Raw genomic sequence first — 72,089 nt, forward strand, 5'->3', positions numbered from 1 at the left:
TGTTTCTTTCCCTTTTCTTTTGCTTGCCTGCAGTTGAAGGAAGTTGTTCTATGCCAGTTAAACTGTTCTAAGGGAACACTTCAGGTTCTGTTAACAGCAGGGGATTTTTATTTATTTATTTATCAGCACTGGTTAGGCCACACCTTGAGTCCTGTGTCCAGTTCTGGGCCACTCAATTTAAGAAGGACATTGAGACTCTTGAACATGTCCAGAGAAGGGCAACAAAGCTGGGGAGGGGTTTGGAGCACAGCCCTATGAGGAGAGGCTGAGGGAGCTGGGGTTGTTTATCCTGGAGAAGAGGAGGCTCAGGGGAGACCTTATTACTCTCTACAACTATCTGAAGGGAGGCTGTAGCCAGGAGAGGGTTGGTCTCTTCTCCCAGGCAACCAGCACCAGAACAAGAGGACACAGTCTCAAGCTGCACCAGGGGATGTTTAGGCTGGATGTTAGGAAGAAGTTCTTCACAGAAAGAGTGATTGGCCATTGGAATGTGCTGCCCAGGGAGGTGGTGGAGTCACCATCACTGGAGGTGTTTAAGAAGGGATTAGATGGGAAGCTTTGTGCCATGGTTCAGTTGGTTAGATGGTGTTGGGTGATAGGTTAGACTCAATTAACCAACCTGGTTAATTCTATTCTATTCTAATCCACAAGTTCCTGAATCTAGTTCCTGTATACCCCTGAGACCAGTGTGGGACTGCTGCCACAGTATCAGTAGTGACAGTGAGTAACTGCCATCAGGGCTTGGGTTTGATACTGTTTTGTATCTGTCTGTTTCCTTATATTGTTCCTATTTCCATCTCAGCTGGTTTAGTTTCTTTCCCAACCCATCAGCCTCTCTCTGCCTGATTCCCTTCCTCTTCCCTTTGGGAAGCAGAAGGGTTTCTAGAGAACCTCTGGCATTTCTTTAGTGGCCAGCCCAGCCCTGACCCTTGACAACAGTAGAAAAAATACTGGATGTTTTATGGTACCTCACTGACACCACTATCTTTCAGATTTTTCCTCCCAAGCCTTTTTAATGGTAACTGCATCCTTTCCCAGGACAACTCTTCTGAAGCACAGAGGAAGTTACACTCTTCCGCCTAATTAGCATTCTTATTACAACACATGCAATTAGACTGAGTTATGTGGCCTGGCATCCTGCCTCCTGATAGCATCAAATGAACTCAAGGAGAGAAAAATGGAGTCATACTGGAAGAAATTAACATAATTCTCCATCTGACAATTTTTTAATCGATTGAAATATATCCTTGAGTGATTACTTGATGCCCCTGGAAAAATACTGACTGCATCTTGAACCCAAGAATGGGCCCAGAAGTTAGGCTTGCGGTGTCTGTTTGCCACCTGCTTTCTCCCACTTTGAAACCAAAGACTTATTTCAGCTCTCTGTCATATGAACAAAGCAAACAATACATAAACTGTGACAATACTGGACGCAGGAAGCTGTGACTCATTGCTTTCTGAAAGCAGCTCTTTAGGTTCTCTGGTTGTCTTTCAGGTCTGTTGAAATACCTAACTCTTGAGGATTTTAACCCTCCCCAGGTTTCCTGTCATAGAATCATAGAATCAATAAGGTTGAAAAAGACCTCAAAGATCATCCAGTCCAACCTATCACCCAATACCTCATGACTACTAAACCGTGGCACCAAGTGCCACGTCCAATCCCTTTTTGAACACCTCCAGGGATGGTGACTCCACCACCTCCCTGGGCAGCACATTCCAACAGCTAACAACTCTCTCTGTGAAGAACTTTCTCCTCACCTCCAGCGAGTCCAGAGAAGAGCAACAAAGTTGGTGAGGGGTTTGGAACATAAGCCCTACGAGGAGAGGCTGAGGGAGCTGGGGTTGCTTAGCCTGGAGAAGAGGAGACTCAGGGGTGGCCTTATTGCTGTCTACAACTACCTGAAGGGAGGTTGTAGACAGACGGATGTTGGTCTCTTCTCCCAGGCAAGCAGTACCAGAACAAGAGGACACAGTCTCAGGCTGCGCCAGGGGAGGTTCAGGCTGGATGTTAGAAAAAAGTTCTATACAGAAAGAGTGATTGCCCATTGGAATGGGCTGCCTGGGGAGGTGGTGGAGTCGCCATCACTGGAGGTTTTTAGGAGAAGACTTGACAGGGTGCTTGGTGCTGTGGGTTAGTTGCTTGGGTGGTGTTGGATTGGTTGATGGGTTGGATGCGATGATCTTGAAGGTCTCTTCCAACCTGGTTTATTCTATGTATTCTATGTATTCTAAACTTCCCCCGGCACAGTTTGAGACTGTGTCCTCTTGTTCTGGTGCTGGTTGCCTGGGAGAAGACCCCCTTCTGTCTACAACCTCCCTTCAGGTAGGTATAGAGAGTAATAAGGTCTCCTCTGAGTCTTCTCTTCTCCAGGCTAAGCAACCCCAGCTCCCTCAGCCTCTCCTTGTAGGGCTTGTGCTTGAGACCTCTCCCCAGCCTCATTGCCCTTCTCTGGACACATTCAAGTGTCTCAATATCCTTCTTAAATTGAGGGGCTCAGAACTGGACACAGTACTCAATGTGTGGCCTAACCAGTGCTGAGTCCAAGGGCAGAATGACCTCCCTTCTCCTGCTGGCCACACTATTTCTGATGCAGGCCAGGATGCCATGGCCTTCTTGGCCACCTGGGCACACTGCTGGCTCATGTTCAGCTGGCTGTCAATCATTACCCCAGGTCCCTTTCTGCCTGGCTGCTCTCCAGCCACTCCAACTCCAGCCTGTAGCACTGCTTGGGGTTGTTGTGGCCAAAGTGCAGCACCTGGCACTTGGACTTGTTAAATGCCATCATGATGGACTCTGCCCATCTGTCCAGCCTGCCAAGGTCCCTCTGGAGAGCCCTTCTACCTTCTAACAGATCAACATCTGCTCCCAGCTTGGTGTCATCTGCAAATTAACTGGTGGTGGACTCAATCCCCTCATCCAGATCATCAGTAAAGATACTGAACAGGATGGGGCCCAGTACTGATCCCTGGGGGACACCACAAGTGACTAGCTGCCAGCTGGATGTGACACCATTCACCACCACTCTCTGGACACAGCCCTCCAGCCAGTTCCTAACCCAGCACAGAGTGCTGCTGTCCAGTGCTGAACGGCCACTCTAAGGTCTTTCCAGAGTCTTCTCTTATCCAGCCTGAGCAGCCCCATCTACCTCAGCCAGTCCCCATAGGTATGATGCTCCAGACCTCTGACCATCTTCATGGTCTCCTCTGGACCTTCTCCAACAGTTCCATGTGTTTGGGGCTCCAGAACTGGATGCAGTGCTCCAGTGGTCTCAATGAGAGCAGAGCACAGGAGAATCACCTCTCTCATCCTGCTGGTCACGCTTCTTTTGACATATTTCCTGATTTCTGCTCATGACCTTATTTTCCTTCCTTTCAAGTCAGCAAAGCTACTCTAGGTAAATCTTCCCCCACGCATACTTCTTCCACACTCTTCACTTTTCTTTCATTTCTAAAGTGCTTAAATTAACAATCCATGACAAAGCAATCCTTTTGCACGGTTAGCTCTGCAGGCATTCCAGACTTGCCAGAACAAACAATGCAACACCCCTGTTGTTTTCCTGTGGTGATGGTGTTAATTCCTCAGCGTTTAGCAGCTCTGGACAACAATGGATACAAAAAGTGGTAGCTCTTTATTCTCTGCAGCCTTTTTGCAACCCAAAACCCAGTTTCCTCATTGTGCCCAAGGGGGTTTTCACAGAGTTTAGGCTGTTCAGTCTGGAGAAGGTTCCAATGTGATCTTATTGTGGCCTTCCAGTATCTGAAGGGGGTCTACAAGAAGGCTGGGGAGGGACTTCTCAGGATCTCAGGTAGTGATAGGACTAGGGGGAATGGAATGAAGCTGGAGGTGGGGAGATTCAGGCTGGACGTGAGGAGGAAGTTCTGCACCATGAGAGTGGTGAAGCCCTGGAATGGGTTGTCCAGGGAGGTGGTTGAGGCCCCATCCATGTAGGTGTTTAAGCCCAGGCTAGATGAGGCTCTGGCCAGCCTGATCTAGTGTGGTGTCCCTGCCCATGGCAGGGCTGTTGGAACTAGATGATCCTTGTGGTCCCTTCCAACCCTGACTGATTCTATGATTATTCTACATTAACTCATAACTCCAAGATTTTTAAAGCCACTCCTTTGCCCCTCTGCCCCCAAACATCACAGAAGCTGGAAAATTGAAACACTGCCCTGATTTTTAGCTGGAAGAGGGTAGATTTAGGCTGGATATTAAAAAGAATTTCTTTGGAGTGAGGGTGGTGAGACACTGAACAGGTTGCCCCAGGAGCAGAGAACGTACAACACTGAGCAGAATCAGCACTGGTCTAACTCATACCAGGAAAGGCAATGAAAACAAGAAGAATGGAATGGAATGGAATGGAATGGAATGAAATGGAATGGAATGGAATGGAATGGAATGGACCAGGTTGGAAGAGACTTTCAAGATCATCGTGTCCAACCCATCATCCAACACTATCTAATCAACTAAACCATGCATCCAAGCACCCCATCAAGTCTATTCCTGAACACCTCCAGTGATGGTGACTCCACCACCTCTCTGGGCAGCACATTCCAATGGCAAATCACTCTTTCTGTGAAGAATTTCTTCCTAACATCCAGCCTAAACCTCCCCTGGTGCAGCTTGAGACTGTGTCCTCTTGTTCTGGTGCTGGTTGCCTGGGAGAAGAGACCAACCCCCACCTGGCTACAACCTCCCTTCAGGTAGTTGTAGAGAGCAATAAGGTCTGTCCTGAGCCTCCTCTTCTCCAGGCTAAGCAAGCCCAGCTCCCTCAGCCTCTCCTCATAGGGCTTGTGCTCCAAACCCCTCCCCATCTTTGTTGCCCTTCTCTGGACACCTTCCAGCAAGTCAACATCTTTCCTAAACTGAGGGGCCCAGAACTGGACACAGGACTCAAGGTGTGGCATAACCAGTGCAGTGTACAGGGAGAGATGGGGAGGGGACCACATTCCTTTTGTGGCTTTAAATTTAAATGTTTAAAAAAAAAACAGTAATCCAAATGGTGTGTTTTATGTCACAATACTGATAAGTAATTGGCAAAGAAAAGATATCTGAAGAAAGCATGTTTTATGTTTCTCACAGTGTGTCCTTTTGCTGTGGAAGAGGGGTGAGTCTTTGGGCATTTCACAGTATTGACATTGCTGCCATGCTCTGTGAACCAGTATGTGTCAAGTAAAGTTCTTTACTGTCACACTGTCATTGTATTTGGTGAGATATCTCAATAGCAGAAAGGACATACTATTTCTTTCCCTTCAGACCTGTCAGGCTTATTAAATCATAGAAACTACAGCAGACAAAGTGATTTCAGATGTTCTCCCAACGCATTTGTTTCTGTGCATTGCATAAGGAGGGAGCTTATTTCTTATTTTAGGAACGGAAAACAGTTTATCACCCAAAACACACCAATTAGGAGAAAAAAATCATGGACATGTATTATATATATTCATTCATTCTGGTGTCTGATACCTCACAGATATTTCATGGTCTCTGCTCTCTCCACTATATGGAAAATATGGGATTTAATTATACCTTTAAGTGAAACATGATTATATAACTTCAATTTTCCACCAGGTACTGAATAGAAACCTTGCATAAGAGACAATCCCAGCCACACTGTGCTCCAAGGTGGAGGGGGATGGGCTTGAGAAACACGGCAGTGATGATTTCCTTGCGTATTTATATAAGGGTTTGTGTTCTACCAAGGAATGACAGCAGTTTAAGGAAATAGGATGGCAGTCATTTTTAGCTCTCAGAATATTAATAGCCTTATTTTCAGTTCATTGTCACTGTCACATTATGTAATTGTGGAGGCAGATTCTACCCCTCACAACCAACAGGCATATGCTGCATTCCCTGGGAAAGTAAATCCCCAGCACATGTGCTGACAGAGCTGGGAATAGCCTGGATTTAAGGAGGGCTTTTAGCTTCCAGCAGGTCAAGAGTAGTGATTCTTCCCTTTTACTCTGCTCTTGTGAGACCCCACCTTGAATACTGCCACCAGTTCTGGCGTCCCCATTGTAAGAATGACACAGAATTGCTGGAGAAGGTCCTGAGAAGGGCCACAAGGATGACCGAAGAGCTGGAGCACCTCTAATATGAGGACAGGCTGAGGGAGCTGGGGTTGCTCAGCCTGGAGAAGAGAAGGCTTTGGCACCTTATATATAGCTGCCTTCCAATACCTGAAAGGAGCCTACAGAAAAGCTGGAGAAGGACTTTTCATAAGGGTGTCTAGCAATGGAACTAGGGGGAAGTGGTTTAAGCTGAGGGAGAATAGGTTTACACTGGATCTTAGGAAGAAGTTCTTCAGTGTGAGGGTGGTGAGACTCTGGAATAGGCTGCCAAAGTGTTTGTGGATGCCCCCTCCCTGCAAGCCAGATTGGATGAGGCTTTGCGTAACCAAAATTAGCTGAGAAGTGTCATTGCCCATGGCAGAGGGTTGGAGTAGATATCTCTGAGCTGCTTTTCAACCTAAACCATTTTGTGATTCTATGTGAACTTCCACTTCACTGAAGAACCTTCTAGGAGTTTTTTCTGTGCTCTGGCACGTGTTTAAACTCTGATCCAAACTGCAGTTAAGCAACAGCATCTGGGGAGCTGGGGGTGTTCAGTCTGAGAAAAGAATGCTAAGGGGAGACCTCATTGTTCTGTACAACTCTCTGAAAGGAGTTTGGATTCAGATGGGGATGGTCTCTTCTCCCTAGTATCAGATGATGGAATGAGAAACCAGGCAACCAGCACCAGAACAAGGGGACACAGTCTCAAGCTGTGCCAGGGGAGGTTTAGACTTGAAGTGAGGAAAAAGTTCTTCACTGAGCAAGTCATTCATCATTGGAATGGGCTGCCCAGGGAGGTGGTGGAGTCACCGTCCCTGGAGGTGTTCAAGGGGAGATTGGACATGGCACTTGGTGCCATGGTCTAGTCGTGAGGTCTGTTGGGACAGGTTGGACTTGATGATCCTTGGGGTCTCTTCCAACCTTAGTTATACTGTGATACTGTAATACTGTGAGATGAAATGGCCTGAAATTGTGCCCAGAAAGGTTTACTTTGGGTATTAGGAAAAATTTCTTTCCTGTAAGAGTGGTCAGGAATTTGAAGAGGCTGCCCAGGGAGGTGGCAGAGTCACTGTCCCTGGAAGTGTTCAAGAAATGTGTGGGCATGGCACTTGGGAACATCGTGACCATGGCACTTTGGAACATGGTAGCCATGGTCTTAGTTTGACAGATGGACTCAATGACCTTAGAGGTCTTTTCCAACAAAACCAATTCTGTGATTCTATGATAGCAGCATTAAGTTGCCCCAGCCAGAGAAGAAATGCTACCAGTGCACCATTATCCATTATCCTTTCAATAATAGCACTTGACATCAAACCAAACCAGGGAACAGCCACTTTGCTAAGCCTGCTCTGCAGTCAACTTTCTAAAGCAGTGCCAAAATAATGCTGCAGAAGACATTAAGTCAAATAAAAATATTACAGTCATCTTTCACAGGCTCTGCTCTGCAGCATTTGCAACTTATTAATCCGAGACTGCAGGAAAATAGTTGAAGACACTTATTCATAAACCAAAGAATAAGAAAACATAACTAATCTGGTTGGTTGGTTGGTTTGTTTTATTGTGGTTTAACTGATTCCTGAAAAGAAACCCCTGATGGGTGGATTTTCTTTTTCTACAGTTTCAGGATAACTCATTGTCCAAGATTTCATAGCCTGCTACAGTTGTGCATTTAATGGGGAAAGAAAGATCTTCACAGACCCCAAAATGAATACAACTTGCAATGTGTGTGACCAAAAAATGTTGTTTATGACTTGAAATAAAGATTATAAGCACAAATCTAGGCTGAGCAGAGAATGGATAGGGAGTAGTGCTGAGGAGAAGGACCTGGCGGTGATGGGCAATGAGAAGCTCAACATGAGCTGTCAATATGCACTCAGAACCAAGAAGCCAACCATGTCCTGGGCTGCATCCCCAGCAGCATGAGCAGCAGGTGGAGGAAACAGATTCTGCCCCTCTGCTCTACTCAGTGATGGGCCCAGCTCTGGATTCTTCAGCACAAGAAGGACATGGAACTATTAGAGCAGGTCCAGATGAGGATCATGAAGATGAACACCTCCCCTATTGAAGCAGGCTGGGAGAGTGGGGGCTGTTCAGCTTGGAGAAGAGAAGGTTCAAGGGAGACCTTAGAGAAGCATTTCAACATCTGAAGTGGACCTACAGGATGGTTTGTGAGGTACTCTGTGGAAAGGCTTGTAGTAATAGGATGAAAGGCAATGGTCTGAAACTAGAGCAGGGTAGATATAGGTTGAACATTAGGAGGAAGTTCTTCACAATGAAGGTGTTAAAATACTGGAACAAGTTGCCCAACTTCTTCCTAACATCCAGCCTAAACCTCCCCTGGTGCAGCTTGAGACTGTGTCCTCTTGTTCTGGTGCTGGTTGCCTGGGAGAAGAGACCAACCCCCACCTGGCTACAACCTCCCTTCAGGTAGTTGTAGAGAGCAATAAGGTCTCCCCTGAGCCTCCTCTTCTCCAGGCTAAACAATCCCAGCTCCCTCAGCCTCTCCTCACAGGGCTTGTGCTCCAAACCCCTCCCCAGCTTTGTTGCTCTTCTCTGGACACCTTCCAGCAAGTCAACATCTTTCCTAAACTGAGGGGCCCAGAACTGGACACAGGACTCAAGGTGTGGCCTAACCAGTGCTGAGTCCAAGAGCAGAATGACTTCCGTGCTCCTGCTGGCCACAAGATGACCTTCAAGGATCCTCTCTAACCTGATGCATTCTATGATTTTATGACCTCCTGTGCAACTACAGAGATTGGCCGATGAAGACACAGTTTACAACTGGGGACTCCAGTTTGTATCAGCTTATCTTTTGTGTTCGCCACAGAAAATCTGAAAGCAACTAATCTCAGTCAAAGAGATTTACATACCCCAAGATTCATCTTCAAAGAAAATAAGCAGTTAATTATTTTTCTGGAAAGCACATCTCTTTGGAGTTCTCCAGTTCTCTTCTACCAAAGGAATTACGCTGAAAAGTATTTGCATACTATCTGCATACCGCACAAAGTTCCTCAACTAGTAGCCTCAGCACTACTAATAAGCACAATCTCAGCAGCTGCCTATACCATATGAATGATTTAAAGGAAAATTACAGGGATAGGTATTTGCCATCTACGCAAATTTACTTAGATTTTCCCTTCATATGAAACAGGCTGATTATAACTTCTGTAAGATTCCTGCTTATTTGCTTGTAGAACCACTTTGGTAACTATTATCTTAGAGGTGGTGGAGTCACCATCACTGGAGATGTTTAAGAAGAGACTGGGTGAGGCACTTGGTGCCATGGTTTACTTCATAGGTAGTGTTGGGTGATGGGTTGGACTTGATGATCTCAAAAGTCTTTTCCAACCTGGTCTATTCTATTCTATTCTACTCTACTCTATTCTATTCTATCCTGAAAGTGCATTCCACTGTAAAGGATCAGAGCTGGATCACCAGTGAATGAGTGGCAGAGGCCCTCTATGAATCCCTCAGCTGCCCGAAGAGAAAGGGAAGAAGGGAGAGACACTGATGGGGTGGGAAAGAAACTAAACCACTTGAGATGGAAATAAGATTAAATGAAATAGACATAACAAAATACAATCCAGTATGGAACTCCACTCCTGGTGTCAATGGTGTCATTGTCACAGCTGATGCTGACTGCAGGCACAGGGGAAGGCCAACACTGGAGTCAGCAACAGACAGGAACCAGATTTAGGAGCTGGATTCTGGAACTGGATTCAGGAATTTGTGAATCAGGATCAAATGCAGAATAGACAGAGTCCTCCTGGCACACCAGCCATTGGAAAAGAGATTTATCCTGAAGATGCTGTCCATGGGATGGAATCCTTTGTTAGCCAGTTCAGGGTCACCTGTCCTACCCCCTCCACTGCACAGCTAAAGCCTCTTACTTCCTGCCCCCCGAGGTGGCACACAAGATGGAGCAGTGCCCTTTGCACTCCAACCTTTGGTGCTGTCTCTATCAGCATTGTCACTGCCATCAGCAGCCACTGTCTGTGCACTGAAAAGCATCACATCAGAGATTAGTGAAGGGCAGCCTTACTTCTAGTCTTTTTCACTGAAATTTGAAAGATGGCCCAAGAAATACATGGAAAATTTCACAGCTTTTATTAAAAAACTTGTTCAGACTTATCTTTCTGATAATTATTCCTACAATACTGTTTCCCAGGGCTCTGTGGCACACAGGGCTCAACAAACCATGTTTCCTTAAGAAACAAAAAAGCTTCCATTCATTGCAGTGAATAGAGGCTGAGAACACAGAGCCGCTAACAAAAGATGTATTGGTACAATGCACTACATGGCACAGCCATATTAATTAGGACTGAAGTGTATTTAGACCATTCAATCAATTACTTTGTAATTAGAATGACTCATTTAACCAGAAGTAAGAATTAAATGCCTGAATTGCTCAATTATGAAACAAAAGGGGAAAGATTAATACATTTATTGCTTACTAAAATTCCAAGGCAAATTTAAACTGTAGGGCTTTTAAGATGTACTTGTGTACATGTAACTGATGCAGTTCAACTACCTAGATTAATTATTTATGTCTACACTTGCAGCCATTCCTCAACCCAATTCCATGCTCAGGCTGCACTTCTGCCCAGGGAATGCAGCAGCTTCATCTGTTGTCTCTTCTTTCTCATGTAATCACCCAGCATTTGTAGATGAGTGCTTCAGAGTCATAGACATCTATATAGACTTTCATTTAATTACAGGAACAGAAAGCATTTACCCACCAACCCCACAATCTTTCAGACCTCATGGGCCTTTGAGATAAGAGAAAGTGAACCCAGCACTCAAGGTGTAGCCTCACCAGTGTTGAATCCAAGGGGACAGTCGATTCCCTGGTCCTGCCACCTCTAATACTATTGCTGATCCAGGCCAGGATGCTGTTTGCCTTCTTGTTCCCCTGGGCACATGCTGGCTCATCTTCAGCCAGCTGTCAACACCCCCAAGTCTTTCTCCACTGGGAAGCTTTCCAGCTGCTCTGCCCCAAGCCTGGAATATTGCATGGGGTTGTTGCGACCCAAGTGCAGGACCCAGTACCTGGCCTTGTCAGATTCATTAAAGCGTCCCCTTAATGTATCTGGCTCCTGCTTCCCTATTCTCTGAAGACAATAAAAACAATTACCTCCTGCAGTGGACCAGAACATTGAAGTGTACCCAAAGGACACCTGGCTCTGACTTCCCTCTTTATCATCTTGGAGCTCTTATGACCTGGTACACTTAGATTCTGGCTCAGAAAGGGGAACAGAAGGACCACAAGATCTAGTAAGTTGTGGACATGCACAACTTACAGAAAAATAGCAGCACCCTCAAGTTCAGGATATGAAAATCAGAATATCTCAACTCCTGAGCTTGCTTAAATTGGAAAAGTACCTGACAAAAGTCAGTTATCTCAGACCCTGTAATTAGTTATGCAAAATGAGACCTTTAGAGGTTTCCTGAACCACAGCAGGCTGTGTCCAACATCTCCTCAGAACTCGGACAGCTCCCAGGACCACCTGCTGGTGAAGTCAACACCAGGCCTGCACAAGACTACCTGAGAAGTGCCTTGTGAGTATTTATTTACTCAAAACTCAGAGAAATTTTGGTTATAGGCCAGGAATTTTACCCACCTCTCTACCTGTTGAGGTGCTTGGGTTTATGCAGTTGCATTTCTGAGCATGGGCATTCATGGCAGGAAATACATTGAGGTGCTGGAGCAGGTCCAGAGGACAATAAACATGGTGAAGGGTCTGAAGAATAGGTTTGGTGAGCAACAACTGATGTAAAGATGTTTTTCCTCAAGTTGAGGTGGAACTGTCTGAGTTCAAGTTTCTGCCCACTGTCCCATGTTTCTGTAAAGAGACTGGCACCTTCTTCCTGACACCCACCCTTCAGATATCTGAAGCATTAATAAGATCCCCTCCCAGTCTTCTCCAGACTAGACAGACTCAGGTTTCTCAACCTTTCCTCATCAGAGAGATGTTCCAAGTCCTTCATCATCCTCATAACCTCCCTTGGACACTCTCTATAATATCCCCATCCTCTTGACTTGTGGATCCCAGAACTAGACACAGTACTCCAGATGGGATCTCACCAGGGCAGAATAGAGGGGAAAGAGAACCTCACTGACCTGTTAGACACACTTCTTGATGCACCCTGGAATATCATTGGCCTTCTTAGCCACAAGAGCATGCTGCTGTCCCATGGATAACTTAATGTTCACCAGGGCTCCAAGATCCTTCTCCATGGAGCCACTCCCAGTAGATTAACTCCTAATCTATACTGGTATATGGTGGTTTTCTTCCCCAGATGCAAGAATCTTCACTTATTTTTGTTGAACCTCTTTAGATACCTTTTTGCTCAGTCTTTCCCTAAAGCAGAAATGTCACCAGATGTCATGCTATGGAATGTGTCAGATGACACTAAAAAGTAAAGCTCCAAAATTTATCAGATGTAATTTCTATTTTAGAATGTTCAAAAGATAGGTGTCATGGCAACTATATCCACAACATTCCTTTAGGAAATTTCCTTCAATGTTACCACCAAGCAATTACCAGTTTTCAAGATGAATGAATAAGCTGAGTCTGAAATCCTGAAAGGATTGTAGCTGGGTAAAAGGAATGCTTTAACTAATAGAATAGAATAGAATAGAATAGAATAGAATAGAATAGAATAGAATAGAATAGAATAGAATAGAATAGAATAGAATAGAATAGAATTAACCAGGTTGGAAAAGACCTTTCAGATCATCGAGTCCAATCTACAATCCAACACTATCTAATCAACTAAACCATGGCACCAAGCACCCCATCCAGTCTCTTCCAAACACTTCCAGTGATGGTGACCCTACCACCTCCCTGGGCAGCACATTCCAATGGCAAATCACTCTTTCTGTTAAGAATTTCTTCCTAACATCCAGTCTAAACCTCCCCTGGTGCAGCTTGAGACTGTGTCCTCTTGTTCTGGTGCTGGTTGCCTGGGAGAAGAGACCAACCCCCACCTGGCTACAACCTCCCTTCAGGTAGTTGTAGAGAGCAATAAGGTCTCCCCTGAGCCTCCTCTTCTCCAGGCTAAGCAAGCCCAGCTCCCTCAGCCTCTCCTCACAGGGCTTGTGTTCCAACCCCTCCCCAGCTTTGTTAATAATAATAGTAATAGTAATAGTAATAGTAGTAATAATAATAATAATAATAATAATAATAATAATTTTTTAAAAACAGGTTGGAAGAGACCTTCAAGATCATCGTGTCCAACCCACCAACCACTCCAACCCACCTAAACAACTAAACCATGGCACCAAGCACCCCATCAAGTCTCCTCCTGAACACCTCCAATGATGGTGACTCCACCACCTCCCCAGGCAGCCCATTCCAATGGCCAATCACTCTCTCTGTATAGAACTTCTTCCTAACATCCAGCCTAAACCTCCCCTGGTGCAGCCTGAGACTTTGTTGCCCTCCTCTGGACACGTTCCAGCAGCTCAACATCTTTCCTAAACTGAGGGGCCCAGAACTCGGCACAGGACTCAAGGTGTGGCCTAACCAGTGCCGAGTACAGGGGCAGAATGACCTCCCTGCTCTTTCTGGCCACACTATTCTTGATACAAAACAGGATGCCATTGGCCTTCTTGGCCACCTGGGCACACTGCAGGCTCATGTTCAGGCTACTATCAACCAGTACCCTCAGGTCCCTTTATTCAGTACTATTCAGTATAACTAAGGTTGGAAGAGACCTCAAAGATCATCGAGTCCAACCTGTCACCACAGACCTCATGACTAGAGTAGGGAGGACACTAGTGCCCACTGCAGGCTTGAACTCACAACCTTCCCCATTAAAAGTCTTATGTGCTACCAACTGAGCCACACCTGGCCAGCTCAAAAAAACAAAGCACACTGCTCACAATATCAGTTGGCTTTTAATCAAGCACTCACACTTACATTTTATGTAATTAAAGTGAAAATCAAATAAACAGTTATGCTTGGATCATGCTACTACTTCAATGTGTCATTTTATTCACAGGCATGCATTGACAGGAAATTAACATAAAATGAAAACTATATCAATATCTAAATATTTAACATTATGGTCAGAAAAAAAATGTTTCCTTCCAGGATTGGGTGGGTGAAGTAGAAATGTGTCATTTCTCCACATCAGGACTCATTTTCATACTGCAAATAGATATAATGAAGATAAACCAGGCAACCAGCACCAGAACAAGAGGACACAGACTCAAGCTGCACCAGGGGAAGTTTAGGCTTGAGATGATGGGAAAGTTCTTCATGGAAAGAGTTATTGGCCATTGGAATGGGCTGCCCAGGGAGGTGGTGGAGTCACCACCCCTGGAGGTGTTCAAAAAGGGATTGGACGTGGCACTTGAAGCCATGGTTTAGTAGTCATGAGGTCTTGGGTGACAAGTTGGACTTGATCTTTGAGGTCTTAGATGATCTTTGAGGTCTTTTCCAATCTTATTGATTCTATGATTCCATGAACAATGCTCTGAAATACCTGAAATGTCTGCAAGAAAACATTTGAAGGAATTGACATATCCAGAAAAACTTTTTTCTCTTGTTCACCACAGAAAATCTAACTTCCTGTGGAACAGTGCTGTATGATTTCAGCTGGAACTTTAAATGAATAAACAATATAGAAAAACTCTTCAAATCTAGTAAATTCTTTGAAATCATACAATCATGGAATTATTTTAGTTGGGAAAGACCATTAAGATCACCAAGTCAAATCATTACCTAAGTCTTCCAAGCCTGGTACTAAACCATGTCCCTTGGCACCACATCTCTGTGGCTTTTAAACACCTCCAGGGATGGGGATTCATTCTCTCCCTGGGGAGCTAGTTCCAGTCTGAAAAGAGCCCAGTTCCATCTTCTTGCCCTCCATCTTTTTGCTATTGATCAGTACTGAGAAGATCCAATCTCAGTCTGCCCTTCTCCAGGGTAAACAGCCTCAGGTGTCACACCTTCTCTTAGGAGAGATGCTTCATTCCCCTAATCATATTTGTGGCCTTCCACTGGACTTTCGCCAGTATTTCCCTCTCTCTCTTGATCTGCGAAACCCTGAGCTGTAAACAATACTCCAGATGCAGTCTCACCAGGGCAGAGTAGAGAAGGAGAACCTCCCTTCACCTGCTGGCCACATTCTTATTGCACCCCTGGACATCATTGCCTTCTTGGCCACAAGGGCACGTTGCTGGCTCATGATGAACTTGTTCTCCACCTGCACTCCCAGGCCCATCTCTGAAGAGCTGCTTTGCACCAGGTGAACCCCTCACATGTCCTGGTGTGGGGAGTTATTCCTCCCCAGGTGCAGGACTCTACTCTTGCTCTTGTTGAACCTCATGAGGCTGCCCTTTGCCCAACCCTCCAGCCTGTCCAGGTCTCACCGAGTGGCAGCATAGCCTAACAGTGTATCAACTGCCCTCCCAGTTTGGTATCATCAGAAATTTGCTGAGGGTACACTGTGTCCCTTCATCTGGGTTCCTGATGAATAGATTGAATGAGACTGGCCCCACTTTTGACCCCCGGGGAACACCACTAACTACAGGACTCCAACTAGACCCTGCATCACAGATCACAATTCTCTGAGCTCTGTCATTCAACCAGTTCTCAATCCATTTTACTTCCCTCTCATCTAACCCACACTTCCTCAGCTTACCTATGAGGATGTTCCAGCAGACAGTGTCAAAAGCCTTGCTGAAGTTGATATAGACAACATCCAGAATTGTCCCCTCCTCTACCTAGCTGGTCACACCATCACAGAAGGCTGACATTTGATGCACATTGTAATAAGCCTGTCAAAAGAAAATTCCTCTTTGTTGGAAATAATATGAATTGCAATCCACTATGCATGGAATGAAAATTCAGAGAGGACTGACAGAAAAGTTTGTGATCATGAATACAAAACTTCTGCTGGGCCGAAGCAGAGGTTTCTGTCTGCTGTGGCTTTACGCTGTTTTACCTGAAGCATTAATGTTTTGAATGGGTGGTAGGAAAGAGGGCAAACTTTTAGCCTGCCCTTCCTTGATGGTCATTTGATTGGAGCCAGAAATACATGAGAACCGGCTGTCATAAGTATTCATCTTGCCTTGGTGTCCAACAGTGGGTAATTTGGTAGAAGTTTAACTCTCTTGCAATCCAGCTTGCCCTCAGATATAAGAGGTGCTGAGCTTAACTCCTGAGTGATGCCAAATGGGATCTTTAATGTGACTAACTGAACATTCTTGGAACAGAATTAAGACTCAAACGGAGTCAAGTGCCAAACTGGTTTAGTTAACAGGCAACAGGGGTCTGATCGAAAAGGGGCGTGCATCACACTCACACGAGTGGGAATGACTTGAATGGGGGTGGCAAGCAGGGGTCAGGCAGGATGGCAGCTCTCTCTCTCACTCCATGGCAGGCAGGGCAGCAGGCAGGCAGGCTGGCAGGCAGGAAGGCAGGCAGGAGCAGTCCTCAACAGTCCCAGTCTAGCAACCAACTTCTCAGCATCTGTCTGTTCGCACATGGCGTGCAAATGGCTCCTCAACATCGGATGCTCCAACAGTGGCTCTCACCCTAGCAGCAGCTTTGCTCTAGCAGCGGTTCCTCGTGGCAGTCTCCTCAGTAGCTGACGCTTCCTTGGCAGATGACCCCCCTAGAAGATGACTCCTGTACCTGAAACTTCCCTGGCAGGTGACCCCCCTAGCAGATGACCCCTGTAACTGAATCTTTCCTGGCAGGTGATCCCCTAAGAGATGACAACCAGCCCACCATACTGTGGCACCTTTCATAGTTTCACACTGTTGCTAAAACTAGCCCACACCCAGCCCTGATTCTGCAGTGGAGCACATGCCTGATGCAATCTCCAGGGCTCTAAACTCTGTCTCTGATGACTCTGCTTCCAGGGAGTCCCCAGGGTCCTGAAATCCCACCAGGGAGTCTCCCAGGTCCCAAACCCCCTTGGTCAACCCCAGCGGGCCAAGTGCCAAGCTCCCTGTGTCTCAAACGACTTTCCCAATAATGATTAGCCACATCTGTAATAATTTCCCTTACACTTGGGGAAAGTAGTCCTAATGAGAAATAGTTCTCTGGTGGATTCCTTCCTACTCATGATCCAGAACACTGTAGATAATACTTTGATGGAAAACGAATAACAACAAATGACAAATCTGGTTTTTGGCACCAAACTTGGCATTCAGTATTGATATGTCCTTGATCTAGGTGTAATGAGACATACATGTCAGAAAACACACAAAATAGAGACACACTGGTGGTGCTCTTTGGAGCCTAGACCTGATGTCAAAAATGGATATTATCCCTATGGCAATAGACATCTCAGAGCTGAAAATACAGCTTTTGGAACTTGGAGAGCTTGTGCAAGAGCACTGCCTAAAACTGGAGCACCATATTCCCTTTCATGTTCCTCACAAGGTGATGAGAAATGGATTTACTCAGGCATCAGGCCAGACCTCCATGCCAAGGAGTTTTAAGAAAAAATGAGCCCCAAACCTGGCCCCAAACTGATCAAAGCTGGTCATGATGACTTCTTGAGCAGCGAGCCAGTCTGTTGAGTGCTTGTTTGACAAGAGGCTTCTTGCCAACAACCTGATGTAGTGGCATTCTGGGAGCCAGATTAAAGCAGACATTTGAGGATGTTTAGATACTACACTAGAGATTGTCACCTAATGATTTTGGAAGCCTTCAGAGACTGAAAATTGAAAGACTGAAGGGAAAAAAAAAAGAAAGGAAAAAAAAAAGCCTGGCTTGGCAACTTATCCTCATACTTTTCTTAGATAGAAACAGAAATGCTGAAACAGCTTTCCTCTCTAGGAAGTGTCTGACAGAAAATTAAGTCTTGGTATAAACCCTCTTTCCAGGGGTAGTCAGCCTGATTTTTCTCTAGTTGCCTCAGGCTTCCTTATCAGGAATGAACACCAAACAGAGCAGGTTCTACAGAGTTGCAAACAGCTGGATTTTCCTTGCGCATGTCCAGCAGATTAATAGCTGGCTGCAGGACTGGTGCCACTGGGAGGATTTGGGGTTCTTTGGTCACGGGCTGCACTACAAGAGCCCAGGCCTGCTGACTATAGAGAGGAAACACTTGTCTCTAAGAGGAAAAAGAATCCTGGGACAAGAACTGGCAGGGCTGGTTGATAACGCTTTAAACTAATTTTGAAGGGAGAAGAGGGTAAAAACAGGGTCACTGAAGACAATCCTGGGACAATTGTTGTAGGGGATAGTGGATTATGTGACACCCACAATGGTAACAGATGTTCCTCTGTTAAGCCTCTGAAGAGTCTGTATACCAACACAAGAAGCATGGGAAATAAGCAAGATAAACTAGAAATCTGGGTGCAGTCTCAGGGCTGTGATCTTGTTGCAATTACAGAGCCATGGTGGGACAGTTCCCATGACTGGAATGTGGTTATGGACAACTATGCATATTTCTGGAAGGACAGACTGACAAGGCAAGGTGGTGGAGTTGCTCTCTATGTAAGTAAGCAACTAGAATGCATTGAGCTTAGCCCAGGTGGAGATTATAAAAGTGTTGAAGGGTTTTGATACTGTCTCCCATAATATCCTAATAAAAAGCTCAAGAAATGCAGCATTGACAGTTGGTCTGTGAGGTGGATTGAAAACTGGCTCGACAACACAGTTCAGAGGGTTGCCATCAGTGACACAGAGTCAGCTTGGAGGCCTGTGGCCAGTGGTATTCCCAGGGATCAGTACTTGGTCCAGTTTTTTTAAGTATCTTTAGCAACAACCTGGATGAGAGGAAGGGACAAGAGAGCAAGTTCACTGATGATACAAAACTCAGGGGCATGGCTGACACCCGGTCAGGCTGTGCAGCCATCCAACCTGACCTGGTGTGCCTTTAAGAAAGGGACAGTTACTGGAACACTCTAGCTGAATGTTTTTATATAAAAAGGAAAACAAAGATATTCTAAAGGAATTTCCTTGGTAGATTGGTAGAATGCAACTTTAAATTTTAGTTCAGTTTGAGCCTCAGTCAGTTCAGTCTGTCTGTTTCACCTGAGCAGCTGCTGTCTTTCCTCTGTGCTGGACGGAGTTGACCTTGAGCTAACTGAGCTAACGAGATAAGAAACTAATTCTTTTCTTTCCTTAACACAAGCTTTGAACTAACAGAATTTCCTCCTTAATAATTACTTCTCTCTCTCTAATGCTTTTTGGGGAAAAAAGGAGGAAGGGGAAGAAGGGGGTTTTGGGGGGACCCTTCTCTCTGGAGGAAGGAAGGTTTTCTGTGTTACGTTCTTTGCTGTATATGTCTGTATATATTGTAAATACTGTATATGGTGTATATATTCACTGCATGTCATCATGCTTGTAAAATATAGCTCTTATCTATTATAGAATAGAATAGAATAGAATAGAATAGAATAGAATAGAATAGAATAGAATAGAATAGAATAGAACAGAACAGAACAGGTTGGAAGAGACCTTCAAGATCATCGTGTCCAACCTATCATCCAATGCAACCTAATCAACTAAACCATGCAACCAAGACTGAATTAGCTGTGGCTTTCGGGGTGGGGGGGACGACGGGGATGGATAACTGAACCTTCTCTCACCACCACACCTGGACAAGCTGGAGAGCTGGGTGCAGGCAAACCTCATGAAGTTTAACAAGGACAAGTGAAGGGTCCTACATCTGGGGAAAAATAATAATAGGCACCAGTTCAGGTTAGGGGCTACCCTGCTGGAAAGCAGCTCCATGGAGAAAGACCTTGGAGTCCTAGCGGACAGAAAGTTCTCTATGGGACAGCAACGTGCCCTTGTGGCCAAGAGACAAAATGATATCCTAGAGTGCATTAAGAAAAGTGTGCCCAGCAGGTCTAGGGAGGTTCTTGTCCCCCTCTACTCTGTTCTGGTGAGACCACACCTTCTTCCCTGGACAGATTCAAAACCCCATCTGGTTGCATTCCTGTGTGGACTACCCTAGGTGATCCTGCTTTGGCAGGGGGGTTGGACTCAATGATCTCTGGAGATACCTTCCAGCCTCTAATGTATTGTGTTACTGTAGTTCTGTAACTGCAATCCTTGAATGCAAAGGGTGTTTCATAAGGAAAACCAAAATGCATAGAGATTAGGTAGATTCTTCTGGGGTTGACTGGCAACATCTCTCTGCCTGAAAAATGTGCAAATCCCTTTATGGCTCTCACGGTAAAGCATACAGCACGGGCATGAATTCAGGAGCAGAATTTCTCTCCCACCTCCACAACAGCTTTCAAATTTCATCTTCTGGATTTCTCCCCTCTATACATACACACACATATATATTTATAATTACTTTTCTTTTAACATAGCTAAGACAGAGCTAAGATGTAGAACCAAGACATGCTGTGATAACATCAACAACTTTTTCTCAGCTCTGAATTCTTACATGCCAGTTTTTACCAAAGATGCTGGCCAGACACTGCATACAATCATAGAATGGTAGGGATTGGAAAGGATCCCTTGAGATCATCAATTTCAACCACCAAGCCAAGGCAGGTTCAGATAAGGAAGGTCACACAGGAACATGTCCAGGTGGGTTTTGAATGTCTCCAGAGCTGGAGACACAGCCACCTCTCTGAGCAGCCTGCTCCACTGCTCTCTCACCCTTAAAATAAAACAAAAAATCCTCCTCATCTTTGGATGGAAGTTCTTATGTTCAAGTTTGTGCCCTCTTATGCATGCTCAATTTTAAGTAAATTTGCAGGGAAGCAAAGTAATGTTCCTGAAATATAAGAATGGGTGCTCTGGGTCGCACCATGGGTCCATATAGTCTAGTACCATGTCCCTGACAGCAAGCCAAAGTAACTTGGCTAAAGCCAGGGAAGCAATAAAATGTTCTTCATGACAAAACCTTTGCTAAATGAAAGCATATACTGAGCTTGATGTGGTTAGTCTGTATTGGGTAACATTTAATTTCTGTGACTTTGTTCTGTTTTGCTCTGAGCCCATGGAAATTTTCAATGTCCCAGGATCATGGAATGCCAGGGGTTGGAAGGGACCTCCAAAGACCATTGAGTCCAACCCCCTGCCAGAGCAGGGCCATAGAATCTAGAAAAGGTCACACAGGAACACATTCAGATGGATCTTGAAAGTCTTCAGAGACGGAGACTCCACAACCCCTCTGGGCAGCCCATTCCACTGCTCTGAGACCCTCACAGTGAAGTTCCTCCTCATGTTCAGATGGAACACCCTGTGTTGTAGTTTATATCCATTACCCCTTCTTCTATCACAGGGTGCAATGGAGAAGAGCCTGTCTCCTCCTTCTTTACATGCAGCCCTCAGATATTTAAAAACATTTATTAAATCCCCTCTCAGTCTTCTCTTCTCCAGACTAAAAAGCCCCAGGTCTTTCAGCCTCTCCTCATAAGGCAGTGTTCCAGTCCCTTCATCATCCTGGTAGCTCTCTGTTGGATTCTCTCAAGTAGATCCTTGTCCCTCTTGAACTGGGGAGCCCAAAACTGGACACAATATTCCAGGAGTGGCCTCACCAGGGCAGAGTAGAGGGGGAGGAGATATAATCTAGCAAGGAGGATCCAGCAGGATCAAACCATGTGCAATGGTTAACAGACCTGCTCCATGTCAAAGTAGTGTAAGACTAAAACACTCCACAGTCTTTTTCTTAGAGCATATTATTCAGAACCTGGCAGACAGGGTCTCTTTTTTATCCAGAAGCCAGGATACCAATGGCAAGCTGAGCAACCTCCCTTACCAAGCTGCCCACTCTGGCAAGAGAGGCAGGTGAGGTGCGGGCAGAGCCACAGCCCTGGTAGGCTCTTCAAATGCCTCAGAAGCCCTGCCCACTGAACAAGATAGACTAGACTAGACTAGACTAGACTAGACTAGACTTGACTTGACTTGACTTGACTTGACTTGAATTGAATTGAATTGAATTGAATTGAATTGAATTGAATTGAATTAACCAGGTTGGAAAAGACTTGAGATCATCGAGTCCAACCTATCATCCAACACCATCTAATCAACTAAACCATGGCACCAAGCACCCCATCAAGTCTCTTCCTAAACACCTCCAGTGATGCTGAGTCCACCACCTCCCTGGGCAGCACATTCCAATGGCCAATCACTCTTTCTATGAAGAACTTCTTCCTAACATCCAGTCTAAACCTCCCATGGTGCAGCCTGAGACTGTGGTGTCCTGCAGCAGTTTACAGGGCTCCGTCACATGTGTGGGCATGACATTTTGGGCCATAGAAGGGTTGGGTTGACAGTTGGACTCAATGGTCTTGGAGGTCTTTTCCAACTCAAACAATTGATTCTATGATTGACTAAAACACAGGCTTGCCAACTCCTCTGACTTCAAGGTGCATTTTGCAGAATTTGATGGTTTTCCTTAAAGCCTCAGCTCCTGAAGGTATGAGACTGCCAAGCAATCTTAGCTTTCATTATGAAAAATGTGAACACTTAGACTTCATAGTTGTAGAGAAAAAGCCTAAAAATGAGAAGCCTAAGGCTTATAAGCCATTCATAATAATAACAGTAAAAATCTGAAATACAATTTTTTTTAAAATCTCATAATTTTGAAATGAGTCTCATTATTACAGGTTGATGTGGAGAGGGAGGAAGCAGGAAGTGTGACTCATGGTTCTGAATAAAGGAGATTTCCAATACTGAAATCCTAGGCATGGTTGTAAAATACCACTTCATGGTCAGCTTTCTTCCCTGATGTTCCTGAATCATTGCTGATGGATTCGGAGTTTTTGAACTGTTCTTCAAGTTAGGAACTGTCCTTCAGTTTAGGAAGAGACTGGATGGGGTGCTTGGTGCCATGGTTTAGTTGATTAGATAGTGTTGGATGACAGGTTGGACTCGATGATCTCCAAGGTCTCTTCCAACCTGGTTAGGTCTATTCTATTCTATTCTATTCTATTCTATTCTATTCTGTTCTGTTCTGTTCTATTCCATTCCATTCCATTCCATTCCATTCCAATCCAATGTATTCCATTCCATTCCATTCCATTCCATTCCATTCCATTCCATTCCATTCCATTCCATTCCATTCCATTCCACAGTGAAACAATCTGGGTAGAAGCATGGTGGATTCCTGGTTATATGAAGCTTTAAGTGCTAAAGAATTGATTTCTAAAGCATTTATAATGGCTTAAACAATTTAAGATCTTTCTACATAAGCTGTCAAGCACACCTCTGCATTATCTAGAAGGTTGGGAAAGATGCTGCACATGACCTATTGTAATGGGTTGGGGCAGGTCCCCTCCCCACCACAGGCAGAAATAACGACTCAGGCAAACGGATTGCAAAAGTGATGAAAGTTTAAATAGAAAGCAGTGAAATGTTACAGAAAACCCAAAGCGCAGTGACAAAGAAAGATCCCATCCCCACCTGAGGGTGCATGCAAAACCCCCAGGGCTCCTTCTTCCCCCTCCCTCTGCTGGGCTAGTCTCAGCTGGCCAGGCCTGAGACTGCCCATCCCCCTGTGGCCTTGGGCCCAGTCAGGCCCATGGCCGGGAGATCTCTCCCCCAGTTACCAAGTCTCGGAGAGGGAAGGAAAGAGGAAGTGCCAGACTCCGCACTGGATCTTATAGTGGTGCAAAGAATTATGGTAGGAAATACACAATTTCCTGTGTCCATCCCTCTGGGCTGGACTTCTGGACACAGGAAGTGAATGCACCAGGGGGGCACCCAACTCAAACTACAACACCTATTTTGGCTACAAAATCTGTTAGCTGGGAATTGTAAGAAGAGTTACTGCTTTTAGAAGCCTTACCCAAAGCTCAGATAAAAGACCAGTAGCTCTATCATTATATTCAAGGGGATTCTGCCTGCATATATACTACATTGAAGTAGCCATCAGGAAGTGCAGAATTTTCTCCTTATTGTTATTCACAGAATCATAGAATAGTTTGGACTGAAAGGGACCTTAAACATCATCTAGATCCAACCTCCCTGCCATGGGCAGGGACACCTTCCACTAGACCAGGTTGCCCAAGGCCCTGCCCAACCTGGCCTTAAACACCTTCAGGAAGGAGGTATTCACAGCCTCCTGCTCCAGTGTCTCACTACCCTCACTGTAAAGAATTTCTTCCTAATCTCCAGTCTAAATCTTCCCTCTTCCAGCTCAAAACAATTGTCCCTCATCCTATCATTATAAGCTTTTGTAAAAAAATCCCTCCTCACTAATAGTGTATTAGTTGCCAACAAGAACACATTTTGCACATTTTAGGTACATGCCTTGATAGTCTGAGTTCATCTAGAAATCAAAAACATATCATAGAATCACAGGATCATAGAATCATAGAATCACAGAGTGGTCTGGATTGGAAGAGATCTCCCCAACCCCCTCTACAGTAAGCAGGGGCATCCTGCAGATCAGGCTGCCTAGAACCCTGTCAAACCTCACTTTGAGTATCTCCAGGAATGGGGCCTCAACCACCTCCCTGGGCAACCTGTTCCAGTGATTCATCACCCTCATAATAAAGAACCTGTTCCTAACATCCAATCTACTCTTCTCCAGTTTGAAGCCATTCCCCCTTGTCCTGTCACTGCAGGCCTTTGTAAACAGACTCTCTCCATCCTTCTTGTAGTTCCCTTTCAGGTACTGGAAAGCTGCTATTATGTCTCCCCAGAGCCTCCTCTTTTTCACGCTGAACAACCCCAGTTCCCTCAGCCTGTCTTCATGGCAGAGGTGCTCCAAATCCCTGAACATTTTCATGGTCCTCCTCTGGACTGGCTCAGATACTTCAGACAAGAAGTTCTTTACCAAAATTAATACTCCCAGTGAACACTGAAATATACAATTAGAAGCAATCCAGTAACCTGTTCTCACCAAGATACTCTGTCAATACCTATGAAAGGCCTTTCTCTCTAAAATGCTTTGAGAGCATTGTGGAGCTGATACAGCTACAATCTTAGTTGAAATAGCTGAATATTCCAAGGAAGAATTATGCTCTTTATATCAACTTTCTGATGCCAAGCTTTAGCAGAACAAAGGCTGCTTGAGAACAATGGTTTGTGGCAGTACATTTCTAAGGAAACTATGCTGTTAAGCATGAAGCCTGTGAAAGAGGCTTATTTTTTTTTCCCCCCTAAATATAAGCTCAACCTGCAAATTGTCAGAGATTCTTAGCTCTCAGTAACTTCAGATATAGAGCATGGATCTATTTATTTGTTTATTTATTCACTCATTTAATTATTTAATTATTTATTGTTCATAAAATATGTGTCCTGACCAAAAAAAAAAAAACATAACAGCAAAATGAAAGAACTTAACCAAACCTTAAACAGAGTGCCGGCAAAATGGGGTGGGATTGGTGTCCCTGATAATTGCACTTAGAAAGCCCTAAATAAAGCACAATCACAACACATCCAGTCAAGGGGGTTTTTGTGTTCTTCTCCCTCAGTGGATATTTTGCATACATGCTGGAAAGAGAGAAATTTGACCATTTGCCAAAGATAGTCATAATCCCCTTGGATCTACCAGCACGGTATGTCAAAAGCCCAGACAAGTCCTCTGAACCTATAGAGATGAAATGCAACATCTGTACAAAGCACATTTATCTTATATGGAGATGTGCTTCTTAAAAAGGAAGGACTTGTAGGTGGTGAGATGGTTGGAGGCTGTCTTGGGCATAGCCATTGCAGAATGGTAGAGATTTTGATCCTTGGAAAAGGGGGATGAGTAAAATTGCCACCTTGGACTTCTGGAGGACAGACTTTTCACCTGTTTATGTGGCTGGTTGATGGAGTCCCTTGGGAGGCAGCCCTAGAGGGCCAAGGAATCCAGGAAGGCTAGACATTCACATCATAGAATCAGAGAGTCATGGAATGGTTTGGGCTGGACCTAAAAAGTGATGTGGCTCCAACCTCACTGCCATGGGCAGGGACACCCTCCACTAGAACAGGATGATCAAGGCCTCATCCAATCTGGCCTTGAACACCTCCAGGAAGGGGGCATCCACCACCTCCCTGGGCAACCTGTTCCAGTGTCTCATCACCCTCACTGTAAGACATTTCTTCCAGTTCAAATGTCCTCTCTTCTGGCTTAAAGCTATTCCCCCTCATCCCACCACTTACATTCTTCAAGAAGAAAGCCTTACAGGAGCAGGAGTAGCCTGTCTCCATGCATCGCAAAATGAGTTGGCAGGGAAGAAGGGGCCTGGATGAACACAAAGCTTTGGCTGGATCTCAGTAACAGAAGGAGAGTTTATGACCATTGGAAAAAGGCCACTCAGGAGGACTACAAGGATGTCATAAGCTAATGTAGGGACAAAATTAGAAGGGTCAAAGCCCAACTAGAACTTAGTCTGACTACTGCCATAAATGACAATGTAAAATGTTTTTGGAATGGAATGGAATGGAATGGAATGGAATGGCATAGAATCGAATCGAATCGAATCGAATCGAATCGAATCGAATCGAATAGAATAGAATAGAATAGAATAGAATAGAATAGAATAGAATAGAATAGAATAGAATAGAATTAACCAGGTTGGAAAAGACTTCCGAGATCACCGAGTCCAACCTATCACCCAACACTATCTAATCAACTAAACCATGGCACCAAGTACCCCATCCAGTCTCTTCCTAAACACCTCCAGTGATGGTGACTCCACCACCTCCCTGGGCAGCCCATTCCAATGGCCAATCACTCTTTCTGTGAAGAACTTCTTCCTAATATCCAGCCTAAAGTAACATTAACACCAAAAAGGAAGACTGAAGAGAATCTCAGTGTTTGCTGGATGCAGGAGGAAATACTCTGACCAAGGATGAGGAAAAGGCTGAGGTACTTAACATGCTCTTTGTTTCAGTCTTTAAAAGGCAGGTCGGTTGTCCTCTGAGTGCTCAGCCCCCTGAGCTGAAAGATGGGGACAAAGAGCAGAATGAAACCCCATAATCCAGGGAAAACAGTCAGCAAACTGCTATAGCACTTAAGACATCCATGGGGCTGTATGAGATCCACCCAAGGGCGCTGAGGGACCTGTCAGAAGTGCACATCAAGCCACTTTCCATTAATTACTAGCAGTCCTGCATAAATGGGGAGGTCCCAGCTGACTGGAGATTGGCAAACATGACAGTCATCTACAAGAAGGTCCAGAAGGAGGATCTGGGGAACTTCAGACCTGTCAGTGTGACCTCAGTGCCAGGGAAGGCTACAAGAGCAGATCACCTTGCATGTAATCAAGTGACACCTCCACTGCAACCAGCCAACAGGCACAGTCAAGCACGAGTTTATAAAAGGCAGGTCCTGTTTGACTTATCTGTTCTCCTGCTATGACATGGTTGCTTGCTTAGTGGATAAGGGACAGGCTTTGTTTGTTGTAATCCAAGGGAAATAAAACTGAAAATGGTAAATCCAAAACAGAGGAAATGTGTGTGAGAGAGAGCTGCTGCTGTAAAAAGCTGTGTGGCTGGGACGCATGGCTGCTGGGAACAAAGGGCTATTTACCCTGAAGCCCGGATGCACTTGACTCACAACAAACCCATGAACAGTCCAGGCTTGGGATGGGGTGACTGTAAAGTTGCTGGCAGAAAAGAACCTGGTGGTGGTGGTTGACAGCCAGATGAACATGAGACACCATGTGCCCAAGTGGCCAAGAAGGCTTGGCTCTTGGAGCATCCTTGCCTGGCTCAGGAACAGTCTGGCTGGCAAGTGATCATGCCCCTGGATTCAACATTGATGAGGCCACTTTGCAAATATTGTTCTCACTTTTGGGCCCCTCATTACAAGAAGGATGCTGGGGTCTTGGGGCATGTCCAGAGAAGGGCAAAGCTGGTGAAAGGTCTGAAGAACAGGTTTTGTGAGGAGTGGCTAAGGGAACTGGGATTGTTGAGACTGAAGAAGAGAAGGATGAGGGGAGACCACATTGCTCTCTGAAACACTTCTATGATAACATTAAATGTTGTAAGATATTTTGTCTATGTATAATGACATAGGTATTCTTACATCTTTGAGGGCACTCAGTACAACCTAAGAATGTCACTGCAGTTAATCTCTCAGCAGTTATCCCATCAACTGTTGTGAACTGGATCTTTTATGAGCCTTATACTGGAAGGTCTCAAAGACTTAGTGTATTACCTTGCTTCACTCTGTGAGGTCCTATATTGATCAGAAGATCTGAAGTAAAGAGTGATACTGAAGTTGCTTGGTTTGAAATTCACAGGTTTTCACATAGGAAGGATTCACTCATCTTGCTAATTACTACTACATCAAAGCAAATTTTTTCTTTCTGGCAGAGTTGTTGGGCAACACTTCCCATATATTGGACAGCATTGGGCAGAAAAGGCAAAATGTTTGGTACAAGTTTAATTAGGACACTATTTTTAGGGGATTCATTTCTGAGTCCCTCACTACACTCTCCTGTCACAGAAGAGAGAATCAAGCCTGGCATAAATTTTCAACATCAATGGCATGTTTTAAATGTGTTGCTCCAGGGATGAGTAGAAGGGATGGAGAGCTAGAGGACTGCTGTTCCTGTTGCTGTCCAAGATAAGAGACACAATTAGTCCTGCTGGCTACCTGCCCAGCAATGCCCAGTCCTTGCTGTGATGGTCAAACAGCTCCCTTAGCACCAAATCTGCCTTTTATGAAGTGCTGGACAAAAGAGTCAATGGGGCCAAAGCCATTTAGCCTTTTCTAGGAGATCTATCATCCTTAACTGCTGTCTACTTTTACTTACCCAGACAGAACTAGTTATGGAGAGATCCAAATGGAAAATACAATTTTTCAATTAGAAAAATTGACTTGATGATCTTTGAGGTCTCTTCCAACCTTGGTGATTCTGTGATTCTGTAAAAAGTCTTAACAGATGAACTATAAACAGTACAGAGGGAAAGAAAAAACAATCAAACAAAAAACTATAAAGGTTTTTTGTTTAATTCAGGGCTTGTCACAACCCTGATGTTGTACCAAAATGGATTTCTCCTCTTCTGGTCAGTCATAATGTTGGGCTCAGTTATAGTAAATAGTTACATCAGGTTGGTCACCAGTCACCAGTGAGGTTCCCTAGGGCTCAAAGATAGGGCCCATGCTCTTTAATATATTTATAAATCATCCAGACATAGGAGTCAAATGCAGATTAAATAAGTGTCCTGATAAATTATGTGGAGCTGCAGACTCCCTTGAGGGTAGAGAAGACTTACAGAGAGATCTGGATAGATCAGAGAGATTTGGCAATCACCAAATGTATGAAAATTGGCAAGAGGAAATGCAAGTTTCTTCTCTTGGGACGGGGTACTCCTGGTTATATGTACAAACTGGGGGATGGGAGGCAGGAGGGCAGCCCTGCAGAGAGAGATCTGGGGGGTCTGACTCAACCTGATAATTGAAAGGACTAGCTGTGTCCTGGGGTGCATCAAAGAAAACATGCCTAGCTGCTTGAGAGATTGTCCTACTGTGTACTGCACTCATGGTTCCACACCCCAAGTACTGTGCGGATGAAGCTCCATCTGGCCCTATGCCCTGTCTTCAAAGTGCCCAACCATAAGCATCTAAAGGAGAGCACATGAGCAGTGCAAGTCTACTTCTGTCAGAGTTCTGGGGTGTGCATAGGTCTGAGTGGCTAGGACCAGCCTCCCCTGGGACTCCCACCCCTACCATCATCATGCCAAAAGCCCAGGAGATGTGTCACAGATCAGCTCAGATAGGGGCCTCCAGTGGCTGCCTGAGCCGCGTTATAATTGTGCCAGTCCCTGTCTGATGGATGGGGTTCAGACCTGCACTGCAGACAGCTGCACTCCTGGATGGAACCCTCAGGCCCTGTGTCAAAGCCTGTGATGCTGACCTCAGCATCACACAGCAGAATTGTGCTCTTCTGTTCCCTTCACTCCCCAAGAGTTGAGGAACCATGAGCTTGTTCTTTGCCTGAAATACTGAGTGGTTTCCAGCTCCAAAAACACATCAAAGGACACAAAACACAAAGGATACAGGTGGAAATAGATTTTATTTTGGTTTATGATGGTTTATGTTATTTTATGCTCTTTTATGTTATTTTTTAAACCTGTTTCAGAGACAATGGTCTAAGATTAAGAGGGTACCCATGGCAAAGCAGAAGAGGAGCTTGTTCCTGCTGCAAGCTTGCACTGAGTAGGAGAGCCCTAGAGAGCCAAGGCACAAGTGATGTCTTGGAGGTGCCACAGCATCAGGAAGAACTCTGGATAGATGGTGCAAAGACCACCTCCGCAGAGCATGAGTCCCCTACCCTGAGTCTAGAGAGCTTGCCTCCTCCTGCAGGAGTGGCCCGAAGGCCACCTGTGGAGCACAAGAGTTCCCTCCCTGTGCTGCCATGGTAGATGGCTGCTCCCTCTGGATGGGCGGCCCGAAGGCCACCTTTGTGGAGCGGCCCAAAGGCCACCTGTGGAGCACAAGAGTTCCCTCCCTGTCCTGCCATGGTAGAAGGCTGCTCCCTCTGGATGGGTGGCCCGAAGGCCACCTTTGTGGAGCGGCCCAAAGGCCACCTGTGGAGCACAAGAGTTCCCTCCCTGTGCTGCCTTGGTAGAAGGCTGCTCCCTCTGGATGGGCGGCCCGAAGGCCACCTTTGAGGAGGACAAGCAACAGGCACCTGGCTAGCTAGGGTGGTCTGGAGAGCTTTCTGTCCCTGGCTCTGCAGCCCGAGGGCCACCTTTGTGTAGCACAAGCAGCAGACCCCTGGCCAGAATGGCCCCAAAGAGGCCTGGCCAAGGGGCTGTGCTGAGTGCTGCAGAGGAAGGCAAAAAAACCCCGGGGACACTTAATAGTCCCTTGTGAGGGGAAAAAAGCCTTCCTCCCCTAGCCTCAGGGCATGAGAGGCCATCTTCGTGGTGCATGAGCAGCAGGCAGTAGCCCAGCCGAAAGGGAGCGGAGGAGCCCTGGCAAGCGGTGATGCTCAGTGCTACAGAGGAAGGCAAAAAACCCCCAGGGACCAGTGCCAATGTGCCCCGGGGGAAAAAATTCCTTCCTGACCCCAGTGCTGGCGATCGGCTACTCCCTGAGCACGTGAGCAAGACCTGCTTCCTCCTCCCACAGGCTTCTCATGCCTCCCAGGAGATGCCCAAGCCCTCTTCTCCCTCAACCTGCAGCTGTTCTCTCAGTGGCTTCACAGAGTAGCCAAATGCCCCTGGCCTGATAGGCCTTGAGGACAAAAATCCTTCCCCTGCCTGCTGCCGCTGCCCCTGCAGGGGGTGAAGATGGTGAGCTCTGCAGGGCTCCTGAGAACACATTCCCTTGGTCTTGCTCTTGCTGCCCAGCTGAAAAAGCCTCAGGCAGCTCCAGCAATTGGTGGTTGTCCTCATCCCCAGCAGCCTGGTCTAGCCTCTGCTCTTCATCCCTCAGGCCTTACCAAGTCATACCACCTGCTCCTCCGGGACCTCCTGTGGGCCAGGTCTGTCAGCAGGCACGGGAGGATGCTCCCTTTTATACTGGCTGGTGGCATAGCACTGCCGTTGCCAGGTGCTGGTGGCCCTGTGACATCAGGTGACAGCTCCCCGTGCTCAGCCCTGCCCACCAGCTCCCCGCCCAGCGCCCCTCAGCCCAGCGTCCTTCAGAGGAAGCCTTTGGGGTGCCCAGGGAGCTTTCCCTGCCCCAGGTGGCCACTTGGCACAGCTGCTGGACATCCCTGACATGTTCTGTGCTGCTAGGCTTCAAGGATGTAGCTCATGCTGCTACTTTTCCCTCAGGCTGTGGCAGGAACCACCCCTGCACCCAGCTGCTCCTCAGCCCTTGATGATGGGCTTAGAAGGGCATATTTAGTCAATCTCCTCTACTGAGGAGCAAACAAAGCATAAAAGCAATGAGAAACTTGGCTGTGCTGGCCAACAAGACGGGCAGGAGATCACAGAGCCATGGAATGACATCAGCATCCAGGCCAGAAAGGACCCCCAAAATCAGCAAGTCCAGCCACGCTTCTTTTGATGCAGCCCAGGATGTGATTGGCTTTCTGGGTGGCAAGCGCACACTGCCTGCTCATGTCCAGGGTCTCATCAGCCACACCTCCCAAGTCCTTTTCTGCAGTGTTTCTTTCTATCACCTCATCCCTCAGCCCGTATTGATAATGAGGATTGGTCTGGCTCAGGTGCAGGAGTCTGCACTTGCTCTTACTGAACCTCTTACTGAGGTTCACCTGGGCCACCTCCCCAGCTTTCCGGGTCCCTCTGGATGACATCCTGTCCCTCTGGCATAACAGCACCACTCAGCTTGGTGTCATCTGCACACTTGCTGATGGTGCATTCAATCTCACTTTTATATTAATGATAAAAATATTAAACAGCACAAGTCCCAGTACAGACCCCTGAGGGACACCACTTGTCAGTGCTCTTCACCTGGGCTTCAAGCCATTGAGCAGTGCAAGTCTGTTTCTGTCAGGGTCCTGGAGGTGCTCATATGTTTGAATTGCTGGGACCAGCCTCCCATGGAACTCCCACCCCTACCATCTCATGCTGAATGCCCAGGGGATGTCTCTTAGCTCAGCCAGGGGTCTCCAGGCTCTGCCTCAGAGCTGTTATAAGTGTGTCTGTTCCTGTGACCTGGATGGGTCTGGGACCTGCACTGCAGAGAGCTGCTCTCCTGGATGGAGCCCTCAGCCCTGTGTCAAAGCCTGTTGGGATGCCGACCTCAGCATCCCACAGCAGAACTGTGCTCTTCTGTTCCCTGCACTCCCCATGAGTGGAGGAACCATGAATCTGTTCTTTGCTGGAAATGCTGGGAGGTTTCCAGCTCCAAAAACACTTCAAAGGACACAAAACACAAAGGACACAGGTGGAAATAGGATTTTATTTTGGTTTATGTTGGTTTGTGTTATTTTATTTTTTTTATGCTTCATTGTCCTGGGAATCTAGAAAGCTTCCTCCTCCTGGACGTGCATCCCAAAGGCCACCTCTGCAGAGCATGAGTGACAGGTTCCCTACCCTGAGTCTAGAGAGCTTGCCTCCTCCTGCAGGAGCGGCCCGAAGGCCACCTGTGGAGCACAAGAGTTCCCTCCCTGTCCTGCCATGGTAGATGGCTGCTCCCTCTGGATGGGCGGCCCGAAGGCCACCTTTGTGGAGCGGCCCAAAGGCCACCTGTGGAGCACAAGAGTTCCCTCCCTGTCCTGCCATGGTAGATGGCTGCTCCCTCTGGATGGGCGGCCCGAAGGCCACCTTAGTGGAGCGGCCCAAAGGCCACCTGTGGAGCACAAGAGTTCCCTCCCTGTGCTGCCTTGGTAGAAGGCTGCTCCCTCTGGATGGGCGGCCCGAAGGCCACCTTTGAGGAGGACAAGCAACAGGCACCTGGCTAGCTAGGGTGGTCTGGAGAGCTTTCTGTCCCTGGCTCTGCAGCCCGAGGGCCACCTTTGTGTAGCACAAGCAGCAGACCCCTGGCCAGAATGGCCCCAAAGAGGCCTGGCCAAGGGGCTGTGCTGAGTGCTGCAGAGGAAGGCAAAAAAACCCCGGGGACACTTAATAGTCCCTTGTGAGGGGAAAAAAGCCTTCCTCCCCTAGCCTCAGGGCATGAGAGGCCATCTTCGTGGTGCATGAGCAGCAGGCAGTAGCCCAGCCGAAAGGGAGCGGAGGAGCCCTGGCAAGCGGTGATGCTCAGTGCTACAGAGGAAGGCAAAAAACCCCCAGGGACCAGTGCCAATGTGCCCCGGGGGAAAAAATTCCTTCCTGACCCCAGTGCTGGCGATCGGCTACTCCCTGAGCACGTGAGCAAGACCTGCTTCCTCCTCCCACAGGCTTCTCATGCCTCCCAGGAGATGCCCAAGCCCTCTTCTCCCTCAACCTGCAGCTGTTCTCTCAGTGGCTTCACAGAGTAGCCAAATGCCCCTGGCCTGATAGGCCTTGAGGACAAAAATCCTTCCCCTGCCTGCTGCCACTGCCCCTGCAGGGGGTGAAGATGGTGAGCTCTGCAGGGCTCCTGAGAACACATTCCCTTGGTCTTGCTCTTGCTGCCCAGCTGAAAAAGCCTCAGGCAGCTCCAGCAATTGGTGGTTGTCCTCATCCCCAGCAGCCTGGTCTAGCCTCTGCTCTTCATCCCTCAGGCCTTACCAAGTCATACCACCTGCTCCTCCGGGACCTCCTGTGGGCCAGGTCTGTCAGCAGGCACGGGAGGATGCTCCCTTTTATACTGGCTGGTGGCATAGCACTGCCGTTGCCAGGTGCTGGTGGCCCTGTGACATCAGGTGACAGCTCCCCGTGCTCAGCCCTGCCCACCAGCGCCCCGCCCAGCGCCCCTCTGCCCAGCATCCTTCAGAGGAAGCCTTCAGGGTGCTGGCCCTGAGGCAGTCCCTGTGTCCAGTGTGCCCAGGGAGCTTTCCCTGCCCCTGGCGTCCACTTGGCACAGCTGCTGGACATCCCTGACACATTCTCTGCTGCTAGGCTTCAAGGATGTAGCTCATGCAGTGTGTGGCAGGAACCACCTTTGTACCCAGCTGCTCCTCAGCCCTTGAAGATGGGCAAGAACAGCACATTTAGTCACTGAATCACCAGAGTTGGAAGGGACCTCAAAGATCAGCAAGTCCAACCTGTCACCCAACACCTCATGACTAACTAAACCATGGCTTCAAGTGCCACATCCAATCCCTTTCTGAACACCTCCAGGGACAGTGACTCCACCATCTCCCTGGGCAGCACATTCCAATGGCCAACAACTCTTTCTGGGAAGAACTTTCTCCTCACCTCAAGTCTAGACAATCCCCTGGTGCAGCATGAGACTGTGTCTTCTTATTCTGGTGCTGGTTACTTGAGAGAAGAGACCAAATCCCTCCTGGCTACAATCTCCCTTCAAGTAGTTGTAGACAGCAATAAGGTCTCCCCTGAGCCTCCTCTTCTCCATACTAAACAATCCCAGCTCCCTCAGCCTCTCCTCATAGGGCTTGTGCTCAAGGCCTCTCCCCAGCCTTGTTGCCCTTTTATGAACATGTTCAAGAGTCTCAATGTCCTTCTTAAACTGAGGGGCCCCGAACTGTACATAGTACTCAAGGTGTGGCCTAACCAGTGCTGAGTACAAGGGCAGAATGACTTCCCTGCTCCTGCTGGCCACACTGTTCCTGATGCAGGCCGGGATGCCATTGGCCTTCTTGGCCACTTAGGCACACTGCTGGCTCATGTTTAGGCTGCTGTCAATCAGCATCCCCAGGTCCCTCTCTGTTTGGCAGCTCTCCAGCCACTCTGACCCCAGCCTGTAGCTCTGCATGGGGTGGTCAAAGCATAAAATGAATGAGAAACTTGGCTGTGCAGGGCAACAAGATGGGCAGGAGAAGATGCAGCCTCTAGAGAAGAATTGGGTTTGGACAATTTGTAGACTGGAAGAGTGGTTGCTCCTTGGTGCTCATCTGAGGGTGGAGAGGAGCTGTCAAGCAGTGGGTGTGGAGAAGATGCAGGGAGGTCATGGCCTTTTAGGACGGCACAACCTCTTTCTGATTCTTATGTTCACCAAGAGAAATGGAAGCTAGAGTATGGCAGAAGGAAGGGATGCAGACATGGTTTGTGTGCCTGTGTCACCCAGGCCAAGCAAAAGCAGAATGCAGGGGGAAAATTAACCTTCTCTTGGAAGTTGTCGTTGCCTGCTCTTTACTCTGTGTGTGACCTATGTCTTCATTTAGGACTAAAGATATATTTCATAGAATCATAGAATTATAGAATAGTCTGGGTTGGAAGGGACCTGATATAATGAGAGGAAATGGCCTGAAACTGTGCTGAGGGAGGCTTAGGTTGGATATTGGGAAAAAGTTCTTTCCTGGAAGAGTGGCCAGGCATTAGAACAGGCTTCCCAGGGAAGTGGTGGAGTCCCTGTCCCTGGAGATGTTCAAGATACACATGGTTGTGGCCCTTTGGGACATGGTTTAATGGCCTTGGTGGTGTTAGTTGGACTCTATAATGTTTGGGGGCTTTTCTGACCTCTATCATTTGGTAGTTCTATGATTCTATGGTTTTCTACCTCATCTGTTCTTCCTGGATGAGGCTTCACCATTGGCTTGTCTAGCAAGATGCAAGGATGCTTAAGGGACTGGAGCATGTGCCCTATAAGAGGCCAAGACACCTGGGGCTGTTTAGTCTGGAGAGAAGACTGAGAGAAGATTTAATAAATGTATATAAATATCTGAGAGCTGGGGGTCAAGAAGGAGGGGACAGGCTCTTCTCAGTTGCACCCTGAGATAGGACCAGGGGCAATAAATATAAACTAGAACTCAGGAGGTTCCACCTCAACATGAAGAGGAAGTTATTTACTGTGAGCCTCACAAAGTACCACAGGTCTGTTCCACAGGCTCCCCAGAGAGGTTGTGGAGTCTCCTTCTCTGGAGATTTTCAAGGCCCATCTGGATGCATGCCTGTCCAACCTGTGATAGAGTCTAGTGTCCTGCTCTGGCAGGGGGGTTGGACTCGGAGGTCCCTTCCAGCCCCTAGCTTCCTGTAACCTCACAGTGTACATTGACAGTCTAGCCCTCATTATCTTATTTAGGAGACGCAAGTGGCTTAGGGCAGATCACAGAGGTGCTTCTGTTGTACCTAAAGCAGCAGACATAAAAGTTTCAGCCTCAAATACGCTATTCTGAATAAAAGTAAGAGAATTTAATGACGGACAGTTGAGAATATCTGCATTATTCGACCTGGAAAGATGAAAGGGAGTAACTTCCCTGCAGAACCGAAAAAGCAAAGTGTGACCTCTACTTTTAATGGAGACAAGAGCCCCATGAATTTTTACATACTGAGGGCGACAGTTACCTGAACTGTCCCTTTGCTAGGAGTATTTCACACTGCAACAGAGAGAAGGTGCGAAGCAGACTAGAAGACACAGAGCTCCTAAGAGCTGAAAACCAGCAAACAGCTTAGTTGCCTTTCCCACGGAGAGCTTTCATCAATAAATGGAGAAAACTTTCCAAACCTTTTATAAAGAATGGCAATCAAGTTAAAAGAAAAACAAGACAATTCACCCAGGTATTACTTGGAAGGGACCAGTCCATCTAACTGTAGGGTTGTTCAAATGGCCCATTGATTTTAATGGCTCTTTCATTACAGCAAGGACCGTGGAGGAGGGAGCAGCTGAAGAAATGGTTTCACAGGTTTAGAAAGAAGTTGTCGTTCCTACTGCACTGGAAGGAACAAGGTTATACTTTCATCTTTCAAATCAGACAATTTACAGTTTTATGGTTAGTACTTACAGCATACATCTTTCCAACATAGAATCATAGAATCAATAAGGTTGGAAAAGACCTCAGAGATCATCAAGTCCAACCTATAATCCAACACCATCTAATCAACTAAACCATGGCACCAAGCCCCCCATCCAGTCTCTTCCTAAACACCTCCAGTGATGGTGACTCCACCATGTCCCTGGGCAGCCCATTCCAATGGCCAATCTCTCTTTCTGTGAAGAACTTCTTCCTAACATCCAGCCTAAACCTCCCCTGGTGCAGCTTGAGACTGCGTCCTCTTGTTCTGGTGCTGGTTGCGTGGGAGAAGAGACCAACCCCCACCTGTCTGCAACCTCCTTTCAGGTAGCTGTAGAGAGCAATAAGGTCTCCCCTGAGCCTCCTCTTCTCCAGGCTAAACAACCCCAGCTAACCTAGTTCATATAGAATGTCGGTACCTGGATAAAAAGCATCTGTATAATTGTGAGCCTTGGAAAAGTTGCTGTGAAATAGTGCTTTGCATTACCCATTTGATCAGTAACAAGTATGCCAAAAATCTTGAGCAGGATCCTGGATTTACAAAAGGCATGACTACTTTCTGCATGCCCGCAAAACAATTTACCTGTATGCAGTACTGGGCTTCAACATTTGGGAGTTGCATGTGTTTAATATCAAAGTAAGCAGAAAAAAAGTAAAAAGGAGTAACGGTGATAAAAATAGTAGAAAAAGTAGTAAAAAACGCCCAAGAAACAGAGTGCCAAAATGCACTCTTAGATAAACTCATATTTGCTTCAGTAAAGGCAGATACTGTCTGTTCCTCATGATCACAGAATTAAAGAACATCCATTTTGGGTTGGAAGGGACCTGTAAAGATGGATTGTGTAAGTGGGCTACCAGGATGGAAGTGAGGCTGATGTGAGACTGACTTGGGCTTCCCTCTCTGCAGAATCCCTCTGATCATCTTATCAAGCTTCCTCTCATCTTCCCTGACACCGTAATTTGCTCACCTCCTTCCACAGTTTCTTAACTTGGCCACACAGGTCATACCTCCTGCAGGCAAGATTCAAAATGCAACATTCAACTTTTGAAGTTTATGTCATGTAATCATTTTTCCTGCTTTTTCTACTACTCTCTGCATTATGCAACATGAAATAATTCAAAGTCTTTTAAGATTACTTAATAAAATAAGAGTCATATCCTCTCCTTGAGAGGGAGATATGAGTCCTGTGGCAGGTACACAAGTTACTCTAGTAATAAAAAATGGGACAGCTGGGACTTCAGGTAGAAGCACATGCTCATGTTTTACAGAGGTGAAAATCATATAATCTTCTCTGATATTTCTTTTGATTTATGCTGCAATAACTGCAAGAAAAATTAATCTGTGTTGAGATTTACAGGGAATCTAGGGAAAATTATCAGGGCACAACAACAACTGGCTGCCCATTAAGGGCCAGGGGCCTGAGAACCAAGCATGAAAACAGCAAGGCATGGATGTCATCTCCCAGGGTCCCATCCCACAGCCCCCAAGGTAAAACAAGCAAGGAAGCCCAAGGGTGGTAGCTAGGGTTGGCCAGGAGTCTAGGTTGCCAGACAAGTTTGTGCTGAGAGGTCACAGCTGAGATCAGGACGGGCCATCAGATTGCTGGTCAGGGCTTGGTTTATTAAAGGCATGGCTGTGGATGAACTGGAGACCAGCACTCCTACTGTGTCAGGGCAGGGGCTAACAACCCCAGGCTGAGCAGAGCTGGAATGGGCTCCCTGGCTTATGAGTATGCATACAGAGATGCTCCATGTGAGGGTGGTCAGGGCTAGAAGGCTCGTTGGTGCACTCAAGACCCTGCCAAAACCAGTAAATGCTCTCTATGGTACTTTAGGTTCTGAGGCTGCAGGAAGATGTTAGATTAGTTGGTCACAATGGTGGCTTCTGAATCTATAATCCATGGCAAGAGCACCCCTCTCAAATGCCTGCCAAAACACTCTCGGCTACAACAGAGGAAATATTGAAGCAATTTCAGTCTCTGGCAAGAAGACATAGCACATGACTCTGGTTCAAATATGCAATTTTCCAAACTAATTATAGCATCTAATTAAGATTTCAATCAATAATCCCAAATACTAATTTAAAAGAATGCAAAAGGGTGTAATTTTACTTTATTAAATTTCCTTGCCTATTTGATTTTTAATAAGAAATTTCAAGGGCATATGTGTTGGTTCAGGCAGAGATTTTTCAGTATACAAGCTACAAGAGAACCCACTCTTCCATCTTTGATAATTCTCATTGCTCATCCTGAGCCCAGTCATTTCCCAGCAGCTGAGAGCATGATCAGGCCTTCACCACTCACCTAGGCCACCTTGTGTCTCCCTCTTGCACAGGGCAAACAGCAGAGCACAGCATGCATCTGTGTGGCTAAATTTTCTTCACACCCACAAAAGGGAAACATCATCCTTTTTGCTTATTAGGAGCATATTATTTGGACCAAGAGTATCCTTTGAATGTTGCTTGAGAGTGTGCCAGGAAGAGCAATAACTACTAAGTGACTTGGTTACTCATATGACAGTGCCCTAGATCACATTCTGGCCTTTTCCAGTTGAGTAGTTTAGCTAAAGACTTCCATAGAAATTCAACTTCCTCTAAGGCCTGCTGTTTCACTTTGCTCCCTGCTTAGAATCACAGTATCACAGTATCACAGTATAACTAAGGTTGGAAGAGACCCCAAGGATCATCAAGTCCAACCTGTCCCAACAGACCTCACAACTAGACCATGGCACCATGTGCCACGTCCAATCTCCCCTTGAACACCTCCAGGGACGGCGACTCCACCACCTCCCTGGGCAGCACATTCCAATGACGAATGACTCGCTCAGTGAAGAACTTTTTCCTCACCTCGAGTCTAAACCTCCCCTGGCACAGCTTGAGACTGTGTCCCCTTGTTCTGGTGCTGGTTGCCTGGGAGAAGAGACCAACCCCCTCCTGTCTACAACCACCTTTCAGGTAGTTGTAGAAGGCAATGAGGTCACCTCTGATCCTTCTCTTCTCCAGGCTATACAGTGTTACAGTTTGAAGGAGGAACTTTACCCTAGTCCCTGGATGCAAAGACTGAAAGTAAAATAATTACCATTGGATACGAAAGAAAAATAATAAGATCTCTATAATTCATTGGTTTGCTAATGGGGATATAGAGTAGTGGCATCAACAGTTCTTTCTCTGTTTTCTTCTTCTGTCACTTCGGCTTGCAACTTCTCTCTCTTCTGTGGCCTTGCCAGGGGTATCTCTGTTTTGACTACTGTGCAATGAGGACACAGTCTCAAGCTGCACCAGGGGAGGTTTAGGCTGGATGTTAGGAAGAAGTTCTTCATAGAAAGAGTGATTGGCCATTGGAATGGGCTGCCCAGGGACATGGTGGAGTCACCATCACTGGAGGTGTTTAGGAAGAGACTTGATGGGGTGCTCGGTGCCATGGTTTATTTGATTAGATAGTATTGGATGATAGGTTGGACTCGATGATCTCAAAGGTCTTTTCCAACCTGGTTAATTCTATTCTATTCTATTCTATTCTATGGAGGGAGGGAGCAGAGGAGGAGTTGAATGGTCCCCCTGGATCCATCCAGAGGGCTCTGAGGAGTTTTCTGTGTTGTTTATAAATTGTAAATATATATATATGTGTGTGTGTGTGTTGTGTGTGTGTCTGTGTATAACATCTAATTGTATATTTTGTGTATATTCATTGCATTTCATATTTCCAGATTTTAGTTTGCTTGTAAATATAGCTTCATTTGCTTCCAAACTGAGCTAGTCTGGTGATTTATTTTGGGGATAGTTCTCCAAATTAGTTGGGGGGTAATTTTAACCCACCACACACAGCATCTTTCTTGTCAGAAAAGATCTTCTAGATCATCGAATCCATAATCTTACTGTACCAAGGCTGGTGCTAAACTACCTCCTTTAGCACCACATCTGCATCAGAAATAGTGTGGCCAGCAGGAGCAGGGAAGTCATTGTGCCCCTGTACTCAGCACTGGTTAGGCCACACCTTGAGTCCTGTGTCCAGTTCTGGCACACTCAATTTGAGAAGGACATTGAGACTCTTGAACATGTCCAGAGAAGGGCAATGAGGCTGGGGAGGGGTTTGCAGCACAAGCCCTATGAGGAGAGGCTGAGAGAGATGGGGTTGATTAGCCTGGAGAAGAGGAGGCTCAGGGGAGACCTTATTGCTTTCTACAACTACCTGAAGGGGGGTTGTACACAGGTGGGAGTTGGTCTCTTCTCCCAGGCAACCAGCACCAGAATAAGAAGACACAGTCTCAAGCTGCGCCAGGGGAAGTTTAGGCTGGAGGTGAGGGAAAGTTCTTCACAGAAAGAGTTGTTTGCCATTGGAATGTGCTGCCCAGGGAGGTGGTGGAGTCACCGTCCCTGGAGGTGTTCAAAAAGGGATTGGACATGGCACTTGAAGCCATGGTTTAGTTAGTCATGAGGTGTTGGGTGACAGGTTGGACTTGATGATCTCTGAGGTCTTTTCCAACCTTATTGATTCTATGATTCTATGATTCTGCCCTTTTCCAACACCTCCAGGGGTGCTTCTACCACACTGAATGATGCCCAAGTCTATAGATATATAGTAGGGTTTTTTTCTCTGTCTCTTGGAATTCCTTTCAGCCACACATATTCACATGCACCCATTTGGTACAGTACCTTCTCTTTTTACAGAGTTGTCCTACCTTGACAAGAACATAAAGTTGTCAGGCTTCTTCACAATTGCCCAGAAATCCACAGGGAACAAACAAAACCAAAACCAACTAACCAAAAAACCTAAACCAACAAAACAACAGCAACCATATTTTTACCACTCATCCTGACACATTTCATTCAATTTAGGTGGATGGGAAAGTGTTAAAGAAGAAATTGCTCATTTTAAATTTCTTGGCTGTACTGTTTCACACATTGCTCGGCTATTTGTATTAATCTAAGAGATCTAATTTCCAGGGCCCTTACCACCAAGTGGAATATTTTCACAGACTGTATTACCCTGTGAATCAAGCAGCAGCTATTTTATTCCCACATAATGCCACTTGTGAATTCATATGAAATAAAACCAGCAAAATGGTGGAACTGAGGGCAGCACCCACCAGCTACTAAAACCACTGTTACGCTGGAGCATGGGGAGTCCTGCTCTCTGGCCAAAAGGATCTGCTGAAAGCCTTACATGGTCTGCACCCTATTTTTTAGAGATCTCCTGTGCTAGCAAGCAGAGTACATGCAGAGTAGGCAGTGGCTGAGTAGAAGAGCCCATATGCTCCAGTTGAGCCTGGACAAGTACAAAACACCTGTGCAATTTTTCAGATCAGCCTTGTTCCTGCACTGTAGCTAGAGTCATGGGGTTAGTTTTTCTGATGGCAATGGCAGGCAAAATATAGATAGATTCATAACCACTGATTCTGGACTGCAGACTGGTTAACTTGCTTACAACCTCCTGAATCACAGGGAGATACCACTTCTATGAGAGAATTATAGCCAAGCTTTTCCACTTTGATGACAGCACAGTGATCACTGCTGCAAGTAGGTTCAGAAATGGTTGAGAATTTTTCTTCAACAGCATGACGATATCCTTTAACATTTTCATCCTCCCTCAGTGTTTTCCTGAAAACCTTCAGTCCCTGATCTAGTCACAGTAGACTGAGCTTGTATACAGAAAGCAACAAGACAGAGGCCTGAGTTCACTTAAAACCCTTCTGTTTAAAATTTAAATACTGAATTTCTTGCTGCTGGGGCATGCTGGTTTAAAAAATGCATAAGCCTCTGAAAAAAACCCAACACAATAACAGGCCCAGTAATGGATGAAGCAATGTGCAAATCCCTGCTGCACAATGCTCTGTCACTCCCTTCTCTCTAAGTAAGAATGTAGGCCATGTAACCAAGGAAATACAGTATGATAGATGTATATGAATAAATAAACCAAAGTTGATTAACCTTGAAGTATGCATTTGCCTTTTCATTACTTTCTCTGCCTTTTCTCTGATGATTTTTTTGGTTTGGTTTGGTTTGGTTTCTTTTTAATATCAGGCATTGCTGTCATGCCAGTGTGCCAGGATGCAAGAGCTCTATATTGAAATTACGACCAAAACTCAGACTGAGGCAATTTTTTATTTCATTTATGCCTGGTATCAGTTTCTGAAGGTCATTGTTTCTTTGCTGTTCCAGGTACTTGCCATTTTTATTCAGGCTGCTAACCTCCAAGTGCCAGTGCCTCTGGTTTAGTGGAGAACTGACAGCCCATGAGTGAAATGATTGCCTACATAGAAAAGTGCTACTGACACACACCAGCATCTACTTGAAGTACTGATTCCGGACTTTACCTAGCATCTCAGACAGTTAACAGCTGCCTTTTTGGTATCAGACAAGAATATATGTCTTCTTCACTTTCCTTCAACAACTCAGTCCCTACTAAATCCTGCCCTAGGAATTCTAATCATGACAAGGGCAATAATTTCCTGGTTCATCATGACATTTGCTTGCACATAGAATCATAGAATTGGAAGGGACCTCAAGCATCATCCAGTTCCACCTCCCCTGCCATGGGCAGGGACCCCTCACACTAAGTCAGGTTGCCCAGAACCACATCCAGCCTGGCCTTAAAAACCTCCAAGGATGGGGCTTCTACCACTTCCCTGGGCAACCTGTTCCGGTGTCTCACCACCCTCATGGTGAAGAACTTCTTCCTAACATCCAATCTGAATCTACTCACTTCTGTTTTTGCTCCATTCCCCCTAGTCCTATCACTACCTGGCACCCTAAGAAGTCCCTCACCAGCTTTCTTGTATCTTATTCCATGCTGCTTAAATGGCAAGGTCAATAAGAGGGTGTAATGTGTTAACCACCTATTTCCCTCCAGCACAGGAGTGAGGGAAAGTATCACCAAAATAAAAGTCCAGGTTGAGATACAGGGCTTCAGTGAGAAAAAATGAGATAACAATGCACAATTACCTTAGTCTCTGATTGCAGAAAAAGTGCAGCAAAATGTAGAAAGCAGCAGCAGAAGCCAGCAAACTAACCCCCACACACCTCCCATCCCTTGCCCACCCCAACAGAAGAGACCAGCACCCCAAACCCAGACAGGGGAAACAGCAACTGGAACAGGAAGCCTCTCATGTTACAACCTGAATTTCGAGCCCTATAATACTTTGCTCCAGCCAGCACTTTCCTTTTGGAGCTGGCATGAGAGCAGCATGGTGTGAATAGCAAAGGATCCAACACAGCCCATGACAGAGGGCTAGTAACTGAGTTGCCAAAACGTGATTAGAGAACTGTCCTTATCTGAGCCAGGCCAGCAGTGATTCTGCTCAGTGCTGTGAGTTTCCAGCTTGTTCTCCGCTCAGGGACAGCCATTTCTGCAGCTCAGGGCAGATTTGCACAGGCAGTGGCTGCTGCTAGCAGTGACAACACTGATGGGGTGAGTTAACACCAAGGCTTGGGGTGCAGACCAAGGGCACTGTTACATCTTGTGTGCCACTTTGGGCTGCAGGAAGGAAAAGGCTGCAGCTGTGGGGATGAGGGGACAGGACAAGTGACCCTAATCTGACCAACAAGGGATTCCATCCCACGGATGTCATCTTCTGCAAAAAGCTGAGGGGTGACAAGAGTCTTTCCTCTTCCTCTTCTTCAGTGGACAGTGTCCCAGGAGGACTCCTCTGCCTTTGGTCTTGATCCGTGTGTTCCTGAATCTAGCCCCAGAATCCAGCTCCTGAATCTGTTTCCCATCTGCTGCTAAGTCAAATTTGGGACTTCCTCAGCACCTGGCAGAGCATCAGTGATGTTGATGACTACTTGCCATCAGGGGTTGGTTAGATATTGGCTTGTATCTCTTTGTCTCTATTCCATTTGATTGTTCTTATTTCCATCCCAGCTGGTTTAGTTTCTTTCTCAACCCATTAGTCTCTCTCCCTTATTCCCTTTCTCTTCCCTTTGTGAAACAGAGGGGCCAGCCCAGCCCTGACTCTTGACAAGAACAGAGCAGGCAGTGCAGATTTTCTGCAGCACTTGAGACCATTTTAAGGATGGCTACTGTGCACTAGCAGCACAATGACAGTTTGTCATAAGTTTTTTGTATCCCTGCTGCAGAAGGCTAGTTTTCATGCAGTTGTGTGCCTCTGCTTTCTACCCACTGAGCAGGGCTGAAAACATCAGTCGCTATTATATATTTATATACATGTATTTTACTGGGTCATGCTATGGGCTACGTACATAAGTAGGGCAGGGAGCACACGTAGCACATTCATGCATGCAATTCTATGTACCATGTGCCATATTTAGCACGTGTCATTGCTATATATAAAAAGAGACACTGTGAAAAAGCACATTACAAGAAGGGGGAGTCACTGTCTTAAGAAAGGAGAGAAGGAATCCTGAAATATACATTAAGGTGGTGAATTTTTTAACATACACAGTATTCTTCCTGCCTGCTTTTTCTTACTCTCTTCACACTTTCATTTCTACTTCATGTTAATTTTTATGTCTACTTCACATTGTTTTTTTTGTTTCTACTCCACAGTATTTGCAGTAGATGTTGAAATCTGTCCTTTCCCTCCCTGTTTTCTTAAACTCTGTTATTTCTTAGGTTGGACTTGATGATCTCAAAGGTTTTTTCCAACCTGGTTAATTCTATTCTACTCTACCCTACTCTATTCTATTCTATCCTATCCTATCCGATTCTGTTTTATGAAGAGGCAAAATGACAGGAACAATTCAGCTTCTCAGCAATATGTTTTTAGCTTTCATGAAATACATGTGAATTCTTACATCAGTTCATTAAAAGGGATTCATTAACAGCCTAAATTCAGGTTTTAACTGTAGGACTTAGATGATCCTTGGGGTCCCTTCCAACCCTAACAATTCTATGATTCTATGACTGCAGAACACAACACACAGGTTTAAAGCTAAATATAAGGGCAGAATTCATAATACACACAATTCCGGAGGCTGTGTGATGTGGAGCCTACTCCTCCAAGGGTATTATAGGGGAAATTGCAGAATAAATCAGAAAGGGAGCGCAAATATACATTTCCTCAAATACAGGTGCAAAATCTTCCACAAACCACTCAAAGTGTGACTCTCATTCATTCTGAAAAACAAGTCAAGATCACCTTGTGCTGGAGGAGGCAGGTGGAATATGGTTGAGAGGGTTGATCAGAGAGAAGAGAAATGCAGATGGCATGCACGTGGAAGTCTTCCTTGTTCACCTCACTTTATATGGGATAGTGAGCAAAGAAGCTGCTGAATGCCAGCCAGAATTTGCTTCTGCAGAATAAGGGTTCCAGAGTCACCCTTTGGAGCTGTGAAGGTGTAAGAATGAAGAGCTGATAAACACTTGAAAATATGCAGAGAAGGGCAACAAGGCTGGTGAGAGGTCTCGAGCACAAGCCCTATGAGGAGAGGCTGAGGGAGCTGGGGTTGATTAGCCTGGAGAAGGGGGGGCTCAGGGGAGACCTTCTTGCTCTCTACACCTAACTGAAAGGAGGTTGTAGACAGGTGGGATTGGTCTCTTCTCCCAGGCAACCAGCACCAGAACAAGAAGACACAGTCTCAAGCTGTGCCAGGGTAAGTTTAGGCTTGAGGTGAGGAGAAAATTCTTCATAGAAAGAGTTGTTGGCCATTGGAATGTGCTGCCCAGGGAGGTGGTGGAGTCACCATCCCTGGACATGTTCAAAAAGGGATTGGACGTGGCACTTGAAGCCATGGTTTAGTTAGTCATGAGGTATTGGGTGGTAGGTTTGACTTGATAATCTCTGAGGTCTTTTCCAACCTTGTTGATTCTATGAATTTAAAAAATGCATATATGTGTAGCAAGTATTTGAAATCTGGAACTCATTCTAGAAAGAAAAGTGAAAACAATGTGTTATCTACTCACACACACACACATACAAAAAAACACCCAAACCCAAAACAGAGCAAAAAAACCCAAAACAACAAAACTTTCCAGGGTAGTACATAAAAAATAAAGAAGTCCAGAAAATAAGGAACGACTTGCTAAGGTGATAAAGAGCCTGAGACAGATTGAGAAATAAGAGAGAGGGTGGCATTTTGATGGGAATAACTTAATGAAATGGGAATTATAAAAATAAAGTTATCTTTATTCTCTCTAATCAGGAGGAGCAATATGTGTCTAAGAAGCTCAGAAATAAGCTTTTTTTCCCTTCCTATTGTAGCAACTACACATGAGCTACCACAGGCTGCCTAGGGAGGTGATGGCGTCACCATCCCTGGAGGTGTTCAAGAGGGGATTGGACGTGGCACTTTAGTCACAAGGTCTGTGGTGACAGGTTGGACTTGATGATCTTTGAGGTCTCTTCCAAACTTGGTGATTCTGTGATTCTGTGATTCTGTGTTAAAAGCTACCAGCTGCTGACTTATGAGTCTAAGGCCCACATGTGGAAAGGTTACTTTGGCATGACAGTCATCCCAGTTCAAACCCTCTTGAAGCTCTTTGTCTATGTTTCTTTTATCAGATAATGTCAATGGGTTGAATTATGCAAAGGTACTTTCCACTGCATCTCTCTTAGCTTCATCTGGCTCTGAATGTCAGTCTGCAAGGCACAGTGGAAAGAGACTTCAATTGTTTTTACTCATAATGCCTGAACTAGATCACTGACAGGCAGCCTAAGTGTTTATGTAGGACCATGTCACAAGCCTACCCTAAGTCCCCTTGCTTCCAGGACTTACTGTGTCACAGTAACAGGGAAAAGAGGACACTCTCAGGGTTTAAGAATACTGTTCATCACAAACTCTGATCTGCTAGCACTTCCTCATCTCTCATACTTGACACATCTCTTATTTAAATACTAAGCCTTTAATTTAAATATTGCAGAAGACATAGATTTGCAAGAGAGGCTCACAGATGGTTGCAGAACAGTGAACAGCTTTAGAAAGCTTACAACTCTTCCTCTATAGACAGATCTCTGCTGCCTAGTTTTTGGGTTTGCTGCCTAATCACATTAGCAGCAAACACTGAGAAATCTTCCCAGAGGTGCTGTAACAAATAGTATTCCAAAGGGACAGAGTGCCAATGGAGAGCCACTGAAATGCTCTATGGAAACACATTTTTACTAGAGTCATAGAATTGTTTTGATTGGGAAAGACCTCTATGAACATCAAGTTCATCCATCAACCTAAGACCACCATGGCCACTAAACTATGTTCCCAAGTGCCATGTCCAAGGGCTTGTTGAAGACTTCCAGGGATGGTGACTCCACAACCTCCCTGGGCAGCCTGACCACTATTGCAGGATTGAAAATTTTCCTAATAACCAATCTAAGCCTCCTCTGGTGCAACTTGAGGCCATTCCCCCTCATCCTGTCACTTGTTTCTAGGGTTAAGAGACTGACACCCACCTCACTCCTACATCCTTTCAGGGAAATGTAGAGAGTAAGGAGGGATCTCCTTTTCTCCAGACTAAGCAATTGCAGTTGCCTCAGTCACTCCTTGTAAGACTTTGTTTTGAACTGTTAGAACATTGTGATAATCCTGGTCACTTGGAAATAGAGCAGGAAATCTCTGAAACCTCAGCCTGAAATTTTATATCTATCTCATCCCTAAATGATGACTTCTGGCCCTATTATTCAGTCCTGATGGCTTTTAGATACATTTTACAACTCCACAGAGCCTTCAGGCTGCTGGACAAGTTGTCAGTGGATGCTAGACTTTGACAGTAAGCAGTAAGAGCTAGTTGGGGGGTGGGGGGTGTTGAGTATGGAGATTTCAATGGCAACAGCATGCAGTACATTCAAGGAGGTAATGCTAGCAGGCAACACAATCTGCTCTTCCTGATAAAGATATTCTTAAATACTTTTAAAAGACACAGAAGAAAATAGAGAAGCTCACTTCCTCAATATTGATAATGTCTGATTTATAACAAAGGCTGCAAATGTTTAACAAAATGGGAAGGTGCCATGGTTTTCTTTCTCAGCAGTGTTACAGGTTACTTCTGGGTAAGAGTTTGACCACTTAATGGAACAAGTTTATTCAAAGAGGATTTGATATTTAAAACAGAGATAATTGCTACTTTTATAGTCCTTCAAAAAGAGAGAAGGCATTGTGTAATAGAGACCTTGGGGCTGTTTAGCCTGGAGAAGAGCAGCCTGAGAGGGGAACTTCTCCATGCTCAGCAATGGCTAAGGGGGAGGGGTCAAGAAGACAGAATCACAGTGGTGCCCAGCATAAGACAAGCTAGCACTAGGATGTGACAAAACCTCTGTATGAATGCACATATATTCATGTGAGAGACAACAAATCTAGTATATACTGACTGCAGTCACAGTCCTTCAGCAGTGAAGAGAAAGAATGGGCTGCCAAATCAAAATTAAGTTTCAGACAAACAGAATGAGATAGCTGAGGTCTTGGAAGGCTTCCCCCCAACCCTCCCCACCCCCTTTTTTTTCTCTCCTTATGGACTTTCATACAGTTTACTGGATGACTTTAAGCACACAATTAGGAATATTTTGTCAAATAGGTTAATAAAATATTTAGAAAAGACCAAAAGTCCAATCCTAAAGCCTGGAGATCATCAAGTCCAACCTTCCTGCCAAAGCAGGATCACCTAGGATCACACAGGAATGCATCTAGATGGGCCCTGAAAGTCTCCAGAGGAGGAGACTCCACAACTTCTCTGGGCAGCCTGCTCCAGGGCTCCATCACATTCAAAGCAAGTAAGTTTTTCCTCCTGTTGAGGGGGAACTTCCTGTGTTCCAGTTTGAATCCATTTCCCCCTTTCCTGCCACAGGACACAGTTGGAAATGGATGGGCACCCACCCTTCAGATGCTTACAAACCTTAATAACATCTCCTCTCAGTCTTCTCCAGATTAAACAGCACCAGGTCTCTCAGCCTTTCCTCATCAGACATGTTCAAGCCATTGTGCCCCAAGCCTGGAGCGTTCATGGGGTTGTTGTGACCCCAATGCAGGACCCAGCACTTGTCTTTGTTCAACCTCATGCAGCTGACCTCCCCCCAGCCAGTCAGCCTGTACAGGTCCCTCTGCAGAGACCTCTTAACTTCCATCAGACCAACAATTCCTCCCATTTTAGCATCACCTGCAAGACCCCTGAGAGTGCACTTAATCCTCACTAACAAAACCAACAGCCTTGCATGTTTGCAGCAGCAAAAGCTAATTTAGAGTTCGTGGTGCACTACTACTGACACAAAGTGTTCAGTTTTGCCTCACCTAGTAAAGCACAGGTGTGGGATGCAAATAAATTTCTTTAAGGACAAATAGAGGGAATTTTAAAACTACATCTAAATTAAGAATAACATTGTGACAACAGGTAAAGCAATGCAGCAATCTAATCTGATTTATTATGCAAAAAGGTACCCATTATAAAGGAGAAAGCAGAGATGGTTGCTCCCATCATTAAGCTATGGTTCCATAGAGTAAAAAAGTAGTGATGCATGAGCAATTTTCAAATAACAATTAAAGAGGCAGGCTGTATGAGGACAGTGTTGAATTTAATTTAAAGTAGCTAGCACTAGGCATGTCGTGATATAATGTTCTGCTCCCAAACTGCTTCAACAAGCCTTATTATGTGTAAAAGTGTTCTGTGTAAAAGCAGCTGAAGACTTTGGAGTGCTGAACCGTGTCCAGAGAAGGGCAACAAAGCTTGTGAAAGGTCTGGAGAAGAGGTCTTGTGAGGAACAGATGAGACAACTGGGGGTGTTTATTCTGGAGAAGAGGAGGCTCAGGGGAGACCCCATTGCTCTCTACAAGTCTCTGAAAGAAGGTTGTAGTAAGGCAGGTGTCAGGCTCCTCTCCCTAGTACCAGGTGACAGAAAAAGATGAAATGCCCTTAAATAGTGGCAGGGGAGATTTAGGTTAAATATTAGGAAAAAATTATTTGCTGCAAGAGTGGTCAGGCATTGGAACAGGCTGCCCAGGGAGGTGGTGTACAAGAAATTTGTGGCCATGGCACTTTGGCAGATGATTTAATGGCTGTGGTGGTGTTAGGTTGATGGTTAGACTTGATGATCTTAGGGGTCTTTTCCAGCTGAAACTATTCCATGATTCTAAGATGTCAGTCTTGAAACCAGGTATTGATCTAATGGGTCTTGCTGTTTGTTCCCTCGTTAATCCCTGCAGCTGGAGAGAGAGTGGAACACTACTTGTGCTCCTGACCCCTTAAGCAGCCATGTGGTGTTAAACCTATGTTCCCCGGTGCACTCTTAGGTTTTGGTAAATACCAAATGTGGCTTAAATGCCACACACCCTGCTTAACAGTGTGTTACATAGATTTGTCCTTTCTGCAGTGAGCCACAAACAGACTTCTGTGGTCTTATTAAATAAACTCAGGCTTGCAGCTTTCTGGTATGATGTTGTGTGATGAACTTCCCAAAAATATAATCTCTGTTAACCTGCCTTAACAGCTGACTATCTGGATTCCTTTGATTTGGCCATCATACATTTTCTTCTATTTCACTGGGACCCTGCTAATATTTCTAACAGAAGCTCAGGCATCAGTAGCATTTCATGGGACAACCTTTGCTGTTTTTTCACTTCCTAGAGTAATGGACTCCTTCACATAACAGGGACTCTGAATATCACACCAACATGGTTCAGCATCATCTTCTCAATTCACAAAAATCATAGAATGGTTTGGGTTGGAAGGGACCTTAAAGATCAGAATATCAGAATATCAGAATCAACCAGGTTGGAAAAGACCTCAGAGATCATCAAGTCCAACTTATTACCTAATACCTAACACCTCCTGACAGCCTGGAGAAGAGGAGGCTCAGGGGAGACCCCACCGCTCTCCACAACTACCTGAAGGGAGGATGCAGACAGGCTGGGGCCAGTCTCTTCTCCCAGGCAACCAGCACCAGAACAAGAGGACACAGTCTCAAGCTGCACCGTGGAGGTTTAGGCTGGATGTTAGGAAGAAGTTCTTCCCAGAAAGAGTGACTGGCCATTGGAATGGGCTGCCCAGGGAGGTGGTGGAGTCACCATCACTGGAGGTGTTTAGGACTGGATGGGGTGCTTGGTGCCATGATTTAGTTGATTATATAGTCTTGGATGATAGGTTGGACTTGATAATCTCAAGGGTCTTTTCCAACCTGGTTAATTTTATTCTATTCTATTTTTTAAGTCCCCATTCAACCTGGCTTTGAACACTTCCAAGGGGTAGACATCCACAACCTCCCTGGGATTAACACATGACAGATGGGGTAGGCAGCCTTGTAAACAAGGCTGGTGTGGTAAACAGAGGAGCCTTCTGAGAACAATTTTTGAAGCAGTCTGTCAAGAATGAAGTGAAGAAAGACACAGGCTGTTATTAGACACAGGCTGTTATTACAGCTGTATTAAACATGCTGAGAGCCTAAAAACTCTTAATGATATTCTGATGCTGTAATAATTTTGTTACTGGTTTGCAACTGCTGTACAAAACTCAAGGATCCAATTTAGTACAAGCAATGCAGAAACATGATCATCTGGAGGCACCTCTGTAACTCAGTTTCTAATAAACATACTGTATCCAGAAAGAGAGAATATAGCTCCCGGGGTGCAGGCAATCAATTACTGCAGACAGTAAAGAGCACATGATGTATTGCTTTATTGCATCTTGTTCAGAAAACACACCTTTAACAAAATATGAGGCTGAGTACTGGTTCAGCTCATGCAGTCTCATTTAAGCTATACCCAGCCCAAGGTAACAAGCAGTTACCAAAGGAACAGAAGTCATGAGGAATCAGACCAAATTTATAGAGTTAGATAAGAGCCAGAACGCAACATGCTGAAAAGGCCAAGGGAGGTTCTCCACCGCTTCTACTGCCCTGGGGAGGCCACATCTGGGATATTGTGTCTACTTCTGGGCTACCTGGCTCAGGAAGTACAGAGACTTGCTGAAAAGCATACAGAAAAGGGATAAAAGATGACTGGGGGACTGGAACATCTCACTTATGAGGAAAGACTGAGAGATTTGGGTCTTTTTAGTCTAGAAATGAGAAGACTGAAGAAGGATTTTGTCAGTTCTGACCAATATTTAAAGGGTGGATGTCAGGAGGAGGGGATCAGTCTTTTTTCAGTGATGCCCAGTGACAAGACAAGGAGCAATGGGCACACACTTGAGCATAAGAAGTTACATCTAATAATGAGGAGGGAGGAATTTCTTTAAAGGGTGACAGAGCACTGGAGCAAGCTGTCCAGAGAGGTGGTAGAGCAATATCATCAGGCAGCTCTCTCAGCACTTGTGGATGCATCCCATTGGGGCCCATGGATTTATGTACATCCAGCATACTCAAATGATCTTTAATGTCACTGACCAGTGGAGAATCCTCCTTCTTCCAAGCTTTCTCTCTTGCTTCCAGAGTATGGGATTCCTAGGACATGGTCCTAGCAGTAAAGACTGAAGTAAAGAAGGCATTCAGCTCTGCCTTCTCTGCATCCTCAGTTACCAGGTGACTTCCCTCATTCACCAGTGGACTTACATTTTCCCTGTTCTTCCTTTTGCCACTAATGTATTCGAAGAAACCATTTTTGTTGTCATTTACTTCCTTTGCCAGACTTCATTCTGAGAGGGTCTTGGCCTTCCTTGTTTTGTCTCTATGTGCACTGATTATGTTCCTATCATTCTCCCAAATGACCAGTCCCTTTTTCCACATGCCCTGAACTTCTTTCTTCCACATGGTCTCTTGGTCTCTTCTCCCAGGCAACCAGCACCAGAACAAGATGACATAGTCTCAAGCTGCACCAGGGGAGGTTTAGGCTGATGTCAGAAAGAAGTTCTTCACAGAAGGAGTGATTTGCCATTGGAATGACCTGCCCAGGGGTGTGGTGGAGTCACCATCATTGGAGGTGTTTAGGAGGAGACTGGATGAGGCGCTTGGTGCCATGGTTTAGTTGATTAGATAGTGTTGGATGGTAGGTTGGACTCGATGATCTCAAAGGTGTTTTCTTTTCTATTCTATTCTATTCTATTCTATTCTATTCTATTCTATTCTATTCTATTCTATTCTATGCTATTCTATGCTATTCTATGCTATTCTATGCTATTCATGACTTATCCACGTCTTTACTTATCCATGCAGGTCTCCTGCCTGCTCTACCTCACTTTTTACTCAAAGGAATCTTGACCTTGAAGGAAATGATGTTTGAATATTAACCAGGATCCCCCAGATCCTTTTCCCCAGAGCTGCTCTCCAGCAGATCAGTCCCCCACTTGTATTGATCCATGGGGCTGTTCTTAGAATAGCATAACATAGCATAGCATTGAATTGAATTGAATTGAATTGAATTGAATTGACCAGGTTGGAAAAGACCTTGGAGATCATCAAGTCCAACCTATCATCCAGCACCATCTAATCAACTAAACCATGGCACCAAGTGCCCTATCCAGTCTCTTTCCAAACACCTCCAGTGATGGTGACTCCACCACCTCCCCAGGCAGCCCATTCCAATGGCCAATCACTCTATCTATGAAGAATTTCTTCCTAACATCCAGCCTAAACCTCCCCTGGTGCAGCTTGAGACTGTGTCCTCTTGTTCTGGTGCTGGTTGCATGGGAGAAGAGACCAACCCCCACCTGGCTACAACCTCCTTTCTGGTAGTTGTAGACAGCAATAAGGTCTGCCCTGAGTGTCCTCTTCTCCAGGCTAAGCAACTCCCTCAGCCTCTCCTCATAGGGCTGTGCTCCAAACCCCTCCCCAGCTTTGTTGCCCTTCTCTGGACATGTTGCAGCAACTCAACATCTTTCCTAAATTCATCAGATACAGGACTGTACACTTGCCCTTAATGAATTTCATTAGATTTCTTCCTGCCCAGCTGTCCAGCCTGTGTTGATAATAACACTGCCGGGAAACTGTCAGAGTGACAATTCATGTTAACTCTAGGACCTGGAAAGTCAACTATCAACCATGAATCAAAAATCTGAAACTAATTATGGGTTCAGTAATACCCTCACCAGCACGTAAACATGACAAGTAGGTCACACAAATAATAGCCAATGTGCTGCAAAATCCCACAGGCTATATACACTCTATATAAGGAATAGTGTGGCCAGCAGGGGCAGGGAAGTCATCGTGCCCCTGTACTCAGCAGTGGTTAGGCCACACCTTGAGTACTGTGTCCAGTTCTGGGCCACTCAGTTTAGGAAAGATGTTGACTTGCTGGAACGTGTCCAGAGAAGGGCAACAAAGCTGGGGAGGGGTTTGGAGCACAAGCCCTGTGAGGAGAGGCTGAGGGAGCTGGGGTTGCTTAGCCTGGAGAAGAGGAGGCTCAGGGGAGACCTTATTGCTGTCTACAACTACCAGAAGGGAGTTTGTAGCCAGGTACCAACTGGTCTCTTTTCCCAGGCAACCAGCACCAGAACAAGAGGACACAGACTCAAGCTGCACCAGGGGAGGTTTAGGCTGGATGTTAGGAAGAAATTCTTCATAGATAGAGTGATTGGCCATTGGAATGGGCTGCCTAGGGAGGTGGTGGAGTCACCATCACTGGGGGTGTTTAGGAGGAGGATTGATGGGGTGCTTGGATGCATGGTTTAGTTGATTAGGTGGTGTTGGATGATAGGTTGGATGCAATGATCTTGGAGGTCTTTTCCAACCTGGTTTATTCTACTCTATTCTATTCTATTCTATTCTATTCTATTCTAACTCAGATAAAATAAAAAAAAAAGGGGGGGGTGGGGAAGGGGAATTGAGCAGAAAGAAGCAGGTCAAAACCACACACCAGTGCAGAGATTTTAGGTAGTCACAAATACAGAGTGGTAGTAATAACATACCAGTCCCCCTGCACTCAGCACTGGTGAGACTACACCTCAAGTACTGTTTCCAGTTTTGTGCACTGCAGTATAGCAAAGATGTTGAGGCGCTGTAGTGGGTACAGAGAAGAGAAACGAAGCTGGTAAGGTGTCTGGAGAGCATGTCTTATGAGGAGGTGCTGTGGAAGCTAAGTTGTTTAGCCTGAAGGAAAGAAGGCTGACAGGTGACCTTACTGCTCTTACAGCTTACAGCTACCTGAAAGGAGGTTGGGGTGAAGCCGGTGCTGGCCTCTGCTCCCAGGCAACTAACAGGGCAAGAGGTAATGACCTCAAGCTGCACCAGGGGAGGTCTAGGTTCACTATTAGGAAGAATTTATTTACTGAAATAGTGGTCAAGCATTGGAATATATTGCCCAGGCAAGTGATGGAGTCACCATCACTGGAGATGTTCAAAAAACAAGTAGATGTGACACTTTGGAACATGGCCTACTGATCGTGGAGGGGTTGTTTAGAAGGCTGGGCTTGATCTTAGATTCTATGATTCTATCATTCTATAAGAAGATGTTAGGAGTTTAAGTAAGGGTATAGTGCTTGATTGCTGTAATTCCTGCTGAAAGGTTAACTTCATGAGACAAGAAAGGGAAAGGTTATCTTTGAGCTAAGCATTCAGCTATTCATAAAAGTATAGCCAGAACAGATTAGTCTGGTTTGAGGATAATAGTACCAAATTAATATCTCTTTCATGTTGAATATTCTGCTGCAGCTTTATAATCTCATAAAAAGCTGTGATCCAGAAAGCTTACAATTCTGAGCACGTGCTGATCGGTTTGTAAGTACATCAACTGCTTCAGTCACATTGTGTGTTATGTAATCTGCATCTATGTAACACGCAGAATGTCATGGCCAGGCTGGACGTGGCTCTGGGCCACCTGATCTAGTGTGAGGTGTCCCTGCCCATGGCAGGAGGTTTGGAAATAGATGATCCCTGAGGTCCCTTCCAACCCTAACTATTCTATGATTCTATGACTGTTCATAGAATAAGAGAATCATAGAATTCTTTCAGTGGGAAAAAAACCCTAAGAGGATTGAGTGCAACCACCAACCTAGAACCACCATGGCCATCAAACCATGTCCCACAGTGTCATGTCCACACGTTTCTTGAACACCTCCAGGGACAGCGACTCCACCACCTCCCTGAGCAACCTCTTCCAATGCCTGGCCACTCTTGCAGGAATGAATTTTTTTCTAATTTCCAACCTAAACCTTCCCTGGCACAATTTCAGGCCAATTCTTTTCATTCTATCACCTGATACTTGGGAGAAGAGACCTAACCCTACCCCACTTCAACCTCCCTTCAGGGAGTTGTAGAGAGCAAGGAGGTCTCTCCTCAGCCTCCTCTTCTCCAGACTAAACAACCCCAGCTCCCTCAGATACTCCTCACAAGACCTGTTCTCCAGATCCTTCAACAGCTTTGCTGCCCTTTTCTGGACATGCTCCAGCACCTCAGCGTCCTTCTTGGAGTAAGGGCCCTAAACTGATCCCACTACTCAAGGTGTGGCCTCACCAGTGCCCAGTACAAGGGGACAATCCATGCCCTAGTCCTGCTGGTCACACTATTGCTGCTGCAAGCCAGGATGCTGTTGGCCTTCTTGGACTCATTTTATGGTTATAACTGGTGATGAGTCACAGTAATCATACACTCCTCTTTTCATTCTTGTTTATCCTTTCTCCACTACTCATGACTTACCAAAATTTGTGTAACTGAGAAGACCTTCCAAGTTTCTTTCTGTTAAACTACATACCAGGAGTCATAGAACCTCAGAATTTACACTTTCTCTGTGTTCTGCTTTTCCAGAAAATAGATCATGAAGAAAAATACAAAACATTGGAGATTGTTTGGAATTTTTTCCCTAACAACAGTATATACTTTTAACATCAAAACCCAAACACTGCAGGGTAGCTGTAGTTAGGTAGAAAGCAGTAACTGCAATGCATTGGGCTTTGTCCCAGCCACACTATGTTTGCAAAAGTTGAAGAGAGCTGCATTGAAAGCTGTGCTGGTGTGGGGCAGACCGGCACTGACTCTTCTCAGTGATCTGACTGCCCAGCTCAGTCTCTGCTCAATGAGGCACTTCCTGCAGCTCAGGGCAGGTCTGCACAGACAGTGGCTGCTGCTAGCAGTGACAACACTGATGGGGTACCAAGGCTTAGAGTGCAGACTGAGGGCACTGCTATATCACCTTCAGGTGTAGGAAGCAAAAGGTGGCAGCAGTGGAGAGGAAGGGATTGGACAGGTGACCCTAAACTGACCAACAACAGATTCCAATTCATGGACCTCATCTTCAGGATCAAGTTCAGGGATCACCAGAGTCAAGGCTCTTCTTCAGTGACTGGTGCCCAAGGAGAACTCTCTCTGTTCTGCCTTTGGTTCCAATACGTGTGTTCCTGTCTGCCACTGAGCCCAGTCTGGTACTTCCCCAGTGCCTGTCCACTGCATCAGTGGTGAAGGCAATTAATTGCCATCAGGGATTGAATTTGCTGTTGGTTTCTATCTATTTCATTTTATTGTTCTTATTTTCATGATAGTATTTTTTAATTTCCTTCCCAACCCATCAGTCTTTGTCTCCCTGATTCCATTTCTCTTTCCTTTGGGGCAGAGGGGTTCATGAAGAGCCTCTGGCACATGTTTAGTGACCAGCCCAGCCCTGACCCTTGTCAAAAGCCCAGAGTAGTTTTCAAGGTTGTTCCTTATTTGACAACACAACAAATACAGAGCAGTTTCTGTAAACAGACAGCATTATTTTATTTGCCATCTCCCAGGCTGGAACACATGTTCCCTCCAGCACACTGCAGATGTACTGTAATGCTGCATGACAGTTTATGATAGATGAACCTCAAAGAGGTTAGAGATTTGGTTCAGATAAATTCAGAGGCAATGTTGAAAATTCAAGACTTCTCTGATCCAGATATCAGGTAGGCAATGAATTTCCTTCCTGCAGTTTACAGCAGGTCCTGGCTTTAAATGGCTCATAAATTTCTCCTAATGCATTTCCCACAGTCCAGGCAAAGACATGCAGCTGAAATGATGTTGGCTCTACACAGGTCAGGTACAGCATTCAGAGGCTGCACACAAACTCCTCTGAGGCACCTGCAAAGCACCTCTTGAACCTCAGTACAAAAGGTCTTGCTCTCCCAGAATGCAGAAATGTAATTTTAATAAGGTACAACATTGTTTTCAACTCTGATTATTCAAAATTGTCAGGATCTGAAAGGATGAAAAGAAATTCATTCTCCAGGACTACCAATCAGGGCAGTTTTGAGGTTATGTCTCCTGGGAAATTTGAGAAGTGATTCAGCTTTCCAAAGCCTTTATACCTGCCTTCCTTGGAACAAAGCATTCACTAAAGAGTACTCGAGCATTATTCTCCACTGGGGAGCATGCTAAGATAGTCTAATTAATTTCTCAAGTAACCTAAACTAGATCTGGATCCTGAGAGACACAAGGAAATCAAAGTCAAACAATGTGATCCCTCTCTTTCTCTCTCCTTCTGCTTCCTTTTTTAGAGATATTATTTAAACTGCAAGAGACTATTTTAGGTCACCAGTGGAAAGCTAAACTTGATCTTCACAGTTAAGAATCCTTCTGTTAATCCCCTCTCTGAGGCATGTTTTGAGCTTGTCTCAGTTTCAAAAAAAGAGCCTCTAATTGCTGGCTTATGCAAATGTTTTGCAGGATGAGTTTGGTACAGAGCTTGCTATTTTTGGTGGTAAATATGTGAAAGGAAATATGTTAAATTTTTAACCTTCCAGTTGTTCTTTTTTTTTTTTTTTCTGAAAGTCAAAATTAATCATAAATGAACATGAATAATGGAATCACAGGATGATGGGGGATGGAATTCTTCTGGAGAAGAATTATTCCTGCTAAAGCAGGGTCATCCACAGCAGGTTGTCCAGAATCACAGAGTCCAGATGGGTTAGGAATCTCCCCAGAGAAAGAGACTCCACAAAATCTCTGGGCAGTTTGCTCCAGGGCTCCAGCACCCTCACAGCAAAGAAATTTCTCCTAGTGTTTAGGTGGAACTTCCTGGCTTCCAGTTTGCATCTATTGCCCCTTGTCCTCTCACTGGGCACCGCTGAAAAGAGTCTGGCCCCATTCTCTTGCACCCCACCCTTTAGCTATTGCTGAGTGTTGAGAAGTTTCCCTTTCAGGCTTCTCTTCTACAGGCTAAACAGGGCTCTCAACTTTTCCTCCTCACAGAGGTGTTCCAGTCCCCTCAGCATATTTGTAGCCTTCATTGGACTATCTCCAGTAGTTGCCTGTCTCTCTTGAACCCAGAAATGGACACAATATTCCAGGTGCAGCCTCACCAGGAAGTTTGTTTTCATCTGGAATGGAATATTATTGTTTGGAAACATGGTCAGGCAGTTTGTTAAATTGTTAGTGTGATGCACCCAGCTGCATGAAACAAAATTCATATTAAGACAGTAAATGATTTTTGAGCTCAGAATTCATCATGTTTATGCCAAGAGCTAGATCACACATAAAAGAAGAAAAGAAAAAAGAAACAAAACAAAACAAAACAAAAACCCAACCAACATGCAAATGGGGGGAAAAAATCCAACACAGAATAACCCAAAAGCACAAGAAGAATCACAGAATACATCAGGTTGGAAGGGACCCTTTTAGGGAGTCTTCCAACCCAATCCACTCTGTGAATTTGTGATTGCCCCTCCTGTACCTGGCACTGATGAGGCCATGCCTTGAGGACTGGGTTCAGGTTGAGGCTTTCAGTCCAAGAAAGATATTGTGGCACTGGAACATGTCTGGAGAAGGGCAATGAAGCTGGTGGGAGCTTGAGTTTTGTGATGAGCAGCCGAGGCAACTGAGCTTGTTCACCCTGGAGAAAAAGAGGCTGAGGGGAGACCATCTCTCTTGCTACAACTCCCTGAGAGGAGGTTGGAGCCAGGTTGGGGTTGGCATCTTCTCCTGGGTAACAAGTGATAGGATGAGTGCAAATGGCCTCTGTTTGCCCTAGGGGTGATTTAGATTGTCATGAGGAAAAATTTCTTCCCTGCAAGAGTGGTTAAGCATTGAAACAGTCTGCCCAGGGAAGTGATGGAATCCCCATTCCTGGAATTATTTCAAAGACATGTAGGTATGGTGCTGAGGGACATGGGGTTTAGCACCAAAATTCATATTGCTGATTTACCATTTGGATTTGATGATCTTAGAAGCCTCTTCCAACCAAAATGATTCTATGATTCCATGAGTAATGGTCCCATTACAAAACAGGAACATTCTCAGACCATCAGGCAATACTACCCAAGAGCTCTACCCTAGGAGAGTAGGGTACTACTGCTTTTCACCACCACATGCTGTAGCAGCAAGAATGACAGGGAGCTTGGATTCCACAGTCAGTGATAATGGACCTATTCTCCCTCTCTAAGGGAGAGATGACTGCAAATGACAAGAGGAATGGCCTGAAGTTGTACCATGGGAGGTTTAAGTTAGATATTAGAACAAATTTCTTTCCTGCATGAGTGGTCAGGCACTGGAACAGGCTGCCCCAGGAAGTGATGGATTCACCATCCCTGGAGGTGTTACAAAAACACAAGAAACAACAGGTTCAAACTTGAACATAGAAGATTTCACCTCAACATGAGGAGAAACTTCTTTACGGTGAGGGTGACAGAGCCCTGGAACAGGCTGCCCAGGGAGGTTGTGGAGTCTCCTTCTCTGGAGACTTTCAAAACCCACCTGGATGCATTCCTGTGCTTTGGCAGGGGGGGTTGGGCTCAATGATCTCTTGAGGTCCCTTCCAACCTCTAATATACTGTGATACTGTGGTACTGTGATGTAGACATGACACTTAGGGCCACGCTTTAGTCGCCATAGCAGTATTAGGCCAACTTGATAATCTTCAGAGTCTTTTCCAACTGAATCAATTCTGTGATTCTGTGTTGCAAACCAACACTTGGCTTCCATCTGGTTTTTGTAGATGTTATCATCCTCCTCACTACACTTTCTGAACAAATGGGTAAGCACCACAAATAGCATTTATCGCATGGATTGTGAATGTTTTTGCTCTCCAGCCAGTATTCAAAGAATCATATGCATGCAGAAGTAGTCACCATATGTTTGCACTTCTATTCATACATTCAAGTTACAGGATACAAAATTAGATCTACTAGCTTTGTTCTCAGGGAAAAACATGTTGTGGTAACTGGTGACTCTCCATTGCTGGGAGGAATTCTTTTCCTGGTCCTGGTCAGTGCACTGGCTGAGCTCTTTTAGCAGCATGGGGAAGCTGACCTCTTTCTGCACAGCTACAGCAGACAAACTAGAAAACATGACTGGTTTTGTTATCACAGAGTGCAAATGAGACTGAAACTACAGCTGCATGAGAACTTCTTCCTCATAAGACAAAAAAGGCTATTTTGGATCAGCCCCTGTCTGATGGCCCAGATGACATTCTAAGGAAAACCCAGCACCAAACAAGCAAACAAAAGAAAATCAAAAAACCTAAACAACAACCGAACCAAAACCAACCAAAAACACGACAAAATGTGACAACAGGGCGAGCACAGCAGAAAATTTTTTCCTCTACTTCCTCCTCATCCACTAATTAATGGGTTGGAAACTTCTGAGCCAGAGTGCCAGTGGGCCCATTTTTTCTCATGGAGAAGAAAGTGAAGAAATTAGTCCTCTAAGAACCTGCCTGCCTCTATTTTCAATCCCTTGATAATTTTAATCTCCACAATAAATGAACTCCAAAAATAAATATTATAGAAGTTTTGTGGAAAAGTGACTCCCCTCTTAAAATCTGTGGGAATTCTACAACAACTCCATGCAGTGCTACAAACTGGGTGCTCTCCAGAATGGCTGGAGAGCAGCCAGGTAGAGAGGAACCTGGGGTACTGGTTGACAGTAGGCTGAACATGAGCCTGCAGTGTGCCCAGGTGGCCAAGAAGGCCAGTGGCATCCTGGTCTGTCTCAGGATTAGTGTGGCCAGCAGGAGCAGGGAAGACATTGTACCCCTGTACTCAGCACTGGTAAGGCCACACCTTGAGTCCTGTGTCCATTTCTGGGCCCCTTCATTTAGGAAAGATGTTGAGTTGCTGGAACATGTCCAGAGAACGGCAACAAAGCTGGGGAGGGGTTTGGAGCACAAGCCCTATGAGGAGAGGCTGAGGGAGATGGGGTTGATTAGCCTGGAGAAGAGGAGGCTCAGGGGAGACCTTATTGCTGTCTACAACTACCTGAAGGGAGGTTGTAGCCAGGTGGGGGTTGGTCTCTTCTCCCAGGGAACCAGCACCAGGACAAGAGGACACAGTCTCAAGCCGCACCAGAGGAGGTTTAGGCTGGATGTTAGGAGGAAATTCTTCATAGAGAGAGTGATTGGCCGTTGGAATGGGCTGCCTGGGGAGGTGGTGGAGTCACCATCATTGGGGGTGTTTAGGAGGAGACTGAATGGAGTGCTTGGTGCCATGGTTTAGTTGATTAGATGGTGTTGGATGATGGGTTGGACTTGATGATCTTGGAGGTCTCCTCCAACTTGGTTTATCTATTCTATTCTATTCTACTCTATTCTATTCTTGGAAGTATCCTAGTTCCTGTGATATATGGGAAATTGTAAAAAGTCATTCCCTCTTCAGCTTTTCATTGCCATTCAAGATCTCTGTACTTCCCCAGCTCTTTTGTTTTCAAAGCATGGCTCCTAAATTCTTCCACCTCCACTTCTAAAGAAGCTGATTGTGACCTTTATTTCTCCTTACCACCCCCTTTTGTTGGTTTTTATTTTCTTCACCTAATATATGGAGACTTGATGGGGTGCTTGGTGCCATGGTTTAATTGTTTAGGTGTGTTGGATTGGTTGATGGGTTGGACACAATGATCTTGAAGGTCTCTTCCAACCTGGTTTGGTTTATATGTGATTCAAGAGAATGTGACCCAAATGGTATCAAGTATTTCAGAAGCAGAGCATGATGAATCTACAGAAAAAGTTATTTCTCAATGTTTTCTGCAGTTACTTCCAAAAGATATTTTCACATCTAGCTAAAATTTACTATGATTTTAAAATCTCTCTCCCCAGGGGTAGCAGCTCCTCTAGAAAGCATTTCCACATGTTTTTGTTCATGTTTTCTGATGTGTTGATGCTCCATCAAAAGAAGCATGGCCAGGAAATGGAGAGAGGTATGTCTGACCCTCTAATCTCCTCTGGTGAGACCTCACCTGTTGTACTGTGTCCATTTCTGGAACCCCCACCAGAAGAAGGACATAGACCTGCCGGAACAGGTGCAGAGGAGAGCTGCAAAAAATGATCAGAGGGCTAGAGCACCTCTCCTACAAAGACAGGCTGAGAGAGTTGGGGCTGCTCAGCCTGGAGAAGAGAAGGCTTCATGGAGACCGTAGAGCAGTATTTCAATATCTGAAGGAGAAGGCTGAGGAAGGACTGGTTGGAAGGGCTTGCAGCAATAGGAGAAGGGGCAGTGGTCTGAAACTGTAGAAGAATAGATTTAGCTCAGACATTAACAAGATGCTCTTCTCAATGAGAGTGGTGAAATATTGGAATAGGTTGCTCAGGGAGGTGGTGGAGGCCCCATCCCTGGAGGCAGGAAAGGTCCAACTTGACAGAGCCCTGAGCAACCTGATCTAGTTGGAGATGTCCCTGCTGGGGGTTGGACAAGATAATCTTCAAGTGTCCCTTGCAACCCGATGCATTCTGTGATTCTATATAATCATGCCTTTAACCAGTTGTTAAAATAGACATGTCCAGCGCCACTGCAGAGGCTTTAGTGCGTGGCAATGTACCGACTGCATGTGCGTATCCTAGCCACAGGAGGGAGCCTCAAACAGAACAAGGCATCCCCTGGCCGGAGCCTGATCTGAGTCACTGCGGCCATGCAAACCTGCTGCCACCCACCATGCCTAGTTTCAGCTGTGAATAAATAACTGTAACAGCAGTGAAATTTGCTGCCCAACTGTTTATCACCGTTTCTTGGACCATCACACACCCCAAAGTGGATCAGCCACATGGGATTCCACTCCTGGCTCAACTCAGCTCATTTTTTAATCACTGCTCATAAGTACTTTACTGGACATACTTATCAATGGCTAAAGGGTGCATGTTAAGAGGCATGGGGCCAGGCTCCTCTCAGTGGTGCCCAGTGATAGGATAAGGCACAATGGACAGAAGCTGGAACCCAGGAAGTTCCACCTAAACATAGGGGGAAAACTTTTGCTGTGAGTGTGCGGGAGTATTGGAGCAGGCTGCCTAGAGAGGTTGTGGAGTTTCCTTCTCTGGGGAGATTCTAAACCCATCTGGACATTGTGATCCTAGCCAACCTGCTGTGGGTGTGAGCCTGCTTTAGCATGGGAGTTGGACTGGATAATCTCCAGAGGCCCTTTCCAGTCCCCACTATGATGGGATTCTGTGTGATTCTGGGATTTTGTGATTCTGTGCTCCTGAATGGGCAAGTGGGTTGCACTCTAGCTGCTAGACATTGCCATGCTCCTGGGAGCCTCTTCTCTCCCTCACAGTACCCTGACATCTGGAATGATGAGGGAATTATCCTTAAGAGCCCTCAGTCACTCTGCAATTCCTTTTCAGTTGCTTCTGGCTTTGCCCTAGCCATCTTCTGATGTGTCACCTTGCCCTTACAGAAAGCAAAAGTGTTAGATGGTCTGACATACCACAGCAGTGAAAAGACAGACATTAGACTCACAATGACACATTTGATGGATGTATTATGAATAAAAAGCTGTCATCACTCATTCTTATAATTAGATTTTTAGCTGTTCATGTTCAATCCAGTAATGTCAACAGATGGCTTGATAGCAGCACAGCTTGTTCAGGTTGTATTGGTAACAATCAGGTCAAAAACTCATCTTTTGATTTTCAGTTTTGCAGGTGTCCCTCAATACTTCTTAGATGACTTGAAAAAGAATATGGCTTGCTTCTTGTAAGCCTACAGAGATCCAGCTGCCATGCAGAATTTCATCTAGAAAAACTTGGTGTGCTTCTGAATGGTTTATAGTTTAAAGGTAGTCTTCAGGGTGAGAGGAAATTACCTCAAATTGCACCACTGGAGGTTTAGGTCAGATATTAGAAGAAACTTCTTGACTGAAAGGGTTCTCAAAAACTGGAATAGGCTCCCCAGGGAGGTGGCTGTATCCCCATGCCTACAGGTGTTGAAAAGAGGCAGAGATGTGGTGCTGAGGGACTTGGTTCAGCACCAGACATTGTATAGTTGGCTATTGTTGGACTCAATGACCTTAAAGATAGGTCTTTTCCAACTGAAATGATTCTATGATTCTATCCCTTATCTCAGCCCTGAAGATAAAGAGCACAAACACTCCTTGAGATTATACATCTTATTCCAACAGATTCCTAAACATGACTTTTCTGTCTGCATAGTGAGCTGGAAAACACAGGAAATACCTGAAGACAAGGATGCAGAAGGCTGAGGTGATTTTCTTGCAGGGACATTTCTTGCTCTGTCAGTTAAGGGTTTAAACTGAAAACTACAAATAACTGAAGGACTAAGCACTGGGGACTAAATTATGTTTGATGCAGTATTGTGATGTAATTTGAAATATTTACAGCCAAACTAAAACACAACCAGCTGTACGAATCCAAATAGCTTTCTTGGGTTTTTCTCTCCATGTGACACCAAATTCATCCCAGAGTCAGTGCACAGTAAAAGTTATTCCTGATTGTGTTCCCAGAATCACAGAACAGTTTAGGTTGGAAGGGACCCTAAAGATCATCTTCTTCCAATATCCCTGTCATGGGATAGACCAAGTTGCTCAAAGCCACATCCCACCTGTCTTTGAACGCTTCCAGGGATGGGGCATTCACAGCTTCTCTGGGCAACCTGTTCCTGTGTTTGACCACCCTCACCATAAAAATTTATTCCTTATATCTATTTTAAATCTACCCTTTTCCATTTTGAAACCATTGCCTTTCAGTCTATCACTACAGTCTTTGACAAAGAGTCCCTCCACATCTTTCCTGTATGCCCCTTTTAAGTACTGGAAGGCTGCCCTAAGATCTCCCTGGTGCCTTCTCTTCTGCAGGCTGAACAACCCCAACTCTCTCAGCCTGTCCTTGTAGAAGAGGCTCTCTAGCCACTTGATCATCTTCATAGCCTTCCTTTAGACCCACTCCAACAGGGAAGTGTGAAGTCACTGTCCCTGGAAGTTTTAAAAAAGCATGTAGATGTGGCACTTAAGGACATGGTTCAATGGTGGATTTGGCAATGTTGGCTTAACAGTTGGACTCAGTCACCTTAAAGACCTTAAAGATCATCAAATCTAACTGTAACCCAACTACAATGGCCACTAAACCATGTCTAGAATAGAATAGAATAGAATAGAATAGAATAGAATAGAATAGAATAGAATAGACCAGACCAGACCAGACCAGGTTGGAAGAAACCTTCAAGATCATCACATCCAATCCATCATCCAACACTATCTAATCAACTAAACCATGCAACCAAGCACCACATCTCCACACTTCTTGAACACCTCCAGGGATCACAACTCCATCACCTCCCTGGGCAGCCTGTTCCTGTGCCTCACCACTCCTTCAGTAAAGAAGTTTTTCCCAGTCTGAGAGGTCAGATAAGTGCTTGAATTCCTTATATCTTAGGGTGATGTTTTTCTTGTAGCATTCTTCATAGAAACTGAGAAAACTGCCATTTTTCTTTGCCTATATGGGTAAGAAGCCATGAGTTTAAGCTGCAGAATGTTCTGGTATTATGAGACAGTTTATAAAGTAAGTGCAATGAAGCAACTCCAAAAGCTCTCTGTGGAAAGAATTTCAGCAGAATTTCTGATCCCTGCAGAAAAGCTTGTATAAAGGTTTTTCACTGAGGGAAAAACTCAGACACATGCCACAATGACACAGGTATATATCCCTGAAAATGTCCAGTGCTGAAGTTAACATATTACCAGCAAACCTGAAGCTGGCAGGGTGCAAAGCCAACTGAAATGCTGCTGAAATGAAGTGATCTTCACAGCTGTTCTCAAGCCACCGCCAGAAAATTTTCCAAGGGGAGAGCTGACTGCTTTTACATCTTCACTGTTGGTCTTTGCAGACTGGAAAACTTTTCTGATTTAAAATGTGTTTAGGAAGAGTACAATTAGCCAAGGTTATATTTAACACGAGTAAATATAAGGAAATGGGTGAGAAATGATGCAATGTAGCTAGGAGGAGGAATGATGGCTACAGGCAGCCTTGGCTGTAAACACAGCAGAGCCTGTAAATTCAATGACAGAAGAAGCAGCTTTATGAAACACATCCTCACAACTATGAAAGCCACAACAGAAAGCAGTGAATAGTGGATTTATTTACAGACCCTGTAGAGCTCTCTCTGTGACCTCTGATAACCCCTTCTCTGGGCTGACAACTGCTGCTTGGGGTTTTTCCATGTTGCTCTGTGTCGGTGCGCCTGAGAGGGCTATGCTCAGGTTATTAATTTAAGTACATCAGAGTGCATGGAGTATTGCAGCTGGCTTCCTCAACCACCTGACCTACTTAAGACTCATCAATTTGTGAAGAAGAGGGAAAAATAAATGTGGGATGAAATGAAGAGGTGTCCTGCGCAAATGTCTAACTTGCTGGGCATGACTGAGGTAATCACAGAATCATTAACCTGTTTGGGTTGGAAGGGACCTTAAAGATCATCTTCCATTAGACTATGCTGCTCAAGACCTTGTCCAATCTGGCCTTGAATACCTCCAGGGAGGGGCATCCACAGCCTCCCTGGGCAACATGTTCCAGTGTCTCACCACTCTCACTGTAAAGAATTCTTTTCTAACATCCAGTCTAAATCTACCCTCTTCCTTGTCCTGTCTCAACAAGCCCTTTTAAAAAGTCCCTCCCCAGCCTTCTTGTAGGGCCCCTTCAGGTACTGGAAGCCTGCTATGAGGTCTCCCCAGAGTCTTCTCTTCTCAAGGGACATTTTATACAGCCTGCACTTATCCTAACTTACAGTTTTGGCAAAAAAAACCCCAAAATTGTTCTTTACAATGAGAGTGGTAAAATACTGGAACAGGTTGCTGGTGATGTTATTGGTGCCCCATCCCTGGAGACATTCAAGATCAGACTTGATGTGGCCCTGGACAACCTGATCTAGTTGGAGGTGTCCTTGCTGACTGCAGCAGGGTTGGACCAGATGACCTTTGAGGGTCCCTTCCAACGCAATGCAATCTGTGAACCTGTTAAAAGAATTCCACCCTGTGATACAGCAGTTTTAGTGCCCCTGCTTGGACACAAAGCTCCTCCTTATCTGACTGGTTTTGTATCTATGCTTTGTCTGCAGCTTACCTGATTTGTAAAGCTGGACTGCTCTGCAAAGGTCTTAATCAAGATTCCAGAGGAGTGTCTTTCTTTGTGGATGTTCCTCTCCATTTGCCAATAAAAGACACACAAAAGATCCTCTGATGTATAGTTTTGCCTGAAGGAACAGAAAACACCACTTTAAGGGAGTCTTGTGCATTTCCAGTACTACAGTAGATGAATCTGGCTCAGTTTATTTGAATTTTCTGGCTTATTAGATAAACTGAGCTCTTAGGAATCATTTGTTATCTCAAAGTCTTTCTCAATTTAAACTGTCCATCCACATTTTGTCTTGATAAAAGTAGAGACACAGCTACCACAAAGGAAGACAATCTGTAATGGCCTTTGGCTGCCCCAAGGAAGGTTGCTCTGTACAGCTGGTTATCCCTCTGTACAATTAGTCATACAATATGAGATAAATGATGAACATTTTGTGGAGGACAATGGATTTAAAGACTTAAAATGGGATTTTTCTATGAGGCACCACAGATCAGAAATAACTCATGTGCCAAAGGAGAAAATATTGGAACACTGTAATGTGTGCTTTTGCTACATTTGAAATCTTCTTATGGTGAAAACAGAAACAAACCTCATATATAAAGGCAAGAACTTATTGTTAGTGTAATTGCACTCTTAGCAGTCCAAAAAAGATACTTATTACTATTACTGTTATTATTGCAAGTCTAGTCATTACAGAAAGTGAATATAGAAAATAATTTATCATCTATTTTTTGCCTACAGCTGGCACCCATGTGGCAAGAAAAATCCCTCACCTATCTACCCACTCTCACCAGAGAGGTAGGCAAGGAGTGGGCAGAGCCACAGTGGTCTATTTAAACACCCCAGGGGTTGCACCAATCCAGGTCAAACAGGAGGGACGAAGCAGCTCCATGGAGAAAGACCTTGGAGTCCCAGTGAACAGCAAGTTCCCCACATGTGCCTTCATGGCCAAGAGAGCCAATGGTATCCTGGGGTGCATTAAGAAAAGTGTGTCCAGCAGGTCTAGAGAGGTTCTTCTCCCCCTCTACTCTGCCCTAGTGAGACCACACCTGGAATTCTGTGTTTTGGGCTCCCCAGTTCAAGAGAGACAGAGACCTGCTGAAGAGAGCCCAATGGAGAGCCACGAGGATGATTAGGGGACTTGAGCATCTCCCCTGTGAAGAGAGACTGAGATTCCTGGGGCTGTTTAGTCTGGAGAAGAGAAGACTGAGAAGGAATCTCATCAAGGTGTATAAATATCTGAGGGGTGGGTGTCAAGTGGAGGAGGCCAAGCTCTTTTGTGTGGTGCATGGTAATAAGACAAGGAACAATGGATACAAACTTGAACACAGAAGGTTGAACCTCAACATGAGGAGAAATTTCTTTACAGTGAGGGTGACAGAGCACTGGAACAGGCTGCCTGGGGAAGTTGTGGAGTCTCCTTCTCTGGAGACATTCAAAACCCACCTGGATGTATTCCTGTGCTGACTACTCTAGGTGATCTTGCTTTGGCAGGTGATCTGTGAAGGTGCCTTCCAATGTCTAACATTCTGTGACTCTGTGAAATATTTTGTGTATGTATGAAATAGGAAGGTGGCTTTGTCACTGCATATATTTTCTACTTGTAAAAACCAACAAACCTCATGAACCTAGAAGAACCCTCAAGTCTACACTCTGCAGAATATTTTAAGTGCTTAAAATTGGGCAGCCATAGTACATTTCTAAGCATTGTGATCTTGGTCTCAATTTGCAGTTAATTCCAGGATATGTAAACCCAGTGCAGAAAAGATGTAATCAAATGTGAACCATTCACATTTGACACAAATAAAAAGACACAAATAAATACCTTCTTGCAAATCAAATAATGCCATAATTATTATTTATTAGCTTGATTTGGGCCGTGAACAGTGTTAGGATTGGGAAGGATTCCTTTCTAGGTCCAAAAAGTTTAGTCTCACTGCCTCTTAAGGCTTTTTTACATATTCACAAGCTCTCAACAGTTACCTTAGCACTTCTCTTCTTCACTGAAATGCACATGCCCTGAGGAATATGTATCTGTACTTATAAATATTTCAGCTAATGACAGAAGTCTACCTGGAAATAAGTTTACAAATGGAGAAAGGCTACAGAGATTTCATGGACTTCAAGGAGATTATCAGCAAAGAAACCATACTAGGTAGGAAACCTTGTCTAAACTAAAGAATCACAGAATGGTAAGGGCTGGAAGGGACCTCTGGGGATCATCTAGTCCAACACTCCTGCTAAAGCAGGGTCACCCAAGGCAGGCTGCCCAGGATCACAATGTCCAGGGGAGGTTGGAATCTCCCTAGAGAAGGAGACCCCACAAGCTCTCTGGGCAGCCTGCTCCAGGAATATGTCAGCCTCAATGCAGTGAAGTTTCTCCTCATGTACAGGTGCAACCTCCTGTGCTCTGGTTTCTACCTGTTGCCCTTGTCCTATCATTGGGCTCCTCTGAAAAGACCCCAGCCCCCTCCTCTTGCCCTCTGCCCTTTAGTTCTTGATCAGCATTAAGAAGATCCCCTTTCAGCCTACTTCAAGCTAAACAATGCCAGGGCTCTCATAACCTTGAGAGAGATGCTTCAGTTCCCTCAGCATCTTTGCAGTATCCACTGGACTCTCCAGTAGTTTCCTGCCTCCCTTGAACTGGGGAGCCCAGAACTGGATTCAATACTCCATGTGTGGTCTTGCTAGGGCAGGGAAGAGAAGAACCTCCCTCCACCTGCTGGTCACATACTTCTTAATGTACTTCAAGAGACCATTTGCCTTGTTGGTCACAAGTGCATGTTGCTGGCTCCTGGTCATCCTGTTCACCACCAGCACTCCTAGGTCCTTCTCTGCAGAGCTATTTTCTGTCAGGTGCACCCCTCACCTGTACTGGTCCAGAAGGTTATTCCTCCCCCAGGGCAGGACTCTACACTTGTT

This window comes from Dryobates pubescens, chromosome 4, assembly GCF_014839835.1.
Source record: "Dryobates pubescens isolate bDryPub1 chromosome 4, bDryPub1.pri, whole genome shotgun sequence".
NCBI lineage: Eukaryota > Metazoa > Chordata > Aves > Piciformes > Picidae > Dryobates > Dryobates pubescens.